The sequence below is a fragment of the Lathyrus oleraceus genome, chromosome 3, assembly GCF_024323335.1.
Source record: "Lathyrus oleraceus cultivar Zhongwan6 chromosome 3, CAAS_Psat_ZW6_1.0, whole genome shotgun sequence".
Taxonomy (NCBI): domain Eukaryota; kingdom Viridiplantae; phylum Streptophyta; class Magnoliopsida; order Fabales; family Fabaceae; genus Lathyrus; species Lathyrus oleraceus.
The window spans coordinates 324,980,103-325,052,191 of NC_066581.1; the positions used below are offsets into that span (position 1 = coordinate 324,980,103).

The window sequence follows — 72,089 nt, forward strand, 5'->3', positions numbered from 1 at the left end:
GGAATACTAGAATTAACTTTACACATTCCTATCAACGAGTTAGTTGTACTCTGCGAAACTATTATAGACTTCAAGAACTTGAAATAAAATGGTTTCGATTTCTCTGAAACCCTGGAACTTCAAGGTTGGAAAACCTTCTTTGAGAGACTAGCTGGCCCTGTGTATCCAGCTTTGGTAAATCAGTTCTGGGTGCATGCCACTGCTGAAAAGGAAACAATTACTTCATACATCATGAACAGGAAAATTGTCATAATTGAGAAATCCATTGTTGATTTAATCTCTCACGATGAAAAAGGAAAAAAAAATCACAGTGCCAAGATTAGTGCTAGGAGAGAAGTTGTTATCGCTCATGTTATCTTCAAAGATGGAACCAACCTTGAGGATGAAAAATGTCCTAGTGATAAGGATTTGACAAGACATCTAAGAGTTTGGTTCAAAATAATTCTTGGTTGCATTCATCACAGGCCTAGCACCAACAGTTTTGACTACATCAACACTAGTCAGAAGACAATGTTGTTCTTTCTTGAGAAGGGTCTCAAGCTGGGACTTCCCTCCATCTTGTTTAATTTCATAAGGGATTCTATCCGAGAATCTAGAACTAGTGGATATTTGAAGAAGAATAAAAGCAAGTTCATCCCCAATTGAAGGCTAATTTCTGACATTCTCGTTGAGAATGGTTTGGTAGATGGCCTTCTGGTCAGTGGATTGACCGATGAACTTGTGAAGGATACTGGAAAGGTATTCTTGGGGAAGAATCTAAAGAGTATGAGTCTCATTTCTAGAATTGAAAGGCCAGATTTCATTCTTTCTAAGGATGATATCTGTGGAATGAGAACTCTCGTAGACAACTTTCCCATTTTCACTCAGATTGATCCTCTAGAGGTTCTTCTGTACTATCTGGAAAGCTATCAGAAGGATGAAATTGACCTAATGGTGCATCCCTTCAATCTACCTGAGACCTTCACGGATGTTCACGGAAAGAGGAAGAAGGAATCTAGAGGATAAGGTTCTTCAAGGCCTCAGAAGAAGAAGAAGAAAGTTGTTGTCTTTCTGGATAAAGACGAGGTGCCTCTCAGTGAGCGCTAGAAAGCCATGCTTCTGAAATATACTTCTGGAGTTGTCCAACACTCCTCAAAGTCTTCTAACACTGCGTCTGGTAAGCTTCATAGAGCTAGCACTCGAATTAATTCTAATTTTGTTATTTCCAAAAGGATCTTACCAATCTAACCTCCTTCTTCATCTCAACCCATTCCAGTCTTTTCCAAAACATCTGAAGCCAGTACTCCCATTATTTCTGAACCCATGTTACTTCCACCACCTCCTAAATCACCCACTATAAAACCTGCTATAGAAACTCCTTTAGTTTCCGAACCTTTGTCACAACAACAACAAATACCATCACCACCATCTCCTTCACAGTTACAAACTTCAGCCACTCCACCACCATGTGTTTATGCTCCCCAACCAACTAATCCAAATATCACAGCTCCCAGAACATCTTCTTAAAGAGTTTCTGATGGCCATGTTTCTAAAGGAACTCCTAAGGGTATGTTCAACTATGAACCCGAACCAATCTCATCTGACCATGAGTCGCCTCTTATTATTTTTCCATCATTTCCATCAGTCTATGGTCCTGACTTTGATGAAACTAGAACTACCCTCACTATTATGTACCCCAAACCACCGAAACCGTCTCCTAACATTGCTAAAATTCTGAGGAAGTTTAAGTCAGAATCTAAAAGTCGTCTGCATGAAGCAATAACTATCAATTATTCTTCAACAAATTCGGCTGCGAGTGATTCTGCTAGGGGACCTTACAGAGGTTGGGTTGATTCCGAGATCTCTAAGCTGGAGAATTTTGGGTATAAACTTTTTGAAAGACAATTCCGTTATGAGTTTATTCCCTTAATGGAAATGTGGAAGTTAAGAAACTCGCAGTTATGTATTCCTGCTCCAAATGTCAAGGAAGTGACTCCTGAAGTTATTGAAGAGGAAGCTGCTCCATAAACTATAGTTGTTCAGCAAGCTGTGACTGCTCAAGAAGATGATGTTGCTTCTGAACATCAAGACTGCATTATGGAAGAAGTTGCTGCTCAGATTGTCGTTTCTGAGACTCAACAAATTGAAGCTTCTATTTCTCAACCTTCTACTGGAACTAGAGAAATTCCTGTTGAACTTTTGAAGACCATGAGGAAATCAAGGCTGACAATGCGTTGGTCAAAGAGAGTCTGGGAAAACAGGACATAATGTTTTAGTTGATTCTCTCCAGACTTCCTCCACCTCCTTCTCAGAACCCCTAACCTTTTTTAGTTTATTAAAACTTTTGTTTAATACCTTATGTATCTTTTCTGCCTTTTTGTCTTTTCAATGAAAAATATTTTTGTTTCTCTTTATTTATTTTATTATGTTGTCTATGTCTTTTTGATTTATGACAAAGGGGGAGAAACATAACGTATCTAAGGGGAAGACTTGTGTTTATTTTGATACCTAAATTCCTTAAGTAAGAACCAAAACATGGAATAATGTTTTCTGCTAACAACTACTTCGAGAAAAAAAAGTTTGTTAAATGCTTTGCAGGGTTATATCTCAAGAATCAGAATGGCTATAATCAGAGTTATTAATAGCGGCCGCTCCAGGCGCTATCCCGAGATTCTCTCCCGGTGCGGAAACCCACCGCTACAGAGGAGCGGCGCGCAAGGACCTTTTAACACTTAAAAAGTTTTAAAACTGGAAAAATTGTTGTAGTCATCCGTGTTTTCTCCTCTCATTCGTGTTTTTTCACCTTTCTCCATCGCATTTCTTCTGTTTTCTCCTTTTCTATTTTGTTCTTTATCCTGTTCTTCTCTATTCATTGTTTTTCTATTCATTTTCAGTTTGTTCTTTATCCTGTTCTTCTCTATTCATTATTCTTCTATTCGTTTTCAGGTTGTTTTTTCTTTCATATCATTAATTTTTTCTTTTCTTTTAAAATATATTAATTTTGGGATGAATAATAATATAAGTAGATTATTCATATAATTAGTCCAAAAACTTATCTCGCTATCCGCTATCCCATTTTTGGGATCGGCCGCTCCACTCCGTTATCCGAGATTAATAACTCTGGTTATAATCAAACATCAGAAGTTGTCATGAAATGGTCTTCTATCTGAGTTTGTACAACCTTCATACTGATGATTGAGAATCAAATTCAAGGAACTAATATTCATGTTCTGAACCTAGAACATTGAGTACTAAGCATCAAAGTGCTTTTGAAAGTTCTTTTTGAAAATCGTGGAATTGGCATCCAGCTATAAGGAAAAGTTTTCCTCTATAATAATCAGACTTGAAAATTCAAAGTTCTTTTAAGAAGATAGCCAACTCTAAAAAGTTTCTTCAAAAGAACTCAACAAAGCTTATGAAGTGAAGCTTATAGGAATGAAAACTCACTCTGGTACTTCAAAAAGGTTAATCAGGAAAGTGTTATTTCATTCTGATTTTATCTTTATAGAATTATACATCTCAGGGGGAACTTTGTGCTTTTATAAGATATATTTTTCTGTTATTACCCTGTTCAAAATTGTTCATCAAAATACATGTTTTGTCATCATCAAAAAGGGGGAGATTGTTAGAATAAGATTTGGTTCTACATCTATACCTTGAGTTTTGATGATAACAATATTGTATTTGTGTGAGAAATTTTTTGGTACCCTAATGGTTGGTTATTGTGTAACTTTAACAACCATTTCTAATTCTGAATATATGATGTGTAACGTCATCAGTTTCTGAAAGATATGTTCCAAATTCGCTTCTACGTCAACTATTAGAAGTTCTAAAAGATGTTCATTATTGTTGCTGCAATGTTCTTTATGCTTCTGTGTTGATTCACTCTTGAGAAGCTTCTGATGAGACACTATGTTGCTGCTGCAATATTCTCTCAGCTCATGCTTCTGGACGTGACTCTGATCACCAAACTTCTGAAGAATTGCAAGCTTCTGAAGTTGTGTTATGTAGCCGAAGATTCTGAAGATCTCAAGCCAGACGATTGAAGTTTTCAAGGTTCTGAATGAAGATTTTGAAGATACTGAAGATCTTAAGTCAGACTACTGACGATGTCAAGGTTTTGACAAAAGACTCTGAAGTTTCTCAATCCATCTTTATATTTCTTCATTTCATGCTTCATTAACTTTCATCATAAGCCAGTATGAAGGAGAATTGCCATCCAAGGCGCAGCGGAATTAAATTTTTTTTCCATTTAGTGATCCTTACGAATGGGCATGATCAGTGATAGAATCGTTACCTCTTGTGGCGATCACGAACGTTGAACGATGACAACGTCTCTACTCAGTCCACACGAACGGATTCCTTCAATCTCAGTGCTAGCTGGTACGAATGAAGGCTTTGAGTGAGAGAGAGAGGGAAACGAAATTCCAAGTCTTCACTTGAGTGTTAGTCTGAGTGGAGTCACAATGCTTCTACCCAAGGGGTTCTATTTATAGAACCACTTGTGTGGGCTTCAAGCTAAAAAGCCCACTTAAGTGTATTTTGGCCCATATCTCATAATATGCCAAAATCACTTAAGTATTTGGTACCTTACCATATTTCGTATTCCACTTAAGTGCACCGTACCTTACGATGTTCCTTAGTTACTCTATTTCTCATCAATCCGTCCTTTGTGTGTATGACCCTGTAGGTTTTCGCGACGTTGGCAATTATATTAAATCACGCATTTAACATAATAAACAGTGAGCGGTATCTAGCAACACATCACTGCTACCCAAGACACAAAAATGTCATGTGATCTGACAAAACCTCCTGTGATAATAATTATGTGGATAATTACCCCTTTGCCCTTATGTCTATATTGAACACAAGGTATAGACCGTGTCATCCTTGTCCAATTCAATATTGGGCCCATAGACATTTATCCTGTTACGCAGGATGGGCAAATTCCATCTAGAACACTCATGTCCCTCAGCATGCTTTGTGGAGTACCCATCAACTGTCTTTATGGTTATCCAGTTACGGACAATGTTGGATCAGCAATAAAGCACTCGACTCTACATCTAGGATCCATAGTGGTTTCAGGTCGAAGAGTGGTATACACTATTATCACCATGAGAATAACTTATGACACTTTGCATAACTTTCTATATAGTATTCTCATAGCGGGTCAATCCGGTATAAATATTACTCTTAATATTCATACCTATGTTTAAGACTTGATAACTCTTTATCCATGATCCATGAGATGTGATCATCAGTCTACAAACATAATAGTCTTAATACTTTAATATTATCCCACTTCACAATAAAGCTCGACTACGGATACTTTAAGAATAGTGTCCTTATGTTTAATGTGCTCTCATGATCAAGTCACACTTGATACATTAAACGGACTATCTATTCCAGGGACTTTATTAATCAACCATAATAAAGAAAAAGTCTTTTATTAATTAATAAATAATTCGATACAAGTACCAAAAGTATTGGCCTCTAGGGCTTACACCAACACAGTAAACTTGAAGATAAGATCAAATGGAAACATGATCAAATTGTACATAATACAAATCGAACATCTTTTCCACTATATGATTTCGTGGACAAGGACAATACTATACATCACACATGTCACTGATTGTGTGGGTGAAGGACATTACGCAATATCAGTCCTTTCCCATCCAACAGTGGACATCCGCTCTATGAGCTTTCCCCCATTTTGCCCTCCAACAGTCTTCTTTTTATGCTATAAAAGTATGAGTTGGAGACTTGAAGGGAAAAGACATATAGAAGAATACTAAAGCGCTGCAAAAAAAAAAACTTAACAAGTTTACTTGAAAAGCTATCATTTTTCTATACAGTTTTTCTTTAAGTATTTGCTATTCATTTGTGTAAAATCTGCTTGTATAGAAGCATCTTGTAACACACAAAATATTATTCAAACTGTTTGTTTGATTCCTAATTGTCGACCATGACAACCGATCTTTATTAAAGAAAAGTACTTTGTAAAAGGAAGATGGTGGTAGATTAAGGCGTGTATGAAAATTTTAAAAGGGAAGTAATAAGATGAGGTGGGAACTCTTGTTAACACCTCTTCATGTCAAACTATCTTGGGTAAGAGGTTTTCTAATTTCTATGACCGTGATGCAATTAACACTTATTCAGAAAACCCTTTTACTACCGATTTGGATAATATATATGCATTTGGAATACACACTGTATTGGAAAAATATACATGTATGTAGTTCTATAAATTGTGAAATTAGTAAGTCCTCAGTGTAGGTTAATTGTCCTACTCTTTTCTTCATTTTTAGTGGTATTTATATTCGAGCCTTCCCTTTTTTACCGACCGTTATGACCATGACCCTATTTATTCCAATTAACGTTACTGACCCTTTATCTGAGTGTAACGACTATAACGACCATTAAGAATATTGTCACTTTGTCTGAGTGTAACAACCATAACAACAATTAACAATGTTATCTCCTTGTTTTGAGCATTTGTAAATCTTATTAAGATCATTACTTATGAGTCATGGTTGAGTCATTGATGTTGGGATGGTAACTCGTCCTAAATTTAAGTCGACCACGAGACTGGCGAGCTCGCTAATTCCTTCGTCTTGGAAAGCTCTATCGATTCTTGCTTCAGATCACCTTTTCCCCCTTTGAATACTCTCTGATCTCCATTTGTGGTGGACAAATGTTGGTTGATGACAAGTGGGCCTTGGATCAATATTGGTACACATCCTGAAGCTCGAGGCATGTAAGGACGATGTAACTTGACCTATAAGAAAACCTTCATACATAGATTAATATAGACATACCAATACACATTCTCCAAAGAAAGACCACAATGACAATTGTATTTTTTGGATTAGATTCAAACCTAGAATCTCTCGTTAAATAAAAAAAAAATCATTTTCATCTCATTCAACTATTCTTGGATTTTTACCACCTAATTAATGCAACTTGCATATTTAACACCATGATTATCTAGAAGTTATTATAAAGTATTAAACTAAAAAATACTAAGAGGCGTTCCTCTGCAATTTCGTCGGTAATATCTCCTTAGAAAAAACAAAAGTTAAAGTAAGAAAAATACGTAAGTGGAGTTACATAAATATCAATTTCACTTATAAATCATAATACATAATAAGTATCTAATCTTCCATCTTCAAATGCTCCTCCTCTCCACTACCGTGTTTCCTTTCATGAACAAAATGAATAGAAAAAATGTGGGGATGAAAACTAAGTTCTTATTTGATTTCCTATTAAGAACCACAGATTCGTCTCACCTAAACTCTTGTGAAAAATGTAGCAATTTTTTACTCGGTGTTACTTTGAACCTAATAAAAACTAACTAAAATCATTTATGAATAAAAGCAAATGTATTTAAACATATTTAATATTTTTATCCTAAAATTATCTCTGCATTAACTATCTAACCTGATTAATTGATGATAATTTAATTAAAAATATATTAATAATTTTGATATTTATTTTATATAAAATAAATAAAAAATTAAATACACTTAACTATCGTTCTTAATAAATATAAAAATTATAATTTTTATGTAATATGTATATAAGTATCTCAATTTTCAAACATGAGAATATTCTGGTGCTTGATGGAATATAATAATTAAAGCTACTATGACTAGTCAGTTCGAAATTCGTACCATTATGGTTAGGATAATATTTTGGGTAACATATTGTTCTTGGTAATGTTGGAGAAAAATAGATCCGTAAGCAGACTCAGTTTACCACAACTTACATGTTTCGTCTATAAAAGGAAAATCTACTTAGCTTTGGTAAATATCATCATCTCAAAAAAATTTATCAAAATAATTTATATTTTTAAAAAAATTCTCAAAATAACTCACATTTTAAATAATTTTTTTAAAATAATTCACTTTGAAGAACTGATGATAGATGAATTGTCGTTTGTTCTCTAAGTTAAAGATGTATCGCCATTTGAATTGACTTGTGCACTTAGTACTGTCAATCCAATTGACGTCTATATGTTATTTTTAAATGCAGTCACCAATTGGATTGACACTAGTGTGTATTTTGTAAAAACAAATTGGTTGCGAAGGGTTGCCAAGGGTTATAGTTTCATTGGTCATTAATTCTTCGTAGATGTCATTCTCCGAGAATTGTCGGAGGATATGGGATGTGTTAAATCATGCCGAACTACATGATATGCTCTAACTGAATCGTCATTTCAACACTACCGTGATAAAATTAGATTGTCAAATGCATATGCGGGAAAGTGGGTGGATAATATTCCAGTGGAGAAGTGGACAAGGTCATTTGACGAAGGATGTCGATGGGGACACATGACAACAAACCTTGTGGAATGCATAAACGTCGTCTTTAAAGGCATTAGAAATCTACAAATAACCACATTGGTGAGAACAACCTATTTTAGATTGACATCGACCTTCGCAACCAGAGGCGAAAGATGGAGTGCAGTGTTAATGTTGAGTCAATTATTCAGTGAATATTGCATGAAAGTGATGAAAGAGGAAAATATTAAAGCTACCACACACGCGATTACAATCTTTGGCCGTCATAGGCAAACTTCCAGTGTTTAGGAAACAATCAACCATAATGAGGGGATGTCAAATTTATCTTATGTTGTCAAATTAAACAGAAATTAGTGCGATTGTGGAAAATTTCAGGCCTTCTGTATACATTGCGGCATGCACACATACTCGCCAGGACATTGACACTCATTTATCCTACGTTTACAAGGCCATTAACGTTATGAATGTCTACAACGAAAGTTTCACAGTGCTAGCAATGGAGGAATATTGGCCTCCATATCAAGGGGATATAGTTTGGCACAACGATGACAAGCGAAGAAAGAAAAAAGGACACCAAAAAAGCATGTGTATTAGAAAAGAAATTAACACGGCTGATAAAATGATAAGATTATGTAGTATATGTCGTCAGTCCGAACACAATCGGAAAAATTGTCTAAATGTCGGAGCACCCACGCATTGCATCGTGTCTCTCAATACTTCTAATTTTTTTCGCCTTCAGGTATGTCTCCGCCTAACCAATGAATCAACTCCCTTTGTAGTTGCTCGAAAAATGAATCTCAATACACCTAAAAATTACACAATACATATTGGTGTCAATCCAATTGGCGACTGCATTTAAAATTAACACATAAACGCCAATTGGATTGACACCAATAGGTGCACAAGTCAATCCAACTGGCGCCGTATCTTTAAATTAAAGAGCTGACGTCAATTAATCTGTCACCTGTGCTTTAACGTTTTTTTTTAATGAGATAGTTTGAGAATTAATCTAAAATATGAATTATTTTAGATTTTTAAAAAAAAAATCTGATTATTTGAATAAAAAATTTTCATCTCAAACAATCACGTAATAAAAACAAATCATATTTCAAAATTTTGCTACTAAACAGACCTCATGTTCAACTTATCAAATCCAATTTGAGTAAACAAATATTTTTAAAAAACTTAGAATTCTTATATTTAGAATATAATTTTTATTTTAGGTTTTAAACTTTCAATTGACCCATTTTAACTAAAGAAAAAGAGCAGCACAATAGAAAGTTTTATCCAATTTGTAACAGGATTACTCCTACCCTACTTTTCCGAGGTCTAATATGTAATATATTTAGTCTAATTAAAATAGTTTAAATTTTTTCACTTCTAAAAGAACGTTCTTTTTAGCATGATTTGTGAGCACAATAATGAAATGGTACCCAAAATTTGAGTCGCAGAATTCTAAATTATTAATTGAATTTACAGTTCAGTTTTCTCTATCATACAATAGTAACATGGAACCATTTCAAAATCTATTTTGTGTTAAATTCTATCTTATTTCTTATTACTTAAGTTTCATCTAAAAGAGATGCATGTAGAGAAAATCATCCAAAAATTACTAACAATAAATCTATAAGAATTCAATTGTTAATTTTCCCATTTTTTCAATCTAAAAAATTCACAAATCAACCTAAACTTTCTCAAATTAATATGTTCTTACCGATCACCTATTTTGAAGAAAATAACTCATAATAATCTTTAATTGTATGGTTGAAAAAGACCTTGAAGGCATGACGAGTGGCATACGCCTAGTCATTCGCCCTTATTGAGTCACCCTTTTATTAGTTTGAGCGCCTTTCCTTTGATTCAATTTCCTTTTGTGTGTATGTATCATCCATCTTCCCGTTTCTGCATCTATAATGTGTGCTCGTATATGAAGTGTATATCGGGTCAACAACCATAAATGGGAAATTGTGAGACTTAACTATACCTCCTGGATTTTACGGAATCAACCATCCATTCGTGTAGACGTTGTTATATTCTAGGGAGACTCGGTTCCATCAATGGAGATCATCAGGGACTATAAATACATTAGTGCCACAACACTAAAAAGAAATAACGAATAACACCAATAAATACACCTATATAGTAGCTTCTCACTTCACGTGATCTAACTCTCAATACCTAAAAAAACCTTAAAGCCTCTGACGACTCTTATCCACTAGGGATTGTGAAGCATTTGTACATTTTGCGAGTATAATTGGCGTCCATCGTGAGCCCCCACTAAAACTAACATGGGCCACGTACATCATATACACACCATCTCTTTCAGCATATTTTCACGAGGATGTTTGAACGAAGTTCCAAGAAGACCACCAACACCGTTGCTGGAGATTTTGCTGGGGGGAGGGGAATCTAGCTCCTCATGGAGAAGATACACCTGACATATGTCAACAACAGACTCACACGCGTAAAAGCCCCCAACGTCTTTGGTAGGTACTGGGAGTCCAAAAACACCTTTGAGAGAGAAGACACTAACAACCTACTCCCTCAGAACAACAATCACATGGTCATCATGATTCAACATGCCAAATGGGATGTGAAACGAGTGTTAATCGACCTTGGAAGCTCTGCAGACATCTTGTTCTGGAGTACGTTCCAAGGGCTCGAGAAGGATCCTCATAACATTGGATCCTTCCAAGGGTCCGTGATCGATCTGTCGGGCAAACAAGTACAAGTCAATGGCTACTTCGCAGTCAAAACAAAATTTGGTTCAGGGGTGAGCGTCAGGACCATAGAGGTAAAGTATATCATATTAGACGCCACGTCCCCTTACAACATCTTCCTTGGAAGGCCCGCTCTCTACCTAGTTAGGGAGATCCTATCCACTCGCCACTTAAACTTAAAATATCCACTACCTAATGGGCACTTGAGTACGGCCAAATGAGATCAGATGATCGTTCAAGAGTGCTACCTAAATAACATGGAAGTAGTGATATATCCCTTCACCCTAACTTTCATCCCTCGCCGTAGATGGATGAAGACGATATTGTATGTTGGGACACATGAGTGGGGATGGTAAGTGAAAGGCTTACCCCAACTGAAGATTTGAAAGAGGTATATATCTGGCCTCTGCACCACCATGTCACTAAGCTGGGCACCTCGTTGTTCAAATCTGAAGAGGAATATTTGATCACTTTACTTAGGAAGAACATTGACCTATTTGCATAGGCGCCTTCAGATATGCATGACATAGATACCAGAGTGGTGTTTCATCGCCTTTCTATATATCCTATAGTTAAGCATGTATCTCAGAGAAAGCACAAGCTTGGAAAAGCAAAATAGAACAACTATTAATGAGGAAGTTCAGAAGCTGACAAACACAAGTTTTACAACATAAATCAAATACCATTTGTGGCTTCCTGATTTGTTCTTCGTAAGGAAGGCGTTGAAAAATGGTGTATATGGGTTGATTTCACCGTTCTCAATGTTTCATGTCCCAAAGATCGACATCCCCTCTCTAACATAGATTTCCTAATTGATGGATCTTCGGGTTACAAGACGCTGAGCTTCATGGATGCATATTCAGGGTACAACCAGAATAAAATGGATCCCATATACTCCCTCAATACAGTGTTCATGTCCAACCATAGTAATTATTACTATAACATCACACTTTTTGGGCTCATGGACATGGTGTTCTCAAATCAAATAGGACACAACTTGGAGGTGTACATTGATGACATGATCGTAAAGAAATCATATGGAGGAATTTGTGCAACAAACTTAAAGAATATCCTGTGATCAGTCAGGAATTATAACATGTGCTTGAATCCGGTCAAGTGCTCATTCGACATATAAGCGAGAAATTTCTTGGGTTTTATGCTCACAAAAAGGAGCATGAAGGAGAACCTAGATAAATTCCAAGCCATCATAGACATGAGAAGCCCCTCAAATGTCAAGGAGATTCAGTAACTAACCGAACGCTTAGACACTATCTCTCGTTTTCTTTCCTATGCATGTGACAAGGCTTTCGATTTCTCCGCTATGTTGAATAAAAATGATAGGTTTGATTGGACAAAAGAATGTGAGTAGGCGTTCTAGAAGCTGAAGGCATTCTTAACGTCATCGCCCATCCTGACACGCCCAATAATAGATTTAGTACTTGTCTGTTACTAATCATGTGTTAAGCTCAGTACTTGTACATGAAATAGACAAGGTAGAGAGACCTATATATTTCATGAGTTAAGAGTTCAAAGGCATTGATGCTCACTACTAGAAGATGGAAACGCTCGCATTGGCGGTAGTGGTGACCGCAGGAAAGCTTAGGCCTTAATTTCAAGGGTACCAGATATTGGTAAAATCAGACTATCCCATACGCTAGGTCCTTAAGAAGCTAGACCTAGCAGAAAGAATAGTATTTTGGGCGCACAAGCTATATGAATATGATATCCAATACGTTCCTCGAGAAAAAATTAAGTCACGGGTCCTGTAAGATTTTCTGACAGAGTTCAGCACACCCATATGCAAGGATCCTTTCTATGGATAAAGCCTCTAACGTTAAAGGGAGAAACCCTGGGATAGTACTAGAAGGACCTGCAAATTTATTGATCGAGCAATCACTAAAGTTTTAATTTAGGGCTAGTAACAACCAGGATAAATATGAAGCCCTCGTCACCGACCAGACCCTCGCTTTAGAAGTGGGTACGTCGACTCCACAAGCCAAGACTGGCTCTCAACTGGTGGAGAAATTTGTATCTGGTGAGTACTAGTTGAAGGAACCTAACTCATCAGATACTTAAAAGAAGAAAAGCAGTGATATACATCCTTATGTCATGAAAGCTTTACAAAATGGAAAAATCCACCCTTATGTTGAGATGTATGGGAGAACATGAGATCACCCTAGTCTTAGTCAAGGTTCATCAAAGGGCTTGTGACAGCGATATTGGTGGGCAAGCCTTGGCCCACAAGTTGTTAAGAGTAGGTTACTAATGACCCTCCTTAATGAGAGACACCATAGCTTTTGTCAAGAAGTGTGAAAAATTCCAGAGGCATGCCAATCTACATCACACGCCAACTGAGCTTCTCCATTATGTATCAATACCTTGGCCATTTTATCAGTGTGGCGTTGACATTTTGAGGCCTTTTCCTATAGCTTATGGCCAACTAAAATTCCTGATCTTCAGAGTAAACTACTTCACAAAGTGGATAAAGGCAGAAGGTGCGTCCAAGATAATGATAGAGAGAGTCAAGGCTTTTATTGATATAAAATCATGTGCAAGTTTGGTCTACCCTGAATCATTGTCACGAATAATGGAACTCGGTTCGTTAGTGTTGTCGTAATCGATTTCTACAAATAAATGGGAGTACATACCAAATTCTTATTCTTCGTTCACCCACAAGCGAACAGACAAGAAAAGTCAGCTAATAAGGTGATACTGAAAGGGATCAAGAAGAAGCTAGATGAGACCAATGGTTTGTGTGCCGAGCAGTTGCATGAAGTGATATGGTCATACCACACTTCCCCTCATTCTACCATCGAATAAACCCCTTTTACATTAGTGTATGGGGAAGACACCATGCTACCAGTTGAAATTGACACACCAATATGGCGACATTACCATTTTAGGGAGAAAGAAAATGAGGAAGGGCTTAGATGTAGTGCTGACCTAGTGGACGAGACAAGGGATATCGTCCATATCTGAGAGTTTTCCGCTAAATAGATAAAATCCAGGAGATATAACTCCAAGGTAATTTGAAGATAGATGCAGAAAGGAAATTTAGTGCTATGACAAGTAGTGGTTCCCGCCCAGTAGGGAAAACTACAACCTAACTGAGATGGGCCATATCGTATATATCAAAAGTTGTAGAATGGAGCTTACAAGCTCGAGAAATTGGATGAATTCCTCATCTCTAGAACATGAAACTCGGCTAATCCGAGATACTATTATAGCTAAGCAGTATGAGGGAGAATCACCTATTTATGAAAATTCTCATAATAGATTATGGCTTTTGCAACAAATTATAATGGTTTGACTATCAAATTATATTGATGGACTCCCATAGGAAAATCCTTGCTTCCTTACGAGGTAATTATATGTTGGTGTAAGCCCTAGAGGCCAATACTTTTGGTACTTGTATCAAATTATTTATTAATAATAAAAAGGCTTTTTTTTCTTTATTATGTTTGTTTAATAAAGTCCCTAGAATAGCTAGTCCGTTTAATGTATCAAGTGTGACTTAATCATGAGATCCCATTAAACATAAGGACGTTATTCTTAAAGTATTCGTAGTCGAGCTTTGTTGTGAAGTGGGATAACATTAAAGCATTAAGACTATTATGTATATAGACTGATGATCACATCTCTTGGATCATGGATAAGGAGTTATCAAGTCTTAAACATATGTATGAATATTAGGAGTAATATTTATACTGGATTGACCCGATGTGAGAATATTATATAGAATGTTATGCAAAGTGTCATAAGTTATTCTCATGGTGATAGTGGTGTATACCACCTATCGACCTGAAACCACTATGGACCCTAAGTGTAGAGTCGAGTGCTTTATTGCTGATCAAACATTGTCTATAACTGGATGACCATAAAGACAGTTTATGGATACTCCACAAAGCATGTTGAGGGACATGAGTGACCTAGATGGAATTTTCCCATCCTGTGTAACAGGATGAATGTCTAAGGGCCCAATATTGAACTAGACAAGGATGACACGGTGTATACCTTGTGTTCAATATAGACATAAGGGCAAAAGGGTAATTATACACATAAGTATTATCACAAAAGGATTTGTCAGATCACATGACATTTTCGTGTCTTGGGTAGCAGTGATGTGTTGCTAGATACCACTCACTATTTATTATGTTAAATATGTGATTTAATATAATTGTCAATATCGCGAAAACCTATAAGGTTACACACAAAAGGACGGATTGATGAGAGATAGCTTAAATAAGGAACATCGTAAGGTACAATGCACTTAAGTGAATTGTAGAACATCGTAAGGTACGGTGCACTTAAGTAGAATACGAAATATTGTAAGGTGCCACACGCTTAAGTGATTTTGGTATATCATAAGATATGAGCCACATACACTTAAGTGGGATTTTTAGATTGGAGTCCACACAATTGGTTCTATAAATAGAACCCTTGTGCAGAAGCATTTGATTAGATGAAATTTCGTTTCTCTCTCTCTCTCACTCACTCAAAACCTTCATTCGTAGCAGCTAGCACTGAGACTGAAGGAATCCATTCGTGTGGACTGAGTAGAGGCGTTGTCACTATTTAACGCTCATGATCACTCCTTAGATCTGTATCAAAGGTTTCAATCGCCACAAGAGGTAACGATTTCTATCATTGATCATGCACATTCGTAAGGATCACTAAAGGAGAACATTTTAATTTATGCTACGTTTTAGATCGCTATTCTCCTTCATTATATTGCTGGACTTCCATAGAAAGATCATTTCTGCCCTACAAGATAATTATATTTTTGGAATTCTCCAGGAAGATCCTTGTCGTAGTACAAGATAATTATATTGTTAGAATTCCATAGGAAGATCCTTGCCGCTCTACAGGGTAATTATATTGCTGAATTTCCACAGGAAGATCCTTGCTATCCTACGAGGTAATTATATTTCTGGACTTCCATAGGAAGATCTTTGTCTCCATACGGGGTAATGATATTTTCGGAATTCCACATGAAGATCTTTGTCATCCTACGGGGTAATTATATTGTGGGACTTTCATAGGAAGATCCTTTTGGCCCATGGGGTAATTATATTGTTGGACTTCCACAAAAAGATTATTGTCGTCCTACGTAGTAATTATATTGTTAGACTCCCACATGAAGATCTTTGTCACCCCATGAGGTGGTTAGATTGTTGGACCATCGTAGAAGAATCCTTGCGCCTCGATAGGCTACTCACTCGATGAAAATACTATGAGTAATAGAAAGGATGTCATACTAAGAATGTCATAAACAAATTGCCAAAGGCACAAACATAGCCTTTAAAGAAAAGTCCTTAAAAAGTGGGGGTACAAAGTGTGCTACAAATGGTGGTAGTACGAATAACATACTGAATACAAAAAATTGAGCTCTTTCGAAGAAATGCTTGAGGAAATCATCCTATGAGGGACTTAAATAAAGTCTCGTCTGAAGGAATCAACTAAAATCTCGCATGAGGGACTAAATTAAAGTCTCTCACGAGGGACCCAACTAAAGTCTCTCCTGAGGAACTCAACTAAAGTCTCTTCAAGAGACTTTTCGGCCAAATTCTCACCCAAAGAGATCGTCTTCAACTTCGAGACCAGATGTCATGAATAAATGTCCGATGATGCTCTTAAGGAAGGTCAAAAGATGAGTTAGGGGTTAAAACACTTCGGTCTCTACGAATTCTCATGCTTGAAGGACTATGTAATGGTATGATTGAAAGAGACCTTGGATGCAGGGTGAATGGTATACACCTAATCTTTTGCTCTTCCCGAGTCACCCTTTTATTAGTTTGAGCGTCTTTCGTTTGGTTCGATCGCCTCTTTTCTAAATGTATCACCCCATATTCCCATTTCTCTGTCCATAACACGCAATCGTGTATGAAACATATACCGAGTCAACAATTATACATGGGAAATCGTGAGATTTAACTACACCTTTGGATTTTAGGGAATCAACCACCCACTTATATAGAAGTTGTTATATTCTATGGAGACTCTGTTCCCTCAGTGGAGATCCAGAAGGGCTATAAATACATCAACACCACAACACTAAAAGAAACTAACGAATAACACAAAGAAATACACATATACAGTTGATTCTCACCTCATGTGAGCTAACTCTCAATACTCTAACAACTTTAAAGCCTGTGACAACCCTTATCCACAAAGAATTGTCAAATGTTTGTAATTTCTGTGAGTACATAAAAACATAACTTCCAACCACCCCGTTGTCAACTAACCTAAGATTAACTTCCAACCATCGCGTTGTCTACTAACCTAAGATTAACCTAGAACTTTAAAGAGGCTAACTTGATCATACAATTCATCATAATTCTTAATTATATAAGATGCAAGTCTATTATTAATGCCTAGAGTAACTATGATCAAAACCTAACTAAGATCAAAGCCTAGAAAATCCACCTCAATGTGATCAAAGGTTAAATCTTTCAAGATTGTGATGATTGCTCCTTAACTTTTATGATGGTGAAAGTTTTTCAAGGGTGAGACGAGGATAAGAAAGAATTCTCGGTTGCTTCTTGAATTGATCTTGATGATGAGTATTTCTCTTGCATGCACCTCAAGGAGACACTTCCTCCATTCTTCGCGTGTGATTTGCCTTCTCCAAAGAGGAATAAATTGTCCATAAGAGTTGGAAGAATAAGAGAGATTACCATTATTTCCTTGCAAGTTATTTAAAAATCCAATTTTATGCTTGTTCTCACTACTCAAAACAAATCCAAATTGATTATATTACTAATAGGTTAACTCTATTAATTATATTACTAATAGGATAACTCTAAAACTTAATTCTCTTTCTTACTAGATAATAAACTCCTAACTTAAGTTATATTGTGCTTCCTCTGTCTCATAAAAAGTGTCTCATTTGCATTTTTTCTCTGTCTCAAAATAATTATCCTTTTATAATATTAATGTCGCATTTATTATTATTTTTCCACTATCATATCCCTATTTATTAACTTTCATTTTATCCAACCACTTTTTTAACTATAATTAATAGGGATATTCTAATAAATGATATTAATTTATCATTAAAACCAACACATCCAATCATTTTCTTAAGAACCGTGAATTGTTCAAATATGACAATGTTTTATGAGACTGAGATAATATTACATCCTCTGTTTTTTATTATAAGTCATTTTTTATTTTTCTATAAACGTATCAAGAAATATAATAATTGCGGTATAAAAAAGAGAAATTAGGAAAGATTTTATAAAACTATCCTTCATTAATGATATTGGAAGGACAAATTTACATAATTGAAAGGAGATAAGATAATAAATATTTAAGGGTATAATAGGAAACATAACATTAATAATTCATTGATATTATAAAACGACTTATATTGAGGTACAAAATATTTTTTCAAAATGACTTATAATAGAAAACAGATAGAAGAGATACTATATTATAAGGTGTTTTAATTAATTATAGAGACAATAATACAAGTCCTAAAGCATCATTCCCAATATATTACATTTATAGTAAAAGTGAATATACCAACGCATAATAAGGTTTCTTTATTATTTTCTCTTTTTTATTTATACAACTTTTGTAGCTTACAAAAGTTGATCAACTATGTCAATTAATTTGGGGGAATTTTACAGAAAAATTGCCACCTCCTCCACCATGAATTTGTTCCTAAGCAAAAAGACCATTAGATTGTCTCAAATTAGTAACTAGGCCAACCAAATTACATATATTTATATAGATGACCAATGATTCAATAGCAAGTGCAACATTCATTCATAATACCATATAAGATCAAGTAAAATATTTAAAGAACATTGTAGTTGAAGTCTAGTTGCATCTCAAGATTTCCATAATATTTTTTCTAAGTACAATAACCATTGAAACAATGACACCAATTAAGTTGCCCTTTTAAAACTGTCAAAAATCTCCAACATCACCTAAAAAGGAACCAGCCTTCAAATTATATTTAGACTTACTTGTGTAGTTTTCTAGCTTAAGCCTAAACTCAATGACAATTTCTTTCAAACAATGAAGAAAAATTGCTACCAATAGCAAAAGGGTAAAAGGGTGCATGTTACTTCTTCTTATATTGCTTTATCTCCTTAATAACTCCATCAGTAAGTGAGTCAACATCGTTGTTCTTGCCGAAAAACTTTACGAATCCCATGTCGGGTGCCATCAAGTATCTGAAAAGAATTGACATGTTATCAGAAAAATGTGTTCATTATTCAACAAGAATCAAAATCATCCTATGTAAGAGCTATATAATCCCGCAAATACAACAGCACATAGAATTTTCCATATGCTAGACAAGAAAGCATGTAATAAAAAAGAATCGAAATCAATGGATTTAGTTCCTCGAAAGTGAGAAAATCAATGGCTGAAATTCTAACGATTTTTGTAGTTTGTAAATCAAGTGCATGCATAAGAACATAAAAAGAGAGAGATTTGCTTTATAGGAGCGAAATAGATTATACTATCATATATGAGTAGAAATAAAATGGCATACATGACTATGGAGTGATCAACAAGATAATCCGAGTCCTCCTCCGCTGTCTTCATGTAATAAACGCGATATGCACGAGCAACACTTTTTATCTCATCTGTGCTACCAGTTAGTCCAATCAACTTTGGATGAAATTCTGAAAAATAAAAAATGTTCCAATTATAATTCAGCAACAAATGCCTAACATGAGATATAATAAGTTTAATTCAAGAAGTAATGACATAATCACCTTTGACGTATTCAGCCACTTGTTCAACAGTATCCCTCTCAGGATCAACAGATATAAAAACCGGCACAGTTTGAATTCCAGATTTCTCCTCTGCAACGAACCAAAAGAGACATGGACGTGGTTACCATTTGAATGATTTTACAAGATGAAACTATCATGACTATATTTTAATTTCACGAGTTCATTGAGCGAGAGCGACATAATGAGAAATAGAGCTTATATTTTAATGTGAAACTCGGTTTGGGATACAGCACATGTCACCTACAAACACTTACTTATTTTATCTACTGCAGCTGCTAACTTCTGTAGTTCCTCGGGACAGATATCTGGGCAGTGAGTAAATCCAAAATACATCAATGTCCATCTACCCAGGAAGTCTTTTTCAGTTACACGTTTTCCGTGGTGGTTGGTGAGCTCAAATGGACCTCCGATCGCAGCTTTGCCCGCAGAAGGTCCCTGCTTAACTTCCTCTGAAGCATTATGTATTCCTACAGAAATAAAAGTTAAATCAATAAATGAAGAAAATCTCCAAGAAACTTCAGAACGCTAATTCAAATGCAACAAGAAACGACGCCGCTTCATCTAATTTGTTGTCATGTTACCACTAAGAAACAAAGATGTTGGGATATATGCACGATCATGTAGATAATAGTTCAACTCTCAGGCTCGTTAACTTCGTATACTACAAAAAGCTATTAAGTAGTGTAAGTGTTATTTGATCTACTCCAATCCCAACAATGATTCAACAAACAAAGAGAATACTATTAACAAAGACACCGCTCTTAGACGATCTCCACGTGCATATTCACAAAGTACTCAACTAACTCACCATAGTAATCTACCTTCTATATGTCGTTTCTTTTCCCTATCATAGTAATATACCAATCCAGCTCCAGTTAAAACCAGAAAAACTAAGCTCAACCACGAAACCGGCTGCAACACACGATTCCAACAAAAAAAATACACTCATTATTAGTATAATTTGAACCCCGTCTCATAAAGTTCACATTGAAACAAAAAGCTAAATAAAGAACACTACATTAGTACATTGCTACAATAGTTTTACACACATACCGATCCACGGATGGATTTTCCAGCATCACTTTTCTGTTCCTGTTCTCCACCAGACTCTTTTCCTTTACCAGAATCATCGTTTGATGAACTATTACTATCAGCTGGTGGTTTATCTTGATTAGCAGTACCGGATAAAAGTCTCTGATACAGCATAAATGACCCATTACGATAACCTTGATTCCCAACCTAAAATTTGAACAGAAAGTGACATGTTATGAAAATTGAAACAAACCCAATTGAAATCAAAGGAGAAAACAAAGAAATTAAAACCAAAGCAGGGATTTTTATAATCAGATTGCGGGTAAAAAGAGAAGTGAACCTGGCGAGGTTGCGTTGAAAGGTGATGAGAGAGTGGTGATGGTGAAAGAAGGGAGGAGGTGGGTGCGGGATTGCGAAGGAGGTGAGATAAGAGATAACGAGAAGCGTAACGAAAGTGGTTGGTTTTGGTGGATATGAGGGACGCCATATGTTTGATGAAACTCTTGTATGAATGTTTTGCAAAACCTTAGAAATTCAAAACAAGTACGAGGGTTTTGTTTTGTGATTGTAATTTGAAGACGTTAAGGTTTAAGGTCGATCAAGGGTTTCAACTTAAAGCTCCCAACCAAACAATTCATGGTCAAATTTATATTTTTCAGAAAATAATTACCATATTAAGGGTAATGCTAACTTATGCTCTTGGGGCACAAATTAAGAAATCCACAAATAAAAAAGTTTTATTGAAAAAAATAATAGAATAATTAATTATGAATTTGTATTAAATTTACCGCACAAATTCCAAGATTTTTTTATTTTATTTATCTCTTAATTTGTGCATATTTGAGATATTTTGTATATTTTTTTAAAAAATGGATTCAGGATACATCGTATGGATCATCGTCCGATCACATGTGACGATGAGAGATAAACCAGTGATTGAAATCACATGCTTCATGCCTTGTGAGGCCTCACATGTTCTCTACTTGTTTCCCGCATATTTTATACCAGTTTCATGATCGATCCTCTCTCGTAAAACTATTCTCCGGTCTTTGCGCTAACCTCGAGTCTCCATGTTAACTTTACAAAAATTAGCCTACCGGATGAATGTGAACCCATGCTTTATGATATTGACCGAAGGTTTTATGCACTAAAATCACGAGTATATTCCTTTTAAGTATTTGGACTTACCGATGGAAGCAAATATTTATTCTAAATCTACTTTGAAGCCTTTGACCAATCTTATTTTCAGATGACTTATTTTGTGGAGTCATAAGTTTGTTAGAATGGGTGGGAGAGTGGTCTTCGTTAACTTGGTTCTTAATTTAATCCATATCTTTTTACATGTCGTTCATGAAAATGTTGATCAAGGTTAGGAAGAAGATAAGTGAGGCTTTAGAAGATGTTTCTTTGTTGTGGTATTAAATATCTCAAAATGTATTGAGTTATGTGGTCTTATGTCCGCAAACTTAAAAATGAAGGTTAGGTGTTTGTGATATCCACCTAGTAAATTTGACCTTACTAAGTAAATATCAGTGGAGATTGATCTTAACTGCCACTAGTTTATGGAGAAATGTCTTTTCCACTAGATATAGGTCTCAAGTTATCGTCTCCCTTGTAGGGGAAATGTCTAAAGGTTTTAGATATACTTATATCATATGGAAGGAATCCCTTCTTAGGCTCGTATCTTGATACCACTATTAACTGGTTTGTGAAAAACATGTATAGGAATGTGGATAATGACTTTCTCACATTTATACGAGATAAGACTTAGACGAGGTCAACCTCTTCGTGAGGTTTTCTTAAACTCTTCCATATCTTTGAAGTCTAAGTTTGAGATTTCAAGTGGAGAAAATGACTTTGTTTAGAAGCATGAGTTAATAAATAACCTTCATTGAATTATTCAAAGTACTCTCTCTCTCTCTCTCTCTCTCTCTCTCTCTCTCTCTCTCTCTCTCTCTCTCTCTCTCTCTCTCTCTCTCTCTCTCTCTCTCTCTCTCTCTCTCTCTCTCTCTCTCTCTCTCTCTGTGTGTGTGTGTGCGCGCGCGTGCGTGTTGGGGTGTGTGTGTGTGGGTGTGTGCGCGCATGGGTGCGCGTGATGCTTACTGAGTGAAATCAGCATAGGTATCCTTGATTCCATACTTCAAGCTAATGGCTAAACAAATGAACTCTAATTATTGAATAGAATATTTAGTTTCTTCTAAAGTGATACTCCATCTGTCTCCCAATGAGTGATTAATTTGGAATAAATAGGTGTCTCAAAATGAATGATCTATTTAAATTTTCAACGCATCATTTCGAATATATGATAAGGTGTATTTTACTAAAACATATCATTCTCTCTTATTTATTTATTCATTTTTCTTAATCAGTGTGAAATGGTCAACTGAGTCACTCATTGTGGAACGAAGGGAATAATATTCTCTTAGAAATTTCTGTGTTAGTGGGCCTATGTGAAATCTATTTTGTGTTTTTCCATGATTTTCTGGAGTCCACCTCCCATATTTTTGTTGTCTATGAAATAACAACTAGCTTGTGATATACACCCTCCGTCTCACAGTGGCTCAATTAACCATTTCACATAGATTAAAAAAAATAAAATAAATGAATAAGAGAATGATATTTTTATTAAAATAAGATATATCTTACTAATCATATATTGTGAACGATTAAAGTAATATTAATTTTATGATAGAATTGAAAATGATACATTGAAAATTGAAATGAATCATTTATTTTGGAACACCTATTTATTTTAAATAAGTCATTCATTGTGAAACAGATGGAATGGGATCTTTATGTGAATTGAATGGAAATCGATAATTTTCATAAATTTTTTTTTATAGTTATTAGAGTTGATTTGACTTGATTTGGCACTCTATGGTCTTATCTATTTAGAAATCCACGAATTCTACTTTATCGGATATGATAATGAATACGGAGAAATTGGTAGATTATCTTTTTGGGAGTGATATCTTAATAAGACTTCTTGTTACTGTTACACTATTTGTGATATCTTAATAAGACTTCATAATACTTACACTTTTTTTATGATTGGTTAGCAAATTTTTTAATCTCTGCCTGAACCGATATAGGCTTCAAGGTTTTCGATTTCAAACTCAAAGAGGTGTTATGGTGGCTTGGAGAATTTGTTTTTTTTTTTTCAAATGATGTGAACCGCCAGTGTCCAGTTTTGTTTAGGTTTAGGGATTGGAGTCAGGTTTCTTTTCTCTGATGTTTTCAAGCTTGTGTGATTCTTGTACTTATTATTATTGAGATTTTTTTGGTTGTGTTGTTTTATTTTCTTGAAATGCAAAACACCTTTGGTGTCTTATATCCAATCAAACAACCAACTCCAACATTCTTGTATATTTCAGGACCACTAGACCAAACAACACAATCACCACAAAATTAGTCACAACATACTTGAAAATTTTACACAAACATTCACTCACAGTTCGCCTTTCTTATCACATCATATTATTTCTTCAAACATGTGTTCTACATTGTTAATCTATAGTTATTAAACTTCACAAATGTCACTGTTTACGTTTCTATATCAATGTGCAAACAACCTTCAATAGTTTCAAATATAAATGGAATGACATGCTGTAACACAGCATCATAGGCTTTAATTAGTATCCTAATCTTGTTTTTGGTTCAGTAAACAAGCTGGAAGAAGCCATTACATACCATGTGAAACAAAACAAAAAAATAAACTGCCAAAACAAATTTACATACTTTCCACCAGCAACTTTGGTATGTAGAATCTCCAGGCATTATTACCCTTCACCAACGCAGCAAGAATGACAGAATCACCGGTTCTTGAAAGAATCCATTTTTTGGGGAAGGTCCTTAAGCTGCTCAACAAGTTCTTGTCGCGTCTGAATAGCTGCAACAATAACACATGCGTCAAACTGACTTGTTCACATGATCAATATAAGCAAATCGTTTTGCTACTGCTACCTTTTTTGGAAATATCTTCGATATTCTTTGATGTCCTCACTGCAAACCTCTGAAATGCAGGACTGCAAAACCACAGTGAAACGTTAACATGAGAAACTGGTAGAAACTAGAAAGCAAATAAGAATTATGCAGTAACCACATAAAATGAACTTCTCTTCACTACTTAGATGATACAGAAGCAAGAAAACCTGGCCCACGAACACCTTAAATGCCATTAGTATAAACAATAGGTTTCACTAGTCAAACAAAATTCTAAACCAATCCAGATTGCTTGATTTTCTGTTTGTTTGGATAAATATTTGTCAAATATGATTCTAAATTAACTTGATTTCGTTAAAGACTAAAAGTTGAGTTTGAAGCAAAACGATTTTTGTCTGAATGTATTTGCTATAAAATCAAACTTGATGTAAAACTTGGTTTAATTTTTTAATCATATGTAAAAGTTACCGTTTCTAGTAAAAAAGAAGGTTGGAGACAAACATAATTTAGGCATATTAAGACTTAACATGTCTTCTTTAACAAAATCATGTTTGTCCCATGTAAAAGGAAGTTGAGAAAAATGAAACAATCCCTCCATAGTTTTGGAAAGCTGGAAAAGATCCCTCATCACACCAGAAAAAACAGTCTGCTGGATATTGGTTGATATACAGTGTGATTACAGACAAAGCTTTTGGAATATTGAATTGTTTTTAATTAATATAATAAGCAATATGAACAATAATTACTTCCAATTTAAATTACAAGACAATATATGTTTTTATACTTAATATATTGTTTGTTTCATTATAACTATTATAACATGATTCAAGAGCACTTTAAATATTTCAAATACAACAGTCAAGTATTGAGTATACTAATCAGAGTCCGAAGCTTATTTATAACTTTCAGAAGTGTAGCAAGAAGAGAAATCAGAGAATTGGACACAAGCCTTAAAACACATGACTCTTTCTTATGTGGGAGTATATATGGAATGCAAGTTTAGCAAAGATACATAAATCCTAACTCAGAGATAAAAATTGGAGAGCATGCATCTCATGTTTTCGGTACCTTTGGTCCAACCTTTAATGTTGTCAAACAACAAATAGCCATTAATAACGTGAACTAATAGCATGTTTGGTTATGCATTTCAATCGCTAATACAGCATCCCAGCTACAATTTTGATGCAATTTTGAAAAGCTACATATCTTAGCTTCACACTAAATCCACAGCTACATACTTTTCAATGTTGAAACAAACGGACACTTAGGGTAGCTCTTATTGTAGAAAAAACATGTAAAGTACCACCTTAGGTGGTTTGGACATGCAATTACAATAACAATAGAAACACAGGTAAAGAGGGTTGATCAAATGGAAGATAACCCAATAGCTAAAGATAGAGGGAAACGAAAAGAAACTATAAACAATCCACCAGAGGCATTTAGAGAAAATCCTATCCGATTCTTAATAGGAAGTTTGTACTGTTTGATCCATAAAGCCTACACCACCTAGTGGGATAAGGTTTAGTTGTTGTTGTTATCATCCGAGTTTAAGCCAAAACTACTAATTTGATCTTTTAAAAAAATGGAAAGAACTGATTTATTGTCTATGCTCTTACAGATTTGAGTTTATGCCTATTAAGAATCAAAAGCATGTCTTTGTCAGGGTTGTTTGCATGGATCACTGTTTGCATGTCTCAACTCTCTAATCTCGATGATCCATAGGTTAAGATGTGAGTCTTTGCCAAACCCTTCTGCCTCTGCAGTCTGCTGGCAGCACCAATCATACTCCTTGTTTTGCACCCAACTACTCCGACCCTCCTTCCTCAGTTGCATATAAGATGATATTCTATTCCTTGTTGCCCTTTTTTGTCTTCTCACGTCTATTCTTTTGTAGGTGCCCTTTCTTGAATGTTTATTTGCTTTAAGCCTCATAGGGTTAAACTTATTTCTTTCCTTGACTTTTGTTCCTACCAACTAGTCTATTTATCTCAAGACATATTAACTTCTTATTATTAAATATGACTATAAGTAACATATAAATATATAAATAAAATATATAGCAGCCATCCCACTAAGTTTTGTGGCTGAAATGCCGCCACTACCCAAGATTGACTGCTACAGCATAGGGAAAGAATGAACAAAGCGTCCAAGAGAGGCTTAATCAAAAGCCAGAACATGGAAGATCAGCAGACATATGTTAACAGAAATTGAGTGAGCATATCAGCAGAGGATGCTAGTCAGTAGAGGGAGTGTGGAAAATCACCAGACTCAGCTAGAAGCAAGAGGTGCGAGGAGTTGTTGGGGGTTGATTCGACAGGGGACCAAATGAACATGTTTATTTTCTTTATGTGAAAGGTGTGAGGAAGAAAGGTTTGGCATCAAACCCTATACAACAAAAACAACAACAACAATTTACATAGCTTTATCCCACTACGTGGGATCGGCTACATGGATCAAACTACGCCATAATATGGGATCGGCTACATGGATCAAATTACGCCATAATTTGGGATCGACTACATGGATAAAATTACGCCATAATGTGGGATCGGCTACATGGATCAAATTACACCATAATGTGGGATCGGCTACATGGATCAAATTACACCATAATGTTCTATCAAAGACAGTGTTATCAAATAGTGGTGCCATGGCTGCTACGGCGGATATACAAGGCAGTTTTTGGGCTTGCCGCAATGGTAAATATCGGCCGATATTGCGGGTTTTTCCGCCATAATCTGCTATAACAGCGATGCAAAGCGACTGGTACGGCGGGATTTTGGCTCTCTGCCATGGACCACCATCCACCATCGACAACCGCCATCCACCATCGACAAGACTGATCAAAGATCATATTTCTGTCCAACTCGTTAATCTCAAAATATTTTTTTAATAGTTTCTCTTATAGTTTTTTAGGTCTTCCTCTACATTTAGTTGTTTCACTCCTCTATATATTGCCTAAGCTCCTTACAATAAAATCCACATGGTTAAATAACAATCAATTATATTAGTTGCAATAATGGCGAAATGCAAAAATAAGAAAATGCATAAACATAAAAATGTTAATGCCTAGATTTTCCCCTACTTAAAAAATGTTTTCAAAACTTCAAAATTAATGAGATATGATTAACTTAAGGTTTCCTGCCTTGCGTCCTCAACACAAGAAACTTATCAAAGAAAATAATACCAATCTTCACCTAACAATGTTCAAATCAGAGAAAGAACCCTACAACCTCAAAAATCATATGCATAAATCAAAAACTAAAATTTCGAAATTAAAAAAAATAAAAAGCACCTGTTGGCAAGACCATTGACAACCACTTCATTCACGAAATAAGAGATAACTCTATGCATAAAATTGCCGCCAGCCATGTTTTTTCCTCAGCTTCAAACTGCATAACATTCAAACATAAAATAAACAAAGTAAAAACCCTTAAATTTTCATGTCAAAGTTTCAAAATTTTCACGAAATAGTCCACAAGCCCTAGAATTATTCACCTCTAATTATCTCGTCCTACGTTTTTTCAGGGCAAAAATATTGAACAGGACAATAAAAATCAAGGGTTTTTCGATAACGAAAATCAGAGCTAATAAATGAGGAAAAAAATTCAAAATGATGTAAATTGCAAACCTTGATGGAATAGAAGGATTGATCGGTGGATTGTGATGTTAGGGAAGATTGAAGATGTTTCTGGAATCGCATTCAAATGCGAGACTCTAGCGTTGAGTTTCGTTTATATACGAGAAAAACAAAGACACGTGCAGGGTTTTTTTAGCGGGATAAAACTGTAATTTCACAGTGGTTAAACGTGTGTAAAATTGACATTTTGAAATTTTTTATGACTCCACCATTTTATTCATCTTCATGTATTAAACCCTTCTATTTTTTAAATTGATTTTTAAGCATTTTCTTTAAATGGTAAATTATAAATATCAACAAATTCTTTATTTTGATATATAATTATAAATAAATTATGTGACATATAATAATAAATAAATATTTTCGTTAGATATTAATCTTTTGATTAATAGATTACACTCATTTAACTTAAGTACCATATATCAATTGAATTAGCCTTCTGTTATTAATATTTTGATCCCTCTTTCTCCATATGTGATGACGTTGGAAGAAAGTGGTTTCTTCATTAAAGAGAATGTAAAATAACGGTAGTAGCAGGCTGTAATGTTTTGTTCTTCATTTGCAGAAAGAATGGAGAATTGAAAGAGTTAACTTAGATGAAGAAAATGGAAGAAGGTTAGTGTGTTAATTTAAATGAATTATATAATAAAAATTAAATGGTTAATTTATTATTCTGAAATAAAAATAAATTATATATTTTTAAAATACATTAAAATAAATAAAATGATTTGGAACACTTTCATTGGTGAGTCGGCATGTGACACATCAGCAAAGTGAGTGTCATGGCATTAAAAGTTACTCTCAAATTTATAGAGGGACTAAAATCCTTAAAAGAAACAAAATAAAGGGACTAAAATTTCAGATTTTAAAATAGATAGACCAAAACCGGAAAAAAAAAATATGAGGACCAAAACAACAATTAAACCATTGTTTTTTAAAACATTTTAGTTTCATATATTTAGCCAAAAAAAATCCATAGATTTTCTAAATGCTCCCTAAAATTTCTTTATTGTTTTCATATTGATTATAACTCATTGTATAGTAACTTGTATATTTATACAAGATGATATTCCTAATTTTTCATTTTGTTATGATACACAAAAATAGTTTAATTTTGGTTGGATATCAAGACTAAGAGTAATTTATATACAACACTCATTCTTCTCATCTCAATAAGGCACAATGTCAAAGGATAAACCTTTGACACATTTTCACACTCAAAGCAAACAATGCCTCGTAGACATAATTACGGGGAATTGAGACTGATCAAAACATTGACGCTAAAAGGAAGGGGATTCACATGCCCGTAGTTCTGACTCTTTAGTCCCTTAGCCTCAACTCAAAGTCAACTAATTTGGTACGCCAAAATAGTCACACATTGCTTGAGAATTGTGGCCAAAAATAGTTTATATTCAACATTCGGACTTCTCAATCTAATGAGGTGCCTTTTTCCACAGGACAAAATCGTTACGAGTTCTCACACACAAAACGAATAATTCCTCATAAACACAATGATATAGACTTGAGGTCAATCAGTTGTTTATTTTTATAGGTTGATGATACTGATGAAAATAAGTTTACTTGAGGCTAAATACCACCTTTCGCCTTTTATCTATACATTAGGGTCCACTTTGATCCCTTAACTTTTAAAAAGACCAATTTGATCCTTATTTCTTCAAACAGTGTTATATACGTCCTTTTCGTTTATTTCCCACAAACATGGTCTATTTTTCTATGCGTGGGATCTTATCATCACCTTCTTCATTTTCTCATTTCTTTTCACATATGAACCCTAAATTGAATTAGGACATAAACCTCCGTAGTTATTATCGATATAGCTTAAATCCGTAAAATCCTTTATTGAATCGAAGAAAAGAATGAGCTCTGGGAATTATTCACCCATAGCGAAAGGTAAGAGTTGTAGAAGTTTTTATTCGAAGTGTACTTAAGTTCTAATCTGCGATGGATACCCTGTAGTTGCATGTCCCTACTTCACTTAGGGGGAGTTTCTATCTGGTTATTTTGTTGCTTGTCTTATCGCTTTCATCTTTGTTTTCATTTCAATTTATTGAGTCTCATTCATGATTGCATTTCTCGGAATCGAGTTTGATTTAATTTGATTTTGATCTAAATATTCTCTGATCAATAGCATATGTTAGTGGAATGATGTCGTTTTATGTTTTGGTTAAACTTTGATTCAAAAGTAAAAACTCAAAATGCTTTTGAAATTTTGAAATTTTGAGATTTTACAAGATTGATTCGAATAATTCAGTTTTGCACTGAATTTTTGATCATGATCAAATTGGACAGATTTTAAACTCAGACATTCGATCTTGATCAAAATTTACACTTGATCCTGATCATTTTCCTGGGAATATTCTATGTTTGATTTGATTCGAATCAATATTTGTACATGATTTGAATCAATTTCATTTTTTAAAATTCATTTTTTATTTTGTTTGATTTGATTCGAATCAATATTTGTACATGATTCGAATCAAATTTATTTTTCAAAATTCCTTGTCAGTTCTGTGTCATTTGATCTGAATCAAATTGTGCACATGATTCGAATCACACTTTATCTGACATGAATAGCTTAAAACTTTTTCAAAAAACTGTTATTTCTTTTATTCCACCTCATTTTGCTCATTTGATTCAAATCATATTTTTCTTGATTCAAATCTAACTATCTTTTTCAACCATTTTGTGTGCTTAATCTCAAGCACATATAAAATCTTTTTGTCATCATTCTTCATATAACATCTATCATTCTAAACATATTTTTAGTGTGATTTTTAGTGAAAATCAATCTCATGTATTTTGAGTATTCAAAGTCTTGCTACGAAATTCTTACATCTTCAACTTTAATTGAGTTCAGATCTTGATAATGAGAGTTTTGAGATTGATTGAAGGAGACACGTACTTGAAACTAACCGTTCTTGGAGATGTTGTTTAGTTTTTCAGATTGTTAGCAAGATTGAAGAATTGTCAATGGTGATGACAAATTCCATTAAAAATAAGTAGTTTCTTCTCTCGAGCACTACCTTATTAGTAACTGTATGGAAGGCTACAGATAATGCGAAGTTCTTCTCAGATCTTCAGAAAATATCACCGCTCAAGGAATCAGTAGGATCAAGGGGTTAATTGCTACACGCGAAGGCTTAGAGAAAAATTGGTGTCATTGGAAGATTCAAGATCCAAATTAGGAGATTTATTTTCTTAGTTGTATTGTGAATTGATGATTGTATAAACTCTTGGAAATATTTGTCAAATAACAATGAACTATGCAGGTTCCAGTGGAAACCATTGAAGAGTGCACGTAGGCTAAGCAAGGACGAACTCCGAAACACTATAATCTTGGTGTCATCTTCTCTCTCTCTTACTCTTGCATTAAAATTCATAGTGTTTGCATGCTTAGGTTTTTCAATTACTTTGTATTATATCATTTTGTTATTGGTAGCAATTTATTACGTAAAGCTTTAGGTTTTGTTGGAATTGGATAACTAGTCAAGCTAGTCTTGTGATTGATAAATCTGAAAATGAATTGAAATTAGAATTCCATAAATTGAATCAATTGCGTACACTTCTCGTGACTACACAAATTGAACCAATTCATACCAAGCGTTTCATTATTTTAATCTTGGATATTTGTGAAACAAACTATGTTAGCTTGATCATATTCAAATGTATAATTTTCACTTTTGCATCAAACCTTCCGCTTGCAACTCATTTTATATAACAATCTGATTTTGGAAAATGACGGTTGCATTTTTTAATCTGGGTATACTCACCCCCCCCCCCCTCTAGACCATTTTTCTACTTCCATATTCACATCCAACAGACCTAGTTGTCAATGTGGAGACATTATTGTTCTTCGCATGGCAACAACATTTAGCAACTATGGAAATCAATTTTGGAGGATTTCCACAATTTAAGATAAACATCCATACTTTAATTCATTCACCCTTCTCGAAAATTCTAGAAAAAAAGTTGGTTTATAACATTGTATTTTGGTTTGTTAGTGTACACATGGCTCTAACAAAATTGGGTGTGGGTTCTTTGATTGGTTCTATGAAGAAATTGAAGATGAGAATGATCACTTTATGCTGAAGCAAAAATGGAGGTTGAAATACGTTAACAAAAGAAAATGAGAAGTATCTACATAATCTTGGAAAATAGAGGGTCACAATTGAGGAACAAAAGTAAAAATTGTTAGAACTTTAGGTGGATATGAAGAACATTATAAAGTAGAAGAAATTTTGGAAGATTTTGTTATTCGTTGTTATTAGTATTTTAATATTCAAGCTCTATTAAATTCAAATGTTAGTATGTATCAGTTAAATACAGATGTAATAATACTCTAATTCGCCATTGAATAGAACTATTCCCCAGTTGAATACAATGTCACTACTATAAAATATACTTTTGGTAAAACCGTATTACTATGGCCGTCGAAATCACCGTAGTAATAACTGACATTCGTTCGCCTTAAATTTTGAATATTTTATTAAAATACATTTTATCACGGTCCTTCAACAAAGCCATTTGTGATATATTAAAGGTTACGTGCTTCGATTCTTACACCAACAATTTTTCTTCTTTTTGTTACAAAAAGGGGTTGTCGTTATACTATTGTAAATATATTAAAATAAAAATAATTATCATCATGATTAATACCAGAAACCGTTGTGAATATTACTTGTATATTATCACAGGTTATTTTAATAACCGTGGTGATAATATATATATATATATATATATATATATATATATATATATATATATATATATATATATATATATATATATATATATATATATAATCTTTTCCAATAACCTTCTTCAAACTTAAATGTAATCTTTTCCATTAGTTTTCTTAAATTTTTCATATTTGTTCCATGTATGACACAAGTTCTTCTTAAAAAGTGTTTTTTCATTTGGCATGATTTACTTCCTTTTTAAGTCATGTTTCCGTTTATGTTAATGCTAGTTTATGTTTTCAAAAGAGGTTAACATTTTGAAAGTTATTTATATTTTAAAATCTGGTTCAAGAGAACTCATACTATGGGTGTGGTTCATAAATGGTTTAATTTATGTTGCTATGGAGAAAAAAATATAAGAAGTATGAAGCTATTTTGGAAGTTTCATCCGACTTGTATTTTTTCTTCATAGCACCATAAATTAGATCAACTTCAAATTATTCCATGAATATTTTCAATAAAAGGTATATTATTGTCGTTTTGTTGATAAATATTGATGTATTTTGTTGTTAACATTGTTGTTTTTGTTGTTCATAAATGATTTGTGTTGTGATTGTTGATAATTGTATGTTGTTGTTGTTGATAATTGTTGTTATTGTTGATGTATGTTATTGTTGAGTTTATTATAATGTATGTAGATTGTTTGTTTCACTAACCCTTCTTTGAACATGCATTTATTTAAAGTGATTTAGAAAATAAGAATTTGAAAATTAAGTTATATCTGAAATGCAACTTAGATCAAACATTTTTTTCGAATTACATGCATCTCGTGATTCATCTATCTCTCTTTAACACGTAGAACTTAGTTTATTGCCCCCAAGTTCTTCAAAGTAATGGTTCGTTCTCTATTAATTTATATTGCAAAACATCAAATTTATTGAGAAATTGAATCACCTTCATTGTTGCCATCATAATAATCTTCATCATTGATTAAAATAATATTGATAATAGTGATGGTGATGATTCCAAATTAGTCAACATATTGATGCTTTGTAAAATAAACTAGGAATACACCCTTGCTTTGATAATTCAGGAAATTGAATCAAATACTACATGTTAAGTAGCAAGAGACAGATTACGGTATGAATGCAATTTAAAAAACAATTGTTCGTTTAAGTTGTTTTTCAAGAATAATTTAATTTTTCAAATTATTATCTTCCACGTCAACTTTAATGGTTGTATATGTTTAGTGAGGTGTGGGGGAAAATAAATAATTTATATATTTTATAATAAACTCAGGGTACTTTCCACAACGGTTATCTTCTGTAACCATGGTGAAATGTTAATTATATTCCAAATAAACTATTCTTGCTGCAACCTAAATATATATCATAACGCTTGTTTAATATAGCCGTTGTGATATGTAGCATGCAACCTAGCTTATAACCACAATCACATGCCCGTTGTGAAAATCAACATACATAAAATCATACACTATCTAATAACAAACGTGCAACCGTTATTATATGTATTTTATGTAGTAGTGTGAGTAACATTACAACCGTATTTAACTGATACATACTTACATTTGAGTTTAATAGAGCTTGAATATTAAAATACTGAAAACAAAAACGAATAAAATCTTCCAAAATTGAAACATAATTTGCAACATAACATAAATTTGTTCATAAACATTTAAAAAGCACATAGCTTATTCATATACACTAAAAAAACACCTAACTGATACATAATTCAAATGTTAGTATGTATCAGTTAAATTCATATGTAATGTTTCCTAATATCTGATTTTTGTGTGTGTATATTTTAGGGATGTAGTAATCTACCTTAAGGTTCATACTTTTCATTGGTGTTATTGCATGAACACATGTCAGGGTTGAGAGCTCCCATTTTCTACATAAGCATACACGTTCCTTCAAGTTGACTAAAAACTTTTCTCTTGAAATTTCAATGTTTCTGACCTCAAATATGTGCTCAATTACATGCTACAACATATTAAACTTTATCAGTTTACATGACCTAATGAGTCAAAATTAAAAAATGAAGAACTAACATTGAACAATTACCTTACAATCCATAAGTTGGTGTATGTGTTAGTTCTCTTAATCTTCCTTTTAATGTTGGAAAAAACATCCACATCACATAAGTTTGGAAGTTTCATCCTATTACTTTCCCAGTCACTAATGGTTTAGCTCTTGATTCAAGAATCACACTATTAAATGCTTCTGACATGTTGTTAAGAACATAGTCATATTTTATATGTGTCATAAACTGTAATTTCCTCCAAAACTTGGGTGGAGTCTTCATCATATGTTAAAAAGCCTCTTCATTCACCACTCTTTCACTTCTCTTTCTCGTGCTTGTGGGTAAGTTGGTTTTACATCCTTCCATATGATTTCTTTCAACAACTTTCCAAGAAACTTCTTCATAAAATTATTATACAAGTGCCTCACACGAAAACTTTGTTCAACACCAGGTAAAATCTCATCCATAGTAGAAAATAGACTTTGTAATATAATATACAGTACAACACAAAATACATGAATACAATTACAAATAAAATAGAATATAAATAAAATAAATGAACGAAAACTTACGATATAACATACCTTTTGATTATCATAAATAAAAGTATAGAAAATACAGACATTCCGACATACAAGTTAACAACAACAAATTCTATTACCCTCGTTTTCACTCTTATTAACTTCCTTCTTGTGTTATTCCCACTTGTATTTCTTTTTATTGCTAGTACGCTCTTAAACATTATCATAGTCAATTAGAGTATCCATTTCCTCACATGAAAACTTTGTTCAACACCGGGTAAAATCTCATCCATAGTAGGGAATAGACTATGCTATACAATATACATTACAACATAAGATACATGAATACAATTACAAATAAAATACAGTATAAATAAAATAAATGAATGAAAACTTGCAATATAGTATACCTTTTGATGATCATAAATGAAAATGTAGGAAAGACACACATTCATACCTGCAAGTTTATCAATTAGAAGTTCCAAAAACCATGTCCATCTCTCCTTTGTATCCTCTTTAACAATGAAAAATTATATTACCCTCATTTTCAATCTCATTAACTCCCTCCTTGTGTTATTCCCATTTGTGTTTCTTTTTATTGCTAGTACCCTCTTGAGCATTGTCATAGTCAATTAGAGTGTCCATTTCCTCATCCACAAAATCATCACTATCATCATAGTCATTAAATGCAATTTCCAATGCAATATCATACTCAAAAATCGCATCTTCATTATCATTATAACTTATAAAACCAACCATGCCACCCTCATTCATCACACATGCACTACCTTCATGAGTGTCTAACCCATCATGCACCTTACCATATCGTTCCTCACCATCTTGAACATTGTCATGTTGTCGCTCGACTTCCTAAACATCACCATCCTGCACATCATAATATTATCCCTTATCGTCATGAATACCACCATCATGCACATCACCATATTATCCCTCACCATCATGAACCTCACCACCATGCATATCACAATCATTTCTAACTACTTCTTCATAAAGTTTAACAAGTCAATCTTCTTCCTCCTCAATATTTATAATATCCTTAGGATTTGATTCTTCTTCCTTAAAAGGGCCCTCATAAAAACTAGGCTCAGACACATCATGTTGTATATAAATATCAACACTCAAATGCACCTTACAAAGAGTTGCAATATATTAATGCACCTTTATCATCAGTCAAAATATTCATCCCAAATGTTGATTCCTTGCTCCATATTTTATCTATTTCTCTATAACTTAGTTATTTCACTATACCTACCAACTCAAAATAACTCCACTTGTCAAAATCAATTTTTACTTCAGTAATTGTTCCTATTTCATATACAGTTAGTTCATTATCCAAAAATGAACCACCATGATTAATCAACAAAAACAAATCTTCTTCCATTACTACCTATGTCCAACAAAATTATAATTAAAAAAGGAGGCAAAAAATCAGGATAACCCTGAAACCTAAGACTAAAACTTAACCTAGAGCTATGCATAAACACTAAAACCTAAAACTAAAAACAAAAAAACATAAAACCTAAAAACACTAAACAATTGAAAATAAAAAAATCCTAAAACCTAAAAGAGATAATAGTTGAAAAATGAAAAATCCTAATAACATTTGAACATGAAAAAACCCTAAAATCTAAATTAGAAATGGGATACAAATTACTAACCAATTTAAAAATTGAATCTTCAAATGCGTCTTTGCACCAATGTTCCCCATTAAATGTTTTTCTCACCTTCGATTTTGCCTACACATTCCTTATCTCCAACACTTTCATCATCTTCTCCATGAGCTATTCATTTGTTAGGGTTCGGTGGATGGAAAAATGAAAATGAGAAACCAAGCCTTTCCTTTTAACCAATCATACATGTAACGTTTTGTTTTAAAAATCTAATCTCCACGTCAACGCCAAATGTACATGATATGACTATTAAATTTGACTTTGACTAACAAAGCTAATAGAAAGAACAAATGCGATATTGTTTGAAGAAATAAGGGATAAAAAAATATTTTTAAAAATTAAGTGATCATAATGAACCCCAAAGTAAAGATAAGAGACGGAAAATGTATTTAGTTTTTACTTAAAAACAAATTGAAAGATAAAGATGCTAAGGAAATAAGTACAAAAAAACAAGTTGGTTGAAAGATAAAGTTGACAATTTAATAAATGAATTTGGAGTTAAAATATTTATTTATAGAAATGTGTGTATTTGAATATTTAAGCATATCATAAAGTCACATATAATTAAATATGCATTCATATTGTAACATAAGACAACAAAGTTATGACCAACCATATAATAAATGTTATTTTTAATGTGCCCCAAGGGCACATGTTAAGGTGTAATTAATGATAGTTAATTTCATCTATTTTATTTTTAAACATGTGATAACTAATTATAGTAATTAAAATATTAAAATTTATATTTATTAAAAATGATTAGGACAAAATTACCCTTTAATATACAGTTTTTTATATTTTCAATTAAAATTTAATGAGAATGTTTAGAATCATTAAAGATTAAGACAATTTTTTTTTTCATTTTTGAGTTAACTTAAAATTGATTTGCTTTAAATTACAATAATATATTACTGCAAGAGTTATGCTGAAAGTTTTTTAATATAAAATTAAAATGCTTTAAAAGTACAATAATGTAGCAAAATAAATTACTGTTTCAAATATATCATCCAAATACAATTTTTTTTTTAAATTACCCAAATAAAAAATAATAAGAACTTTGATGTTCTTCATACATATATCATCAATTTCTTCCTGTTATAAAAATAAAAACAAAAAAATATAATTTTAGTTAACAAATTAAAAATATAAAAAAACAAAAAAAATATAAAAGTATAAAAAAATATATATACCTAAATTTTTGGTAGAAAAACTGGATTTAAATTTGCATCTTGACATATTTTCTGCTTCTTGTTTTTAATGTGAGCAGAAAATTTAATCTTTTTTTTAGAGGACATGTTGCAATATTATGTCCTATGTCTTTGCATAATCCACAAGTATTCATCGTATGTGAAAGCTCTTTTCCACCTTTAAGACGTCTTCTTTTAGGACGACCTTTTGTTTTGGAAATCGAAGAGCATTGAACAATATCATTCGCATGAGCTTCATTGTTGTAACATATTATTTGGTCCTCAAACACAACATTAATTGGTTGAGGATTTACTTCCTCATCCTCATGTGATACTTGAAGTCGTCATCGCGATGGCAAGTAATTAGAAGGAATTTCATGAAAATCTTTATGAAGAAAAATACTGAGAATGTGTCGACATAATATCCCCAAAACTCAAAGTGCTTAAAGCTACATGTAGCTATTTTACCATCCCAAAAGACCATGTGTTTTCTATTATTAGTATCTTTATACTACCGCAACACAAACACATTACCATTTTGGTGATGAATTGAATATTGGATGGAACTTTCAAACTCCTCTTGAAACTTTTGAAAAGTAAAACATGTGAGAAGACTATGATTTTGCTCTTGCAAAGGTGATATCAGCTTCATGTTCAATCTTTTGCATTTTTCTAACATAGCTTCATGCTCTTCTTTTTGCTTAATATCATTGATTGCTAAATCAACCTGAAATTAATTTAAGTTAATCAAAACATAGTTGTATAAGATTATAACAATGATGATATTTTAGAAATCAGAAGATACCTGCTTTGTAAAATCACTTAAAGTTGTATGGGAATTTATGAATCTTTTGATAAATGCATTAATACTCTCTGATCTACCTGTGGTTGTCATTCCACCAAAGAAATAGTCACGAAGATAAGCAAGTGTCCAATAACTTTTAATTTCATACAATCCTTTCACATGTTTATTTGATTGCAAGTTATACTTAGCAACAACTTTTGGTCAGTGATGTTCAAATTCTTCACGTGTCTCCAACTTATACAAGCCATAAAAAAGAATACCATTTTGGATATTTGTCTCGGAGTATAGCATTAAACCAACAACTAAACTTGAAAGTGATGTGCCATATGCAAAAACTGTGTTTTGTTGATGGAAACTCTTTTGAAATTGCTTCTTTCATCCATGGATCTTGATCTGTTAATATAGTCTTTGGTGGCTTCTTCATCAAAGATATAAAAGTCTACAAAAAGATTATGTAATTAAAAAAAATGATACAATAACAAATAATATAAGAAAAATTATGAAATTAAGCTTAGAAGTTACCTTCATCAACCAACGAAATGCAGAAGTTTTTTCATTTCGTAAGAGTGCACATCCAAAAAGTATAGTCTTCCCATGACTATTCATACCCACAAAAATTCCAAATGACATTTCATAAGAATATACCTTATATGTAGTATTAAACACAACAACATCGCCATATTCTTGGTACCAATCAAAACAATAAGCATGAGACCAAAATATATGCTCTAACCTTCTTTCTTCGTCAAGTGTATATGCATACTGAAATTTAGAGCAACTCTTCTTTACATCCTCACAATACTTAAGAAGATCAACAACATCAGTTATTTCAACTTTTTTCTTGGCTTTCAAAAACAGATTACGAACATCCTTTTCAATAAATGGAAGATAACCATGCTCCACATTTTTTTCTAGCTCTATGATACGCATTAATTGTCTAACTGAAAGTCCACCTTCCTTTAACAAGAAAATTCGTTCAGAATAATCATCTGAGATAATTCGATTAACTGGTAAGAACCGCACTTCTGATTGAGTTAACAAAGTATGATTATTATCAACAATAAATGTTGTAACTCGCCACTCACTTGGAAACATATCATGAGTTTTTTGCAAAGAAATTCGCAAATGAGCTTTACATTCACACCTAGTTGATTCTCTATTTCTTTGTTCTTTCGATCGTTCTATGATTTTCAAGGAAGTTCTACCTTCACGATGGCAAAAGAAATCACGCCTACTCACAATTCTATTTTGTTTGATGAATCTACCTTTTCTAACTGAGAACCTGTGTTGATATGCATATCTCTTATAAAAAATAAATGCTTCTTCCTCACTAAGAAAAATTTGACCAACAAAAGGAACAATGTTTGACTCCTTAGAAGTGTCACCCTCACTACTTTCTTGTAAAAATCCATTTATCTCAATATTTTGACTAGAAATCACAATATTTTCTTTCTCAGAAATTCCAATTTCTTCAACTTCGTCTATAATATTACGACCAACAATAATTTCAGAAGAACCATTTTTTGAAGAAACTTCTTCTACTGAATATTCAATATTCAAACTCAAATCCAAATTTATTCTATTGTTGTCCACACTTTCCATTTTGTATTTATCTTCCAAAAGTAAAAAGAACAAAAAAGGTTATTCACATATGACTATGGAAAGTTATTTAAAAAAAAATTGAAATCATAAAATAACAAAACAAAAAATCAATATATGACATACCTGAATAAGGAAAATTCTTAAATTGTCATACTTGAGAAGATTTCAGTTCTTAAATTGCCATATTTGAGAAGATTTCACCTTTTTTCTGTGAGAAGAAAAATAATGCAAGAAGCGTGAAATATTTGAGAAGATAAAAAGTCTAGCTGATATATAAAATGTGAGGGTAGTTTTGTCATATATTTTTTTAATACCGGTAATAATTACTGTATTTAATTATTACATGTTCCAAAATAAAGTAGGTGGAATCTTTAGTCATTTATTCTTCCTTAACTTGTGCCCCAAGGGCATAAGATAGCATTTGCCTTTTTTTTTAAATCATTCCGTCGAGACACGAGTTAAGATCCTCTCCATTTTCCATCTTCGTTACCGTAATTTTTTTAATATATTTGAAGTGTATAAAAAATAAATAGATCAATCAAATATCACTTTATTACATTTATATTTTCAAAATTTTAATACTGAACAAAATAAAGAAGAAAGGAAATAAAGAGAATCTTGACCCATAAGACACCATGAAAGAAAGCAATCATGCAATACTATTAACATTAAAACCACCGACTATTATAAATTATCACCATGATACATCATCAAGTTTGGAGGGTTTATTCAAAATGCATCATCATAAAGTAGCATCCAAAACACATCCAAAATCAACAAGTCCTTTCATTCCCTTCATAAGTTTCAAGCATTCGTGTAAAATGCTCCTTGAAATTTTTTAACAAGCAGGGAAAATGCTTTCTAAATTGTTGAGGGTTCATGATATATGTTCATTTAATTGTTATTGTCCATTGTATTCATCATCATTTAATAAGATGATGTTGAACAAATATACAAACGCGAGACAAAGAGTTGATGATGATAAAGAATAAGAAATGATGATTAGAGAGAAAACATTAGAGATTTAGTAACATAGTCATATATAGGGTGGGAATAGGCTAGAATATGGTAGTCTTTAGAAGGTCTGAGTCTAACCTACAATAAAGTTTTAAGTTTAAGTCTGGTCTATGGTCTATTATATGTTTTTTCTTGTTAGACATGACTTTTTTAAAAGTCCGACCTGACTTTATATTAGATTTAAAAGTCTATTTCATATTAAGGCTTTCAAATATTCATTTTTAAACCTATTTTCAAATAAACTTCACAACCTTTTATATATTATTTGGCCTGTTTTTTAATAGACATGCGTATATAGGTCAACCTATCTAGTTCCATGACTTTCTATTAGACTAAGTATAGCATATTTAATTAAATAGACTTTTTAAAAAGTTTAAGTCTGACATTTTAATTAAACATATCAGGTCACGCTAAATTTAAAAAGGTCAGACTATAAATCTATATAGACCTCTATATTCCGGTCTAGTTTATTATCATTCTTAATCATCCACCGAAGATGAAAAAAAAAATAAGGAAGAGAGAAAAATATTTTTATGGGAAAGGAAACATTAGAGACTATGGCTTGACTATAAATATGAAATTAAATTATTAAAATCAAATTTTAACAGTTATCAAAATACAATATTTTGCTCCCTCTCACGTGGAATACAAGTACACAAGCCACCGTGACACTAAACTTGATACATCATAGGTTGTTATAGAATAGTTTTATAGAAGGAGCAACTTGAATGAAGTTTGATAATTTGAAATATATATTTTATGTCTCATAAATTTGGGATCCTATATTGACAAACCTTTACGATTTGAGGATCCAAATGGGTGGTTTACTCCACCAAGTATGACTAATTTTGACACTCTAGAGATATATTTCATGTCTCTTAAATTTGAGATTTTAAATTGACAAACTTTTACAATTTCAAGATCTGAATTGGTGGCTTACTACTATCCAGGAACTGAAAAAGATGTTACTAAAACTTGATCATCTACTCTTTGATGTGGAGGTAGTGAATTTTTGTGTTGTTTCAGCAGCAATGACAACTGTTCGTTGAATGGAGGAGCGAGTAGCTTTGGAAGCTACCATTGTCGATGGATTCGAAGGGGATATGTTTAGAAGGAGGTTGAATTTGAAAAAAAAAATAGAGAAAGGAGATTTGAACTTCTAACTGAGGATATATGATTGTAGAAATTCGTAGAAAACAAAAGTTGTTTCCTACAGATGGCACCAGTGTTCCATAGTGGAACCATAATTGATTGATAAAAAAGGAGGAAAAGCTTATTGCGGTAGTCCTGGACTTCCGATGTAGTGGAATGAGGGTGATCTACAAGGTTAACACTCCAACGTTCAAGTCAATATGTGAGTGAAAAGTGATGTGAGAATGGAAATGAATTTGAATACTCGAGAAATGTCACACTTTCCTTCTTAAATAAGATAAGCAATTGGAAATTGAAAATGTGAGATGAGACATGGATTATAGTCAGCCATCAAGAAACAATATGCTTAAAAGATCATGGTCGGCCCCTAACTTCATCGATCTAAATAAAAAACATCTTCATCACCATTATCATCATCTTTTGCGTCCAACACAACTTGAACCTCATCAATATCTTCTTCTTCTTCTTCCTCTTTGAAATCATTTATATCATAGACCTTGACCTTATAACACATATGCAAGTATTATGCAAAACCATTTATTACATGAGTCTTGAAAGTAAATCATATGGTTCGCAATTCTCAACAAAAATCCATTTGCAACCTTAGGACGAATTATTTTACTTTCATCATTATGAACACCATTGTGGGGAGTATAAGCATCAAATCCAGAATGGGGTATGCACTCACTTTCTTCTTTATGCCAACCAACATATATCTCGGATGGTCTGATGGATCTGGTGTTCCCAGATCCTTGGTTGGTCTTCATAGCCAAGAGTTTCTCCTCATAGTTAATGTAGGTTGCACCCTACTCAACAAGTATTCTAGGTTATGTACCTCTTTGCACCCTAACTTCTCTCAGACATACAATCCCACCTTAATCCCTTTTCGAAGACACAACACTTCAGGCTTTCATCTGAGCCCCCGACGACCACTTTGTTAAAGTGGTATATGTATCCGTGGAGGGTTTCTTTTTTACCTTGCATGATCCCGTTGAGCACGGACATGGTTGTAGGTTTCCTTTTTTGAGTGCTGAAGTGGACGGTTAAAGCTTTGCAAAGAGCTTGCACTTCACTGCCCCGTGGGTGTGGTAGAAGTCCATAAGATCATCTACTTGCTCGCCATGCTCGTCATGATCCCCGGTTCCATCATAACTTTGGAGCTTCAGTGGCTTCTCCAACGACCTTGGAATCCTACTATCCATGATACGAGCGGATGTGGGGTTTCTCTTTTTTCTTGGACTGGAATGTCTTTTACATATCTTTCCTTCCTTTTATGACAACAAACTTCTGGAGAAGTATGGCTACCTCTTCCCCATTCGATATCAAGGGAAGGGGTACAATGTCTATGGTGTCGTCGACTGCTTGGTGACTTTTGAATCTCTTCTCGATGCATATTCGTCGAGATTTTTATTGGTTCAGGGATGTTGGCTTATTTCCTTTGTGAAACCGCCTCTTGCACGGTACTGGTCCTCAGACTGGCATGGTGTAGGTTCTCTCAAATCTTGAATAACCTTTCCACTAAGGCCTGGAAGTTCTGATGCTGCACCATGTTATAGACACTGTTAGGCACATGTCATTGGCTTTATTCACACAAGGATTAGCCCGCATTAGTTAAAAGTCAAGAAGCATTTCTTGTCTAGGCGTTGCTCGTAGAGGTGTAGGTCTAAACGAAGGCCCGCCTTGGTGAAATTGTGGTGCTGATCCGAGGAATGAAATGGGCTGGAATACCCCATGACTTTCCCTAGGTTGGATAGGATCTTACGGCGAAGGAACAAACATTGATGTTACCAAGACTTGATCATCTACTTTTTGAGGTGGAGGTGGTGGATCTTTGGCCGCTTAAGCAACAAGGACAACTCGCTGTTGAACGGAGGAATAACTAGCTTTGGAAGCTACCATTGTCTATGGATTCGAAGGAGATCTGTTTGGGAGGAGGTTGAATTTGGAAAACATGATTGAGAGCGGAGATCTGAACTTCTAACTGAGGAGATCTGATTATGGAATTTCGTAGGAAGTAGAAGTCGTTTCTCACAGGCGGCACCAACGTTCCGTAGTAGGACCATAGTTGATCGATAAACAAGGAGGTAAAGCTTGCTATAGTGGTCCTAGGCTTCTGATGTGGTGGATAGGAGGTTGACCTACAAAGTTAATACTCAAACACTTAAATCAACATGTGAATGAAAAATGATGTGAGAATGAAAATGAATATCTGAGAAATGACTATCCTAAATAAGATAAACGATTGACAATTTAAAGGGTGTGGTAAGACATGAATAGTAGTCTCAGCCGTCAAAAAACACTATACTTAAAAGATCATAGTCGACCCTTATCTTCACCGATCTCCAACAAACAAAGCCTCTTCATCACCACCATCACCATCCGTTGTGTCTAACACAGCTTCAACCTCATCAATCTCATCCTCTCCTTCTCCCTCCTCGAAATTATTTGTGTCATAGACCCTGACCTCATCACACATCTGCAAGTAATTTGCAAAACCATTTATTACCTGACTCCTAAAAGTATCACATATGGTGCCCAACTCTCAGCAAAAACCCTTTTGCAACCTTAGGACTAATTACCTAACTTTCAGCATTGTGAACACCAATGGAGGACAAAATACACCCAATCAAGCAGCAATTTACCTTAACCTGATTCATAATGAGCCACATAATAGCCAAATCATCATCACCCACACGATCATAGTTTCTCAGCTTAAGGGCGATGATCTTGACTAGTATCCATTGCACCATCCCCACTTCACACTTCAAATGGCAAATACGGACTTCTAAAGGTAAGATGAGTGTAGCAAGCCTTTAAAATTTCCACCAACACACTTCTCTCACATGCAAAAACATAATTAACCATTGATTTGCAAATAAAAAATTGTTATATATCTCACACAAATGATAGTGAATTAAAATATTAATGTACACAAACAAACCAATGGACATCTTCATGTCACAAAGGAAAAACAAAAAACAAAGTAAAAAAAACATCATATGATTTTTGTGCATCATATATTGTGTTACAACATTGCCAAAAGTATTTGATTCCATGTATCAGGAACTCCCGGCAAACACCAATGTATACAATCTGCATTTTGCGGATTAGTCCTTTCTTCTTCGGTTAACAATTTTCCTCCGGTTTCAGTGTACACATTGGAATGACCATCAATTCTGTATTCTGATATCTGTGTTATGTTGATGAATGTCACAGGAACTTTCATTTTCTTTGCAACTTTCGCAACCACGCTCATTATCCGTTTATCGGAACCAGTTCCCCAATGCTTCTTTTTTTTCACTGGTTTCGTCTCGTTGAAGCATTTTTCGTCTTTCATGTTTCCCCAATCTTGGCTTCTGAGAATTGAAACATTTGAGTTGTTAGGATCTTGATCATCCAAATGATATTTTTAAGGACTAAAACCAAAATAAGTGTATATTATAGGGACTAAAAACTAAAAAGTTCATGACCTTGTGTGTGTAGGTGACATTGTTGTGAAAAAAACTTTGGTTTTGTTTGGATTGATAGTTGAATCAACCCAATTAGCCCATGTCTTCAAAGCTAATTTGTAAGCGACCGGTGTGTCGAATTCTTCGTATCCTTCGTATCCATTGCCAAATGAACCCCATCTGAAATTTATAAACCTTATGTTAGAAATCATTTTCGTCCCTTCGGTTTAAGAGTAAAGATCAACAGTGGTTTTAAATTGCGGTCTGCAGCAGCAATAGGATGGTTTTAGAGGTGTCTGCAACTGGAACCGCAATTTAAAACCATGATCATGAACAATAAAATATGAATAATGATATAGATTATGTTGCTTACAATGATTTAATGGTGGCACCACTCATCCACCATACATAGGTATTGAAAACAAGGATATCCACTCCTGTCCAATTTTTGGCTCTCTCTTTGATAGCATCCACTTTTATGATCCTTTTCTTTGTATCTCCAATGATGTTTATGTCAGTGTTGGACTCAACCAGATATGGAGCCCAATAGAATTCTACAGTAGCATTGTATTCCTGTGAAAACACATCCAACTATAAGCATCAGTGTTTTAAAAATCAGACTAGAGATCGAACCGGTGAGACCTCTGTATCATAGTTTAGTCGGTTCAACCATGAAACGGTTAGATTATTGAATACTAGTATGCATCAAATACCTTGGCTTTGAAGACTGAATGAACAATCCCTCTTTTCATAGATTTCATCTTTTCTGGTATGATCCATTCTACCAAACAAACAAAAGATTCCCATTGATTTCTTTGTAGTGAGTCCCCTACAAATAGTAGTCTTTTCCCTTGAAGCTTTTTAAGGGCCAACGCTGCATTGAAACTATAAAAAAAAGTTGGAGTTACATAAAAACAAGTTTTGAAAAAATCACAACTCAAACATGTTTGGATTGTAGAGTTTACCTTGGCAAGGTACAATCTTCTGGCTGCCACTCCCAATGTTGATAATCAAAATCCTTTCTACCATTTTTTACACAAGAAAATTGTCTATCTATATATGGACAAGTTATGTCAGTATAGAGAGGCTTTATTGATTGGTTAAAAACCCATTTTCCATTAGCAATGTTGCATTCTTCTGTGTCAAATTCAAATCTGTCATCAATCCATGTTTCATTCACAATCTCCTCATCAACTTTCTTTTCACCTGCTAAAACAATCAAAGCATCAGAGACATCATTACCAGAACCGTCTTTGAGAGTAATCAAGACAGACTACTAGACTACTGCAAATGACTCAAAATTTATAACCGTGGCTTAATAGGCCCCTATTTATTTTTCCACGGTTGAACTGTGAATAACCTACATAGACCTCAAAAAACTTAAGACGACCCTGATCGTTACAAATTTACCATAGAAGTATAAGATACTTACTTGGTTTTGGTTTGGTGTTCTTTCTTGGACAAGGTTTGAACTTGAAGATGGACTTGGAAGAGAGAAAACTGAGTCTCTCAGCATACAAAACAGCAATGAAAACAAGAAAACCAATTGTGATGATAATGATAGGAAAAGGCACTTTTCCTCTATGAATCTTCATTATTCCGGAATGGATCATGAAGACAAGAGTGAAAGAAGATTATAATGAATTATTGGAGAGAATGCAACAGAATGATGAAGACATTGTAGGAAAAAAAGGTTTAGAGAGGGAAGGTTTTATGCAAATTTTGAGTAGAAGTGAAGTTAAAGCATAGTATGACTAAAAAATGTTAAAAAAGATACTAGAGGGTAAGGAATGAGTTGAAAGGGTTACATCATGCTTTCTATATTTATCATGTGGGCAATATATATACTTTTGGAAGAATTGTTAGCTTCTCTCTCTTGTATGAAATGTTGAATATTCCATACATCTTTTTGAATCCTTTTGTAGTATTTGTAGTGGACATGTTATGATTCTTATGAGTGAATATTTGAGGTAGAGTATGGAGCAATTTGTTTTGAAAATTTTGAATTTGCTTAAGTATTAAGAATGTTATCTTATTAAAGTGTAATTATATGGCTTTTTTTCTTGAAATAGTTTATAAATTTAGAGATTTATTTTATACTATTGGTGTCATTATGTCCATTCATTAAGGTGATTGTGTAAATTATACTCATAAACTTAGTTTTATATTGTTTTTTTTAAAGGTGGGATCATGTAGATAAATTGAATGTTGCTATATATAAAGATCTACCAAACAAGAATATAATGACAAATAATCATGTTTACATGTCAAGCCTTTTTATTCTACATTCTTAAAATGTAAAATAATATTTGATGTATAAAATGTGATTATAAATTATAATTTTGAGTATAAATTAAATTAATTATAGATGACTAATTCGTGCTAAAAAAACGTGTTTGTTCATTTTTTTTTTAGAATTTTAGAGTTTGAAAATATATCTCCAAATGATAAAAGAAAGTGTCTTTCATGTGTATTTTGGAAGAGATTGCTAGAGAAGTTCCTCTCTGATTTAAGTAAAAGACCAAAATGCCCTTCTTAATGACAAAAAAGAAAGTAAAACAAATTTGTTCTTCCTCTTCACACAATCTATAATCTACCTTTGTAATTTTTGCAAGTTGTTTCAATTTTGAGTAGGACATGATAGCTTCCAATAATCTGTTTTTCTTTCAACTTTCAACTTTTCCTTTCCTTTTTGGTACTAACTATTGGTTGCATGGACAACTTTCTCTCTTGTTTCTTCCTCTAGAATTTTTCATGTATTTTCATTTGTCCATTTGTGTATTTTGAGTAATCTTTAAAATATGTATCTAGCTTCTCTTTTTGTCGTTTAATTTCTTCCAAATCTAAGCTAGCTAGATTAGATGTCAATGTGTAGAAATTAGAAAATCCAACTTTTGTTAGTTTTCTTTTTGGTAGAAATTGCTTTTTATATTATGCTTTATGGTGATACATGATTTCCTAAGAAATTGTCTCTTTATGCAAACAAGGTAGAGGGTGTTTAAAAGGTGCTTCAGTTGAGTTACAAGAGGTTAAGATTTCTTAAATAGAAATATATGGTTAAGGTTGAATTACGTATGAGACTCAAAGTAGGTGAGATATACGGTTTTGATGTACTTGAAACTTAGCATGAGAGGAAAAATAGCTGAATTTGGTTGTATTGGAATAGGATATTGTTTCTATACATTATTTAGTGATTTGTCAAATAACTTTTTTAGACAGTTTTTTCCGTTAATAAGCTTTAATGTTAAGACGACATAAATAATGTAGTTATTATTAAGATGTACAAAACACTCCATGCATGACCCATATCATACCTATTTGTTTTCTTGTGTCAAACTCTTTTTTCAACGTGGTAAAATTGAATTGCATATTAAATTATTGTATATAAGATATAGTTGTTAAAAATTTTGGGTCAAAAATGTAATATTGTATGTGATAGGAATATTATTTAATTAGTTAAAACTGCAGTGGTATAATTAATATTAATTATGTAATTAAAAACATAAATGTCATGAAATATGAGATTATTGTGTAGATATCTTAAGTCAATATCTAATTTGATGAGGGGTCAAATTAGAATATTGAAAATTAAAAAATAACATTAAAGTTATTTATAGAGGTTATGGTCCTCATTTGTAGACGAAGTGAAAATGGCTCATCAGAAAAACTTTCTCTTCATCCTCATCAGAGGAGATTCAAGGAGCCATAAGGAAACTCTACGAATTTGAAAGATCAAATATCCGCAAACCTTCAGTGATTCACAATGACAAACTCAGGCACACTTCCGCTTTTATTCTCTAGTTGAATTCTGATATGGATTATCGACTTATAGGGATTATTTTAGAGTTATGTTCTTGATTTCTATATCGATAGAAATAATAAAGTTATGAATAGATCTAACAACTGGTATCAGAGTCATCCATATCTGATTCAATTTGAATTTGAATTTTTTATTTTTTATATTAGGGTTTTAAAATTAGGATCATTTGATATTCCAATTGTATAAATCAATATTTTCATGTTGTTGATCATGTATGTTTGAGTTTATGTTTGATCGTTGTTCATTTTGGATGCCGAACAAATTTGGTAATATTTGGGAAAAAGCCTAATTTCGGTCATGTTATGCAAAGACCTTTTGTATGGATTACTTGCCTGTTATCAATATTGTATACGGTAAACAAGTGGTTACCAATATCGTATACTATAAGCACATGTTTTTCTTTTTTTTTTAATATAATGAAATTGTTTCAAAAGAAAGTCTACTATCACTGTGTTGCCATTTATCAACTAGCACATTCATTTACATTGGAACAATTTTGTTATATTACATGGTCCAACATAACATGTTATATTATTTTCTGTAATATTGTTTTTTTTTCTCCAGTATTATATTTTATATTACATGTTTATTAAGTAATATATATATTATTGTTATTATAATTTAATTTTAATTTTATTTTGGATCAAATTTTGTTCGAATTTGACTACAGATTGTATTTTTTATAGAACAATTTAACATTCTTTAATAAGTAGTTCAAATGAAAAAGTCGTCAAAGTGACCTCTTTTATAGAAATTGCTTATGAAAAATGTTTTTACAAAAATTATGGTTTGTGTGTATGTTTGTCCATGCGAGTATTAATTGATCCAAATGACAGTCAGTGATTGACCGATTTTCATACACATATGTGATAGTAAATATGTGATAATTATGAGGTCTTACATGTGAATAATAAATCAATACAAAGAGGGGTTTATTATTCGACATGTTTTTTATTATCAATATTTGACCGTTACAACAAGAGTACCACTCGCAGTTAATATTAGTGTCCAACGACTCAATATTGATGGTGCACTAGGTATCTTGAGATGAATTATGTCTTTACTTGGACAAATCGATAATTCAATTTTATTTTATTTTATGTGAGTATATTTAAATGTTTAATTTTGTTGTCCTTTTCAGCTATAATTGCTTCAATATCTACTAATCTGAGGTGAATTTCAAGGACTGGAAAGAGAACATAGAAATTGTTCTTGGCTGCATGGATCTAGACCTTGTATTAAGAAAAGAGCAACCTATTTTTTCTACGGAATCTACCACCTATGAACAGAGGAAATATTATGAGAAGTGAGATCGCTCCAATCGCATGTGTCTCATGATCATTAAGTGCGGAATTCCTGATGTCTTTAGGAATACTATATCGAAAGATATAACTAATGTCAAAGATTTCCTTACTGAGATTGAAAAGCACTTTAAGAAAAACGATAAGGCGGAAACAAATACTCTTCTTCAGAACTTGATTTCCATGAAGTATCAAGGCAAAGTAAATATAAGGGAATACATTATGAGCATGTCAAACATTGTTTCAAAACTTAAGGCACTAAAGCTTGAGTTGTCTGAATATTTGCTCACTCATTTAGTATTGCTTTCTCTTCCTTCACTGTTTGGCCAATTTAAGATATCTTATAACTGTCAGAAGGAGAAATAGTCTCTTAATGGCTCATTTCATTTTGTATGCAAGAAGAGGAAATGATGTAATATGATAAGATAAAAAGTGCTTATTTTGTTAGCACCTTTAAAGACAAGGGAAAAAAGAAAGAAAATTTATGAGCCAAGAATGAAGCTGTAAGTATTCCACCACAAAAGAAACAAAAAAGAATGACAATTGTTTCTTTTGAAAAACGTCTAGACAAGTGAAGAAGAAATGTCATAAATATCACGCTTGGCGTGCAAAGAAAGGTACATTTCTCACTTTGGTCTGTTTTGAGGTCAATTTAGCTTTAGTACCTAGAAACACTTGGTGGTTAGACTTAGGAGCAATTGTTAACATCAGTGTTTCAATGAAGGGTTGCCTGAACTGCCGAAAGCCAAATGATGTTGAAAGATACATCTACGTGGGAGATGGCAAGTCGGTGGAGGTGGAAGTTATAGGATATTTTAGACTATTATTGAGTACTATATTTTATTTGGATTTAAAAGACATTTTTGTTGTGTCGTCATTTAGACAGAATTTAATTTCAGTTTCTTACTTGGACAAATCAGATTATTTGTGTTCATTTGGAAATAATATGTTTATGTTGTCTTTTAATTCAAATATTTTTGAAACTGATTCATTTATGAGTCATGATAATCTATATTTGTTAGACACAATATTTACCTATGGCGAATCCTTAAATGTGGAAACACGTGGTACTAAGCGTAAAATTGATAATAAAAATTCAGAAGCATTATGGCACAAGCGCCTTGGTCACATCTCTAAAAATAGAGTTAAGGGAATAATGTTTGATGGAATTTTAGATTCCATTGACTTAACGAACTTTGATGTTTATGTTAAATGCGTTAAAGGAAAACAAACCAAACCAAAGAAATTTAGTGCATATATAGTTATAGATGTCTTAGAATTGATACATATCGATACTTGTGGACTATTTTCGACACCTTCTTGGAATGGCCAACAATATTTCATATCATTCATAGACGATTATTCTAGATATGGATACATATTTCTTATACATGAAAAGTCTCAACCATTGGATGTGTTCAAATTGTTTAAGGCCGAAGGTAAGAATCAACTCAACAAAAGAATTAAGAAAGTCAAATCTGACAGTGGCGATGAATATTATAGATATGATGGTTCAGGTGAACAACGTCCAAGGCTTTTTGCCAAATACCTAGAGGAATATGGAATCGGCCTACAATACACCATACCAAGATCACCTAGCATGAACGATGTTGCTGAAAGATGGAACCGAACTCTTAAGGATATGGTAAAGAGTATAATTTGTCATTCTACCTTGTCAGAGTCACTATGGGGAGATACACTAAAGACTGCAGCTTATATTCTAAATAAAGTACCAACAAAAACAACTTCCATAACACCTTATGAACTTTGGACTGGGTGAAAGCCTAGTCTGAAACATTTTCATGTGTGGGGATGTCCAGCTGAGGCAAGGCCTTATAGGCCAAATGAAAAGAAATTGGACTCCCGAACAGTGAGCAGTTACTTTATTGTCCATTCTGAATGATCTAGGGGCTACAAATTTTACAATCCCAAATTCAATTCAATTTTTGAGACGAGAACAACCACAATCTTTGAGAAAATTGAGTTTGGGGGGAAGAATAAGGTTAGAGACTTTGTTTTAGAGGAAGAATCGCTAACAATTCCAGAACCAATTTATACAGTTGCTTTTGGTAAAGCAAGTATGGAACCTCCACAAGACATTGTTGACTTTCTTCCTACTCAAGATGATTTGGTAATTCATGAAGGACAAACTCAAAATCCTCAAGAACAAGTGTTACAAGAACCAATACCTTTGCGGACATCCACTAGAGAAAGGAGAAATGCTATTCCGGATGATTACATATTCTTTCTCCAAGAACATGAGGAAACTAATGGTATAATAGAATATGATCCAATCAACTTCCGTTAAGCCATGCAAGATTCCAATTCGGAAAAGTGGATTAAAGCAATGAAGGATGAGTATAAGTCCATGCAAGACAATAAAGTTTGGGAATTATCCCGTTACTAGAAGGTGTGAAACCCATTGGTTTTGCAAATGTATTTTTAAGACCAAACGGGATTCTAACGGTAATGTGGAGAGGTATAAATCTCGTATTGTGGCTAAGGGTTATACTCAAAAGGAAGGGATTGACTTTAAAGAGACTTTCTCTTCGATTTCATTGAAAGACTCTTTTAGGACAATCATTGCTCTTGTTGCACATTATGAGTTGGAACTCCATCAAATGGATGTCACGATAGATTTCCTCAATGGCAACATTGATAAAACGATCTATATGGTGAAACCAGAAAACTTTGTGTCGGGAGACTCAAAGAATATGGTTTTCAAATTAACAAAAGCCATTTATGGACTAAAACTGACATCTCGTTAGTGGTACCACAAGTTTCATGAAGTAATTCTCTCATTTGGTTTTAAGGTGAATCTTGTTGAAGACTGTGTATATCACAAATTCAGTGGGAGCAAATACATTATCCTGGTCCTATATGTTGACGACATATTGCTTGGCGCCAATGATATAGGCATGATGCACGAAGCTAAGAAATTCCTATCAAGAACATTTTAGATGAATGATCTTGGTGACACCTCCTTTGTATTAGGAATTCAAATACACTAGGACCGATCTCAAGGTATTCTAGGATTATCACAAAGGAGCTATATCGAAAAGGTACTTAAATTTTTTGGCATGCAGGAATGTAAATCAGAAGATACTCCAACTGCTAAGAGAGACAAATTCAGTCTCAGCCCGTGCCTAAAAGGAAACTTAGAAATTCAAGAAATGCAAAAGATTCCTTACGCGTCAGCTGTAGGAAGTTTGATGTATGCCCAAGTGTGTACGTGTTCGTATATTGCATTCATAGTTGGGATGTTAGGCAAATATTTAAGCAATGCAGGAATGGATAACTGGAAAGCATCTAAAAAGGTTATGAGGTATTTAAAGAGAACAAAAGACTATATGCTCACATATAGGACGTCAGACCTGTCAGAGATCACTGGATACTCTGACTCAAATTTTGTTGGATGCCAAGACAGTAAAAGATCCACTTCAGGCTATATCTATATGTTGGTTGGTGGTGCAGTTTCTTGGCGCAGTGCTAAGAAAACTCGTACGACTTCATCAACCATGGCGACAAAGTTTATAACATGCTATGAGGCATCTAACCATGGGATTTGACTGAGGAGTCTTGTCACTGGGATGCAAATTATGGAAGGAATTGAAAGGACACTTAGTTATACTGTGACAACAAATGATTTGTCATGTATTCCAACATTAATAGGAGATCGACCAAGTGAAAACATATTGACATCAAGTTCCTAGTTGTTAAGGAAACAGTACAAAGTGGATAGATTTCCATAGAACACTTGGGGAAAACTCCATGATAACATATCCTCTTAAAAAAGGCCTTCCACCCAAGGTATTTCATAAGCACACTGCTGACATGAGTGTTTTACCATTAGAGGAGTCTTTGGTTTAGTGGGAGTTAGTCGATTATGAATTTTATGTTCTGTGTTGGGTATTATGTATGCATACTATGATTTTGTATATTTTCCCATTAATAAAGTTTGATATTCAACACTTTACATTTTGTACAATAAATTTATTGAATGATCTCACTAAAGTAAAGTAAGACCAGTTGAACATATACATACCAACTTCATGTGATTTTCATGTTGTACATCTCATGATGGATCTATGTCATTTAGTTGTGTCACTATTAATGATCATTGAAGGGTTTAGTTATGATTGATATAATGAAAATCACTTTTATTATGTATACTGACATGACTAATGGACGAGATACTTTGGATATGCTTAAAGAATATAATGGCAAATTTCGAGCTCATAAATTCTAACACATGTGTAAAGTTACATATGTGACCAGTGGGAGATTGTTAGAATTTTCGGGTCACAAATATAATATTGCATGTTTTAGGGCCATTATTTAATTAGCCAAAACTTCAATGGTCTAATTAATATTAAGTATGTGCCTAAAAGCATAAATGTCATGAAAGATATGATTATTGTGTAGATACCATAAGTCAATATCTAATTTGATGATGGGCCAAATTAGAATATTAAAAAATAAATAATAACCCTAAGGTTATTTATAGGGGTTATGGTCCCCATTTGTAGACAACGCGAAAATGGCTCATCGAAAAAATTCTCTCTCCATCCCCATCAGAGTAGATTCAAGGATCCATAAGAAAACTCTATAAATTGGAAGATCAAATACCTGTAACCCTTCAGTAATTCATAATGGCAAACTCAGGTATGTTTCCACTTTTATTCTCTGGTTGAATTCTGATATAGGTTATCGACTCATAGGGGTTATTTTAGAGTTATGTTCTTTATTTCTATATAGATAGAAATAATAAGGCTATGAACAAATCTAACAGTAGCTTGTTAAACAAACTCACTTATATTATAGTTTGTTCTTGTTCGGCGGCTTCCACGATGTCCAAAATGAAAGACCTAAGAATAAAGTAAGGGTAGCATGGACTAGTCAATCCTTCCTTTGGGAGTATTGATAGCCATCTAGATCAATCAAACAGTTGGCCGTGATCTACATTTCATTCCACACTTTATGTTTTGATTGTTGTATGATATAAGATATTTTGATTGTTAAGTGTTTTATTTTATTTGTGTTATGGTTTTAGCCGTATTGGTGTTCGTTTTTATTGTAACCAATTTTTTTTATCAATATTAAATTCGAAGTTTACAAAAAAAATTTAACAACATAATTAATTATTATTAGAACTTGTTCTAACATTGAGACAACGTTTCAGTGTGTGACCGGTAAGATGAAAAATACCATATTTTCTTTTCATTTTGTAAATCGTATCCATTTTGGTTCTGATATTTGTGTTGTTGGGGCAACCTTTTTTCTTCCTTCTCATATTTTAGTTGTGGAAAATTACATCCCCTTGACATGTATGCCAATATTCCTTATTGGCTACCACTAGGAAGTTATTATTGTAGACATCAAATAAGTTTACAACCTTGTAAACGTCAGATAAATGTAACAATGCATCTTGTCGAAGATTGGAACATGCTACAATGACATGGGATAAAGGCGGACAAAAAGTGTAAGACCCTAATTTTTACCCTAAGATCCCTCATGACATCATTTTATTGCACAAGTGCATTGCCTCAAGGATCATAGCATGTTTAGCTCCTTAACCCTAGGGTTGAGACTTGTTTGAGTGTTTTGAGATCACCAAGAATACTTGTATTGTATATTATTGCTCTTCGTATTTGATTACTAACCAAAAGAATAAAAATATGTCACTAACTCTTTTTGTTTTGAAGCTCAAGTGATCATGTGCTCCACAATGCTCCTAGGAGGCTCCTAAGCCCAATGCAATGGCTAGATGAAGATGAGAAAAAGCATGACAATGGTCCACAAAGTTCCTAATCATAATATATGTCTCCCAAGTATCTAAATTTTCCAATTTGATCAAGATAACCCAAAGGGCTTGAAGATTGTTTCCCAAGAAAACCCTAATTTCACTGTGCTTTGACCGTGCCTTGCCCATGAAGCAATCTCAACCTCTGATCAAATTTAATCAAGGGAAGTTTTTTAATTCTTCATTTTATGTATATGTGAGCCTATTTGAGGATCCTTAATCATTTATTCATCAAGATTGGAAGTTTGGCCTTGAAAAGTTGACCAGTCAAGAAAATCTAAATGATGCAAACTTTGAGTCTAAATTGATCACCTTGAAAATATATACAACTTTTATGTTGGAGATTTTTTTTCTCATTTGAAGCTTGAATCATGACAACAGAGGGGTTTTATTAAGCTTGCTTTTGGTGAAATTTTTCAAAGTGATTTGAATATGTTTTGTACTTGAATTTTCCAAGCCATTTTTGATCAATTTGCACATGCCAAATGATTTTTCCCCAACATGACTCTTGTTCCTTATTTCAAGAGCTTTCCAACCATTACTCACAATACTCATTTGGGTCTACCATTTGTGAGTTTCGAATTTGTTTCCATTTATGTGCATTTTGGTATTTTTATGTTATAACTTGAATTGCAAGCACATTCCATCCAATGTACACGTCCAATTGCTTTTCACATGAACTCAGCAAGTTATTTCAGCCATCATTGGGCCTTCCACACGCTTGCACAAGCCCATGCAATTCAAATTCCATTTGCCATGCACATGAACAAAGCATGATCAGCTGATGCATTCAGTTATAAATAGAGGCTTCCTCTCATTCATTTGGTAACCTTTTGGAGATCCCAAGTGCTGCAAAAGTGAAATCATAGCCATTACCAAAGGAATTAATCACTTTTCTTCAATTTTTCGAGCTTGAAATTCAGCATCATTAGCTGAGTTTTAAAGCCAAATTCCTTAGCCTATCACTTCCATTACATTCATAGATCAAAGAGGAGCAAGGATCTTGGAGAATTCGTGGCCAGAAGTTCATCAATTCAGAGGTATAATATCAAACTTTTTGGATCTAGAACTCTTAATTCAATGTAGCATTCTTGTGTTTCTGTGGTTTTCTGAAGTCCTCACACTTGAGGCAAGCTGTTGATGCTTTCAATTCTTTATTTCATGAGAAATCAGTATGAACACCATGATTTTCTCCTTCACATTTCTCTCAATATAGGAAGAGTAAGGGAGATCCATTGGTACAATGATGATCTCCATCACAAGAGTTTTATTTTCATGGCCTTGTTTTTCATTTTGGTTATGATTTATTTCTCTATAAATTTGGCCGGATTCTATTGCTTCGCCGGAGAAGACGGTGGTTTCCACCACCACCACCACGTGTCTTGCTCCTTGGCCCTTTGATCTTGTTGCCACGATCTAATCTCACATGTCCGTTTCAATTACTTCATTTAATGCTTGGTGTTGCGCGCTTGACTCATGTGTAGCGTGTTTCCTCAGATCCCAGCCATCCTTAGGTGCCACGCCAATTAATGAAACGCATCTGATGGCTGTAGCTTTTTCGCTTATTTTTATTTTCCATTTATTTTCTGTTAATTCCTTTTATTTTCAAAAATTCATGAAAAATTCATTTGAAGTCAGAAAAATATGAGACTAATTCCAAAAAATTTCTTGAAAAATCTAGTTTCATATTATGATTTTTAAATATTTTTGTGACTTCATTTGATATTTTTCATGGATTATTTGGTTTTTAATGGTTTTAATTCATTTTAAAATAATTTTTTACTTTTAAAAAATACAAAAATATTTTCATAGCATTTATGGATCATGATAAGTCAATGAAAAATAGTCTCAACAATTTCTTGATTGTTTTGAGATTATTTGAGATTTAAATTCATAATATGCTATTTTTAATTGTTTTTAATTACTTTCTGATTTCAAAAATTTGTGAGAAAATTAGTCAAAGCTTGTTTGGCTATGTTGAACCTATGAGAATTTAGTTGGACTTTTTTGAAGTTGCTTTGAATTGAATTTTGAGGTTCAACCTTATTTGTTTATTTTTTTATTTGTATTTTATTTTAATTCAAAAAATACCAAAAAAATATCATTGACTTCTTGACTTGTTATTTCCATTTCTCTTCTGTTTGGTGTTGATTAAGGTTGAATTGATTCAACTTTGATCAAATTCATTGGATCTTGTGGTTTGAAAGTCCTTATGGATCATCACTTAGAAAGATGAATGAATTTGATCAAGGATGAGTTATCCCTTGATCAATTGGGATTGGTTGTTGTCTTCTTACCCCCTCCCTTTCATCTTCATCTCTTTCTTTCCATCAATGGCCAATGAGTTAAAGTCTTGAGGTTGGTCTTGACAAATGAGAAGTTTAACCTTCTTTGATCCAAACCAAACTCAACTTGATCCATGATCAAGTGAGTTATTTTGTGTCAAAGATAGGTTACTTCTTGGTCAAGCAAATAACCAAAAGTCAATACAAGGCCCTTCCGCTTTTGTTTGGCATGACAAGTTTATGGAGCTTGGCTTACTAGTCATGATCTCTAACTTGTGTTCTTTGCCTATATTCTTATTGACCGGCCTCAGATAGGTGTGACTACTACATTAGTCCACTTACGATTGCTTAACATAGCGCTATATTGTCTTATGACAAGCTAACATAACCTTACTAACTACTAACTTTAATTTGAGCTTTTAATTTCTTGCCATTTACTTTTAATGTCATTTATTTCTTGCTCATTATTCATATTGATTTTCATCTTTGCTCACTTGAGCATATATTTTATGTTTATGTCATTTTTCCTTTGCTCATTTGAGCCCATTATTGTATATAAATATATTGCTATTTTTGTGTTGTTTGTGATTGTTTTGATGTGAACCAAATGCAAAAAGGAGAAAGGACTTAGAATTAGGATTTACCTATGCTTAAAGGAGTTCAAGAGCAACTAGGCCTCATGCCTTTAGAATCTAAAGTTTGTTGAAGAGCAACTAGGCCTCATGCCTTTAGAATGCTAAAATTTCCAAAGTTTGACCTCAAAGGACTTCTCCTCCAAACTTATTCTTTGTCCATTCACTTTATTGTGTTGTGAACTTTTTGATGTTTTCTTTTGTGTGATAGGGATCCCACCTTGAGATTGTGAAAAGAGGACCATTGTCATGAGTAGCCAAGTTAAGAACCAAGCCAAATTGAGATCCTAGGAGCTTGAATTCAAATTATTGATTGCTTGTTTGTGTGCTAAGTCCAAAGGAAAGGAGCATCTTGATTCATCTCTATGACTTCAAGAAAAGGAACTCCAAGGGTTTTTCTTTCCCCTCTTATCTTTGTATGCTTTAGGAATAGCCTTTCTCTCTTCTCCCCACTCTAACCAAGCCAAAAATCATTTTCAAAAATTTCCCTTTATTTCAAATTAGAAACCTAGGCCTTAGGCCTTTTACTTTTCAAAACCATTTTCATAAATACTCATTGTGAATAAACTTTAATCCAACTTTGACTTCATTTTGTAAATAAGTCTAACTTGTAAATATAACCCATTTCAAGTTATTTTGTGGTTCCAATGACCACTTGTTAAAACCCTTTTCAAAAGCATTAGTCATAGGTTTGAGTTATCATAGTGGTTGATGTAAATCTCACCTCATCCTTAGTGTTGGATTAGAAGCCTTCCATGCTTATTATAGGGTTAACCCCTCACTAGCATGTTGAAGCCTTCCTCACGTGGTGAATTGTTGGTTTAGGTTGAGTTTTCTCCCTTTGATAACAAAAGACCTTAAGGCTTTTGATCAAATCAATTCACCAATCTTTGAGATTTTTACCCCGAACTACGAGGTTTTGATCCTCCTTTGTGATGGTACGTAGGCAATGGGTTCATCCATTCAAACAACAAAATTTGTAAATATAATCTATTCTTTTCTCATCCCTCCAATCTTTTGCACAAATCTTTTCACAAATACCAACCTACAACACATATTTGCAAAAAGAGGTTCCCTTAGAGTACTAAGGATGTTTTGCACGTAAAACCTTCCCATTTCATAGCCAACCCCCTTACCTAGATCTCTGACATTTTTATTAGTTTTTGATTTGAAAAACATCTTACTTGGCTTTTGTTCGCTTTTTAGCCTTTCCTTTGGACAAATAAAAGTGCGGTGGAGACTCGAAGTGTATGTTGACTTTTGGTTTAGTCAATAAACCTAAAGGTAACGAAAATCCCGCTACAGAAAAATGGCAACTCTGCTGGGGAGTGCATCGATCCCCGTGGGTTTAGCCTACTTTTTTATTTTATGTGTTGTATGTTTATATTTATTTGTGGCATATTTTTTGTGCAAATTTGGGATGAATGTATTGTTTGTAATGTATGAATTTCTTGATATATCAATTGCTTGTATGCTTGGTGGTGTCTTGTGAGATGAGTTCTATACCCGAACTCGAGTGCACTTATGGTAGGAGAATGGCATAGTCTTGTTGACTTGTGTGAAGTTATTCCTTAACAAGTTAACTTGCAAGTCCATTAACTTGGTGGAGGTCTTATTGGGATTAATAATGTCACACGAGTAGTCGTGGTTAGGCATTACTCTTTCCAATAGGAACCCTAGAAGACAAGGACCTTAGATACCTAGCCCATCTTGGCCTATTTTAGGACGCAGTGCGAAGGTCGTTCAAGTGTAAGACTTGAGGCGATTGTTACGCGATACTACACTCATAAGAGTCCCTCTTGAGAATATTTTTGGAGGACGAGTAGTCGTTTTATCCGATAATATCTGAAAGATAGGATGATGACTATGGGAACCTTTTAGAACATGATTGTCAAGTTTAACCATAGTACACTCCCGTTGGGTGGTTCTTAACCGAGACTCCATGCTCGTGACTCACAACAAACCTGTGATTCGCGGTCGATCCGTTATAGTATATCCTCAATTTCAATGGAACTTAGGTGTTGATAAGGTGTAAACCATAATCCACCAAAATGGATGATTGATATTGACGATGACTTGAGCCATCCCGTGACCTTTGTATTGTGTGACTTGCTTGATCCTTGAGTGTGTTTGTTGCATCCATGCATTCATACATTCATTCACATTCATGTCATCAACAATAAGATTTTACAAGGAACTTAAAAGGTCTATTTGCAAATTTTCAGACATGGATAAGCAAAGAAGGAATACGAAGAAGTACAGTTTCAGACAACCTGACTTGAAAGAGTTAAGGCGTCTGACATCTTATGTACTAGAGCCCTTGGAGTTCAAAGCTCGCCATGGGAAGCTTCTAGCTATTCTCTCTACCAAGGTAGATAAGGGTCTGATGAGTGTGTTGGTGCAGTTCTACGATCCTTTGTATCGATGCTTCACTTTTCCGGATTTCCAGCTTTTGCCTACACTAGAGGAGTATGCTTATCATGTGGGTATACCTATTCTTGACCAGTTGTCGTTCAGTGGTCTGGAGAAGATCCCGTCTTCTCAAGAGATTGTTGATATGCTTCACGTGGATGTATCTGACATTGTTGCCAATATGACTACCAAGGGTGGAATTCAAGGTCTCCCGTCTGATTTTCTGATTGCCAAAGCTACCTTGTTTGGGAAGGCCATGAGTAAGGAAGCTTTTGAAGCCATATTTGTACTCCTCATCTATGGGCTAGTGTTATTTCCCAATATCAACAACTTCATGGATGTGAACGCTATTAGGATTTTCTCTTCTCTTAATCCCGTTCCGACTCTGTTGGGTGACACTTATTTCTCTTTGCATATGAGGAACGCAAAGGGTGGTGGTTCCATTGTATGCTGTCTGCCTCTGTTGTACAAGTGGTTTATTTCGCACTTGCCTCAGACGCTTGCCTTCAAGGAGAACAAGGGATGTCTACGGTGGTCCACGAGACTTATGTCTCTCACTAGTGATGATATCTCTTGGTATAATCGTGTTTATGATGGAATTTAGATTATTGACTCTTGTGGTGAGTTCTCCAATGTACCTCTTCTTGGTAAATATGGTGGAATTAACTACAACCCCGCTTTGGCTCGCCGTCAGCTTGGGTTCCCCTTAAAGGATAAACCTTACAACATTTCATTGGAAGGGTTATTCTTTGAAGAGGGTAAAGATCCCCAAAACCTGAAGGATAGGATAGTCCGCGCATGGCGCAAGGTTCATAGGAAAGGGAGGAATGAGCTTGGTCCGAAGAACTGTGTTGCTTTGGAGCCTTACACCTCTTGGGTAAGGAAGAGAGCTCTCGAGTACCGCATGTCGTACGAGTATCCGAGACCTACCCCTATGGTTATGGTTGGGCCTTCAACCCTCCCTAATCAAGGAGTAGAGGAGTTAAGAGACGAAGACTGTTCGCCTGCTTGGGTTCGTGAGCATGAGGAGCTTCTTCAGCAGCTCAAGGATAAGGATGCAGTGATCGAGTTTCTAGAGCATCAGGTTATTGATGAGCCTGATGATGTGGTTACTTCTCTCCTTCATCACTCGTCTATGTTTTGGAAGAAAAGATATGATCAGCTCGCCAAGGAGAAGGCCGACATGGAAGCAACTTATGAGAGAGAGGTGAAGAGGCTTCGTGCGACGTATCTCCCGATCTCGAAGGCTTTGGACGATTGCTTCTAGGGCTCCATAGGATGTTTATTCTCCTTTTCTCTTGTATTGTATTTGGTTACCGAGACTGTACTACTTCTTTGGTGTAAAAAGTTTCCAAATATTATATTGCTATGAGTATTCCACATATGTCTTAAAAAAATTCAATATTTTCAAAACATTTGCAAATAGATCCTTACAAAGTTCCTCCGATAAAAAATAAATCAAATGCACGAGCATTGCATGCATCATATGCATAAGTAGGTTTTGGTTCCGAGCTCCTTGATACAGTGGTCAAACTCTTTGCTCTTCATTTATTTCAAAGACAAGCTAACGTACCGGTACAACACCCGAGCAAATCATATGAAGATCATGGAGCACCTTGAGCAAGAGAACAGAGATCTGAAAGAGGAGATTGCCAGGCTGACTTCCATGATGGAGTCAGTTCTTGCTGCACAGAGTCAAGCTTCTCCAACTCCTGCAACTCCTCCCGCGAGGACAGTCATTTCCAAAGTGGTTACCTCAACAGTGCCTGCTGCCACCGCCCACTTCGCTCCTAGTCTGCCTGCTGGATTCCCTTGGGGAATGCCATCTAATTTTATGCCAGAGGGTTTCGCTCCCACTTTTGCTTCTATTCCGACATCTAGCCTGGTCATGTATGTGCCACCTCCCGTTGTGCATACTTTGCCACGTGTTGATGACACCATCTACCATTCCGAGCCATCTGAGGGCCCGAACATGTATGAGAAGATGGATGAGATGAAGGACCAATTCCTTAAGCTGTGCAAGGAACTGAAGACGCTGAGAGGCAAAGATCTATTTGGCAAGAGTGATGTTGAACTGTGCTTAGTGCCCAACGTGAAAATCCTAGTCAAATTCAAAGTGCCTGACTTTGAGAAGTACAAGGGAAACACGTGCCCACTCAGTCATCTTGTGATGTATGCCCGCAAGATGTCGACCAATACAGATAATGATCAACTGCTGATTCACTATTTCCAGGACAGCCTGACAGGTGCTGCGTTCCGTTGGTATATGGGGCTAGAGAGTGCAAGCATCCGCATTTTCAATGATCTAGGAGAGGCTTTTGTGAAACAGTATAAATACAATGTGGACATGGCTCCGGACAGGGACCAGTTGAGGGAGATGTCCCAGAAAGACAAGGAAACCTTAAAGGAATATGCCCAGAGGTGGCGAGAATTGGCAGCTCAGATCGTGCCACCCTTGGAGGAGAAGGAGATGACAAAGATCTTTCTTAAGACTTTGAGCTCTTTATACTATGAACGCATGATTGATAATGCTCCCTCAGACTTTACCGAAATGGTAAATATGGGGATGAGGCTAGAAGAGGGAGTCCGTGAAGGACGGCTTTCCAGCGAGGATAATTCGGCAAAGCAATATGGAGGATTTTCCAGGAAGAAGGAAGGGGAGACTCATGATGTTTCTTCCCATATCAAGAGAAGACCCTCTGTGAGGAGGAAAAAAGTATGACCTGTCGTCAACCAACACCAGGTGGCTCATATAGCACCTGCTTTCAGAGAAGCTCAACAACCACAACAACAACATCGTCAACAATAACAGGCTTACCAGCCTCGCAACAATAATAACAACAGCACCAGCAACTATGAGAGGAAGAGGGTGACTTTTGACCCGATTCCTATGACCTATGCTGAATTGTATCCTTCCTTAATTGATAGGAAGTTGATAACTCCACGAGATCCTCCTGTTGTGCCAGCCAATCCTCAATTGTGGTATAAGCCCGAACTTCACTGTGTGTATCATTTCGGTGCTCCCGGACATGATGTGGAGAATTTCTTTCCGTTGAAGACCAAGGTGCAAGACCTTGTGAGGAGTGGGATACTATTCTTTAAGGATGTAGGCCCAAATGTGAAGAAGAACCCATTGCCTGAGCATGGGAAGGCATCTGTCAATATGGTTCAGGGTTGCCCTGACAAATATAAAGTCCTTTATGTGAATGATATAAGGCAATCCTTGGTAGAGATGCATGAGATGTTATGTGAGCACAATCATTATGAGCATGATCATGATATATGCCATGAGTGTACTGTCAATGAAAGAGAATGCCGCAAAATAAGGAAGGGCATCCAAGAGATGCTAGACCAAGGGATGATTGAGATACTTCAGAATCGTAATGAGGACGAAGTTGATGTTATCACTCCTGTGTTCAAAATTCCTGATCCTGTTGTCATCAAGTATGATGGTAGCAAGAAGAAGGTGTCGCCAACTCTTGTGATCAAGCTAGCGGGCCCTGTCCCGTATGTGTCAGATAAGGCGGTCCCATACCGTTACAATGTTGTTATGCTGGAAGATGGGAAGGAGGTGTCGTTGCCTTTAACCTCTGTTGTAAGCATTTCCAACGTTAGTGGAGTGACCCGTAGTGGTCGTATTTTCTCGGCTCATCCGAAATCCCATGAAGACGTCGTGAAGAAAGATGTTGTCAGTCCTGCCGGTCCTGGGGGGACTTCTTCTTCGAGTAATCCTATTCCTATTGTGAAGGGTGTTGACCCTGTTGTTATCAAATCTGTTAAAGCTCCTATCCTGGTTGGCCAGTCTGGCATGTTAAGAGAGGATGGTGATGAGATGCTAAGGATCATCAAGAGGAGTGAGTACAACATTGTGGAGCAGTTGCTTCAAACTCCATCAAAGATATTTGTCTTATCTTTGTTGATGAATTCAGAGCCACACCGTGAAGCGTTGCAAAGGGTGTTGGACGTGGCATACGTGGATCACGATGTCACGGTTGAGAAGTTTGATAACATTGTTGCAAATATAATTGCCTGCAACAATTTGAGCTTCTGTGATGATGATCTCCCTGAGGAGGGAAAAGACCATAATTTGGCTTTACATATCTCCATGAACTATAAAGATGATGCCCTATCCAATGTGTTGGTAGACACATGGTCATCACTGAATGTATTGCCAAAGTCCACTCTTGCCAAACTTTCATATCATGGGCCTCCCATGAGGCAGAGTGGAGTGGTAGTAAAAGCTTTTGATGGATCGCGCAAGACTGTGATTGGTGAATTAGACCTCCCGATCAAGATTGGACCCAGTGATTTCTAGATCACTTTCCAAGTTAGGGACATACATCCATCATACAGCTGTTTACTTGGCAGACCATGGATTCACGAGGCAGGCGCCGTGATATCCACCCTACACCAAAAGTTGAAGTTCGTCAAGAACAAGAAGTTGGTGGTGATAGGGGGAGAGAAGGCTCTCTTGGTCATCCATTTATCTTCCTTTTCCTACATTGATGCCGAGGATGAGGTTGGAACTCCGTTCCAAGCTTTATCTATTGCCGAGCCTTCTAGAAAAGGACTTTCTTCATTTGTCTCCTATAATGACACGAAGTTGGCCATTGAGCATGGCACAACTAATGGTTTGGGGAAAATGATAAAAATGGAAGATAATAAGTCTCGGGCTGGTATAAGGTATTCTTCTGGTGTTTCTAATGATCTAGGGCTGTTTCAGAGTGGAGGTTTCATCCACACCGTTGAAGATCAGGAAGCTGCTGCCATCATTGAAGAAGATGAAGAGGAAGACCTCAGCAACTTTGTCATACCTGGCGGAATCTGCAATAATTGGGTCGCTGTTGATGTTCCAACAGTTACCCATAAGTCAACGTAATATGTTTATTTTGTTTAAAAAACCCTTCTCCCATGCCAAAAGGAGAAGTGAAGACATTGTTGGCATAATTGATTAATACAATGATATTCATTCAATAATCGTATTTTAAATGTTTGTTTTCTCAAACTATTTTTGCTTTTTGCTTTTTGCATGAAATTGGTGATCACCATAAAACGCTAAAAAAGAGAATAAAATCGATTTTCCATCTGCATATTAATTTGCTTTGTTTAAATTCTGAAATCTCTTTTATACTCAAAATCATTATGCAGGTTAATCAAACCCATTGAACATAATGATCCAACACCATCTCCCAACTTTGAGTTCCCTGTATTTGAGGCAGAAGAAGATGATGTTAAAGAGATTCCTGATGAGATTACCCGTCTGCTTGAGTATGAGGAGAAGATCATTCAGCCACATCTTGAGAATCTGGAAACAGTCAACTTGGGGTCTGAAGACTGCATTCGTGAAGTGAAGATTGGAGAACTCCTTGAAGAGTCTGTTAAGAAGGGGTTGATTAAGTTTCTACGAGAATATGTCGACGTCTTTGCCTGGTCGTATGAAGACATGCCTGGTCTAGATACTGATATCGTGCAACATTTCTTGCCGTTGAAGCCTGAGTGTGTGCATGTGAAGCAGAAGCTCAGAAGAATTGATCCTGATATGGCAGTGAAGATTAAAGAAGAAGTTCAGAAGCAAATTGATGCGGGGTTTCTGGTGACTTCTACATATCCTCAATGGGTGGCTAATATTGTACCTGTGCCTAATAAAGATGGAAAAGTACGAATGTGCATGGATTACCGTGACTTGAATAAAGCTAGTCCAAAAGATGATTTTCCTTTACCACACATTGATATGTTGGTAGACAATACGGCTAAATTCAATATCTTTTCATTTATGGACGGATTTTCCGGTTATAATCAGATTAAAATGGCACCCGAGGATATGGAGAAGACAACATTCATCACACCTTGGGGAACATTCTGTTATCGAGTGATGCCCTTCGGTTTGAAGAACGCTGGAGCCACGTATCAACGTGCTATGACTATCTTGTTTCATGATATGATGCACAAGGAGATCGAGGTGTATGTCGATGATATGATTGCAAAGTCGAAAACGGAAGTTGAACATGTAGAGCACTTGTTGAAGCTTTTCCAGCGTTTGAGGAACTACAAACTCTGCTTGAATCCGAACAAGTGTACATTTGGAGTCCGTTTCGGCAAGTTATTGGGCTTTATTGTCAGCGAGAAAGGTATTGAAGTTGATCTTGCCAAGGTCAAAGCAATACAAGAGATGCATGCGCCCAAGACTGAGAAGCAAGTCCGAGGTTTTCTTGGCCGCTTGAATTATATTTCGAGATTTATATCCCACATGACTGCCACATGTGCGCCTATATTCAAGCTCCTCCAGAAAGATCAGCGTCATGATTGGACCGAGGATTGCCAACATGCCTTTGACAATATCAAAGAGTATTTGTCTGAGCCTCTGATTTTGTCTCCGCCTGTTGAAGGAGACCATTGATTATGTACTTGAATGTGCTTGATGATTCCATGGGTTGTGTCCTTGGTCAGCAAGATGAATCAGGAAAGAAAGAATATGCAATATACTACTTGAGTAAGAAGTTCACTGACTGTGAGTCTCAGTATTCAATGCTTGAGAAGACATGTTGTGCTTTGGCTTGGGTTGCTAAGCGTTTACGCCAGTATATGTTGAATCATACAACTTGGTTGATATCCAAAATGGACCCGATCAAGTATATCTTTGAGAAACCTGCTTTAATTGGGAGGATTGTCCGTTGGCAAATGCTGTTATCTGAGTATGATATTGAGTATCGAGCTCAAAAAGCTATTAAAGGTAGTATCTTGGCTGATCATTTGGCGCATCAACCAATTGAAGATTATCAGTCTGTGCAATACGACTTCCCTGATGAAGAGATTCTGTATTTGAAGATGAAAGATTGTGATGAACCTACGCTCGATGAAGGGCCAGAGCCTGGTTCCCGATGGGGTATGGTGTTTGATGGCGCTGTCAATCAGTATGGAAATGGTATTGGGGCAGTGATTATTACTCCTCAAGGCACACATTTTCCTTTTACAGCAAGGCTAACTTTCAAATGCACGAATAATATGGCGGAGTATGAGGCTTGTATTATGGGTTTGGAAGAATGTATTGATATTAGGATCAAACATCTTGATGTTTATGGTGATTCGGCCCTTGTTGTTAATCAGATTAAAGGTGAATGGGAGACGAATCAGCCTGGCCTCATCCCATACAGAGATTATGCGAGGAGGATTTCAACTTTCTTTACTAAAGTTGACTTTCATCATATTCCTCGAGATGAGAATCGGATGGCGGATGCTCTCGCTACGCTTGCTTCAATGATTGCTGTTAATTATTGGAATGAAGTCCCAAATATTACAGTGATGCGCTTGGATAAACCAGCTCACGTGTTTGCAGTTGAGGAGGTGAAAGATGATAAGCCATGGTATTATGATATCAAGTGTTTCCTTTAAAGCCAGACTTACCCGCCTGGGGCATCCGTTAAAGATAAGAAGACTTTGATGAGATTATCTGACAGTTTCTACCTTAATGGTGATATGCTTTACAAGAGAAATTTTGACATGGTTATGCTCAGATGCTTGGATAGACACGAAGCATACCTGTTGATGACTGAAGTCTATGAGGGTTCATTTGGTACTCATTCCAATGGACATGCCATGACAAAGAAGATATTGAGAGAAGGCTACTATTGGCTGACAATGGAGTCTGACTGCTGCAAGTTTGTGAAGAAATGCCACAAGTGTCAGATTTATGCGGATAAGATTCATATTCCCCCGACACTTCTGAATGTTATTTCCTCATCATGGTCTTTCTCTATGTGGGGAATTGACATGATTGAACCTAAGGCGTCGAATGGTCACCGTTTTATTCTCGTAGCCATTGATTACTTCACCAAGTGGGTTGAAGTGGCATCGTATGCGAATGTGACCAGGCAGGTGGTCGTGAAGTTTATTAAGAACCAACTCATATGCCGATATGGTGTGCCAGACAAGATCATTACTGATAATGGATCCAACTTGAACAATAAGGTGATGAAAGAGCTGTGTAGCGAGTTCAAGATTGCACATCATAATTCTTCTCCTTATAGACCCAAGATGAATGGGGTTGTTGAAGCTGCTAACAAGAACATCAAGAAGATTATTCAGAAGATGGTTGTTACGTACAAAGACTGGCATGAGATGCTACCATTTGCTTTGCATGGCTATCGTACATATGTCCGCACTTCAACAGGGGCAACCCCTTTCTCTCTTGTATATGGCATGGAGGTTGTGCTCCCCATAGAGGTCGAGATCCCATCAATGAGAGTCTTGATGGAAGCCAAGTTGACTGAGGCTGAATGGGTTCAGAGTCGTTATGACCAGTTGAATTTGATTGAAGAGAAGAGATTAACTGCCATGTGCCATGGTCAGTTATATCAACAAAGGATGAAGAAAGCTTTTGATAAGAAGGTCAAGCCTCATGTGTTCCGAGAAGGTGACCTCGTACTCAAGAAAGTCTTGTCTTTCGCGCCCGATTCCAGGGGTAAGTGGACTCCAAACTATGAAGGTCCATACGTTGTTAAGAGAGCCTTTTCAGGCGGTGCTTTGTTGCTCACAACTATGGATGGGGAGGACTTCACTCGTCCTGTGAATTCAGATGCAGTCAAGAAATACTTCGCCTAAAAATAAAAACAGAATAGCTCGCTAAGTTGAAAACCCAAAAGGGCGGCTTAGGCAAAAATGAGCGTCTCGGTGGATTGAAAACCCTAAAGGGCGATCCAGGCAAAAATTAGAGACATAAAAAAAATATGTATATCCCGCTAGATTGAGTACCTCACCCTGGGGAAATCTAGGCAAAAATTAGGAATTTTGGCAAGTAACTGCATCCTGACAAGACTTTGTTCTACAACTGTCATCTATCAAAGATTCTCGCTCAATCATCGTCAACTGAAGTTTTGAATACAGTGGATTCAAAGTTGGTGGAGAAATGGTCATTATGTTCAATGTAGCCCTTTTTCCATGTATATCACCAATTTCAAATTTGTAAAGATCCATGGAGTCTCGCCATTTACGGACTACCATTCTCTTAAATAAATTTGAGCCTTTATCCAATTCTTTGCACTCTTATTTGTTTCTGTTTAACAAATGTTTGCATTTTTAATTGATGAATATCATTGTTTTAAACAAATTAAGTTTTCATGAAGAAACTGTTTTTAAACAAAATGAACATTCACAATGACTAAAAGGATAAGTGGAATGTCCTCAGTGCTTTCCCAAGGATAGTATGATCACCAAAAGGTAAGACATTTATTCATATTCTGGCATTCTTATATCCTGTTCATCAGTATTCAAGATGTCTTCCCAGCAAGCACAGAAAGA

At 34.8% G+C, this 72,089-nt stretch overlaps 3 protein-coding genes and 1 pseudogene across 4 annotated transcripts; all 4 read right to left on the bottom strand.

Annotated features, from left to right (window-relative positions):
* Positions 1 to 18,754: 18,754 nt before the first annotated feature.
* Positions 18,755 to 21,438, bottom strand: LOC127127437 (protein SCO1 homolog 1, mitochondrial). Its single transcript, XM_051056624.1, has 7 exons — positions 21,134 to 21,438; positions 20,815 to 21,000; positions 20,583 to 20,673; positions 20,016 to 20,228; positions 19,741 to 19,830; positions 19,515 to 19,647; positions 18,755 to 19,191 (listed from the first exon to the last, which is right to left on the bottom strand). The coding sequence occupies exons 1-7, from the start codon at positions 21,278 to 21,280 to the stop codon at positions 19,080 to 19,082; spliced, it is 972 nt and encodes a 323-aa protein (XP_050912581.1). The 5' UTR covers positions 21,281 to 21,438; the 3' UTR covers positions 18,755 to 19,079.
* A 2,917-nt stretch (positions 21,439 to 24,355) lies between these two features.
* Positions 24,356 to 28,524, bottom strand: LOC127127438 (uncharacterized). Its single transcript, XM_051056625.1, has 4 exons — positions 28,367 to 28,524; positions 28,031 to 28,127; positions 24,757 to 24,818; positions 24,356 to 24,682 (listed from the first exon to the last, which is right to left on the bottom strand). The coding sequence occupies exons 2-4, from the start codon at positions 28,105 to 28,107 to the stop codon at positions 24,606 to 24,608; spliced, it is 216 nt and encodes a 71-aa protein (XP_050912582.1). The 5' UTR covers positions 28,108 to 28,127; positions 28,367 to 28,524; the 3' UTR covers positions 24,356 to 24,605.
* A 9,996-nt stretch (positions 28,525 to 38,520) lies between these two features.
* Positions 38,521 to 45,843, bottom strand: LOC127131101 (protein FAR1-RELATED SEQUENCE 11-like; annotated as a pseudogene).
* A 118-nt stretch (positions 45,844 to 45,961) lies between these two features.
* LOC127127440 (protein trichome birefringence-like 3) lies at positions 45,962 to 48,424 on the bottom strand. Of its 2 annotated transcripts, none has more exons than XM_051056626.1 (6): positions 47,975 to 48,424; positions 47,508 to 47,751; positions 47,256 to 47,427; positions 46,916 to 47,115; positions 46,564 to 46,722; positions 45,962 to 46,449 (listed from the first exon to the last, which is right to left on the bottom strand). In XM_051056626.1, exons 1-6 carry the CDS (start codon positions 48,153 to 48,155, stop codon positions 46,119 to 46,121), a joined length of 1,287 nt encoding a protein of 428 aa, XP_050912583.1. In that variant the 5' UTR covers positions 48,156 to 48,424; the 3' UTR covers positions 45,962 to 46,118. The 2 variants fall into 2 exon arrangements, with proteins under 2 accessions (XP_050912583.1, XP_050912584.1); XM_051056627.1 differs by having other exon boundaries at positions 47,508 to 47,748; positions 47,975 to 48,420.
* Between the last annotated feature and the right edge of the window lie 23,665 nt (positions 48,425 to 72,089).

Excerpts from the sequence above, each read along its gene's own strand:
- LOC127127437 (XM_051056624.1), bottom strand. The coding sequence starts at position 21,280 with ATGGCGTCCCTCATATCCACCAAAACCAACCACTTTCGTTACGCTTCT. Across the intron at positions 20,229-20,582 it reads AAAGAAACGACATATAGAAG|GAATACATAATGCTTCAGAG; the intron begins GTAGATTACTAT and ends TTATTTCTGTAG. Across the intron at positions 19,831-20,015 it reads AGCTGCAGTAGATAAAATAA|AGGAGAAATCTGGAATTCAA; the intron begins GTAAGTGTTTGT and ends GGTTCGTTGCAG.
- LOC127127438 (XM_051056625.1), bottom strand. The coding sequence starts at position 28,107 with ATGGCTGGCGGCAATTTTATGCATAGAGTTATCTCTTATTTCGTGAAT. Across the intron at positions 24,819-28,030 it reads GTCAATGGTCTTGCCAACAG|TCCTGCATTTCAGAGGTTTG; the intron begins GTGCTTTTTATT and ends GTGGTTTTGCAG. Across the intron at positions 24,683-24,756 it reads CGAAGATATTTCCAAAAAAG|CTATTCAGACGCGACAAGAA; the intron begins GTAGCAGTAGCA and ends TTATTGTTGCAG.
- LOC127127440 (XM_051056626.1), bottom strand. The coding sequence starts at position 48,155 with ATGATCCATTCCGGAATAATGAAGATTCATAGAGGAAAAGTGCCTTTT. Across the intron at positions 47,752-47,974 it reads GAACACCAAACCAAAACCAA|CAGGTGAAAAGAAAGTTGAT; the intron begins GTAAGTATCTTA and ends TGATTGTTTTAG. Across the intron at positions 47,428-47,507 it reads GAAGATTGTACCTTGCCAAG|TTTCAATGCAGCGTTGGCCC; the intron begins GTAAACTCTACA and ends TTTTTTTTATAG.